This window comes from Chlorocebus sabaeus, chromosome 18 (assembly GCF_047675955.1).
Source record: "Chlorocebus sabaeus isolate Y175 chromosome 18, mChlSab1.0.hap1, whole genome shotgun sequence".
In the NCBI taxonomy this organism is placed as follows: domain Eukaryota; kingdom Metazoa; phylum Chordata; class Mammalia; order Primates; family Cercopithecidae; genus Chlorocebus; species Chlorocebus sabaeus.
This window is the reverse complement of record NC_132921.1, coordinates 25891091-25963179: the sequence shown is the minus strand read 5'-3', so window position 1 is coordinate 25963179 and position 72089 is coordinate 25891091. Positions and strand designations below refer to the sequence as shown.

Here is a 72089-nt window from a genome sequence, read left to right as displayed (position 1 = left end):
AGCCATAAGTAGAAAGCTGAAACTGGATCCTTTCCTTACTCCTTATACGAAAATTAATTCAAGATGGATTAGAGACTTAAATGTTAGACCTAATACCATAAAAATCCTAGAGGAAAACCTAGGTAGTACCATTCAGGACATAGGCATGGGCAAAGACTTCATGTCTAAAACACCAAAAGCAACAGCAGCAAAAGCCAAAATTGACAAATGGGATCTCATTAAACTAAAGAGCTTCTGCACAGCAAAAGAAACTACCATCAGAGTGAACAGGCAACCTACAGAATGGGAGAAAATTTTTGCAATCTACTCATCTGACAAAGGGCTAATATCCAGAACCTACAAAGAACTCAAACAAATTTACAAGAAAAAAAAAACAACCCCATCAAAAAGTGGGCAAAGGATATGAACAGACATTTCTCAAAAGAAGACATTCATACAGCCAACAGACACATGAAAAAATGCTCATCATCACTGGCCATCAGAGAAATGCAAATCAAAACCACAATGAGATACCATCTCACACCAGTTAGAATGGCGATCATTAAAAAGTCAGGAAACAACAGGTGCTGGAGAGGATGTGGAGAAATAGGAACACTTTTACACTGTTGATGGGATTGTAAACTAGTTCATCTATTCCTATTAGTATTATTTGTTTTCTAATTTTCTTAGCTGAAGTACAACATATTAGCAGAAAATGCAGAAATCATTAGACACAATGCAATGAATTATCACAAAGTGAACACACCCATATGCAAATCAAGAAATAGAACATTATAAGCACTTCAGAAACTCTCATGTGCTATTCCCCAATCACTTCATTTTTCTTCCCCACAAGGTAAACACTGTTCTGATTTCTAACACTGTTAATTACTTTGTCTGATTATGAACATAGTAGAAATGAAACAGTATCACATGAACTCTCTTCATCTGTCTCTTCATCTGGCTTCTTTGACTCAACCTTATATTTGTGAGATTCATATATGTTTTTGCTTATGCCAGTGGTTCCTAGTGTTAGGTACTGATCCATGTGGCTATCCAAAGGATCCTGCATCATTTATTTAAAAGGCTATCCTTTCCCACTTCTCTGCTGTCTTACCTTGTCAAATCACATCTGCCTGTTGACTCCTATTATCCTGAATTTGCTTGATTAATTCTCCCTGTGTGTAACCAAGGTCCCATTCCGTGACACTCCTGCCACTCCTTCAGTGACACGGATGCCCCCTTCAGCCACTCAGCTACAAAACCCAGCGTCATCTCTTGTAACATCCTCTTTACCCTGTTCAGCTTCTGACTGTCCTCCCAGAGCTGTTCTGGCCCTTTTCACTTTCAGAGCAGATGCCTTCATTACTCTGTCCCACCTAGTGGGATTTAGGGCTTAATAGTTCAGAAAGGGAAGGAAAAAGAAGAGAAAGAAAAAGTAAAAGCAAGAACAGAAGGTTTTTATGTGGTTTGAAATTATCTTACTTTCTCCATATGAAATTGTCCTCAAAGTTGTTAACTTAAAGAAAGGAACTGAGGCAAAATTGAAATAAGTAGAGAGTTTATTTGGACCAAATTTGAGGACTGCAACCTGTGAGACACAGATTCAATTTTCCCTAAATATATTCTCTAATTAGCAGCTAGCAAAAGTGAGTTTTCAAAGGAAAAAAAAGAAAGCCGTTCCTACATTGTTCATTAAAATAACATAAACTATTGATTGGCTATAAGTTATCTTCATGAGATATCTTTACTTAATCTTGTGAAGATACTGAGTGAAGGTCACACTGTGCAACTTGTGATGACATTTTAGGTAATTTATCAACTAGTCTGGAAACTATAAGGAAGAAAAGAAAGAAAAAATGCCTTTAACAATTGCCCTGGGCATGGATATGGTGGGGCAGGGAGTGGGGGTGGGGTGGGGTGGGACTCCTGTCCAGATTGAAGTCTCATATTCATGTTTCTCTGAACCTGATCAATTTTGCATACCTGACATAGCTCACACTGCTCTGAGCTACTCTTTTTTCTCAAACTTTTCCTGTTGATAAGAAAATTGTCAATCAATTGTTCCTGCTTTGAAAAAAACTATCTTTTACTCCGGTTGCTTTTAAGATTTTCTTTTTTTGTTTTGGGTTTCCTGAAGTTCAAGTGTGATCTGCCTCTGTCATAGTTTTACTTGTATTTATTTAGTGATGAAACTTTTATTGATTTATATTTTAATGCTCTTGAGTTTTTTGGCTTAATGTTTTTATATTAGTTTGAAAAATATGAAATCATATTTCCTTAACATAACTGCTTCTGCTTATCCTCTCTCTTCCATCTTGTGTGATGGAAATCATGTCCATTTGGACTCATACTAGTTCCCTATTTTTTTTTTTTTTTGTCTCTGTGTGCTTCACTCTGTATTTTTTCTGATGCATCTTCTAGTTTGCTAATCTCTCTCCTTAATTGTATACAATTTGCTAATAAAGCCTGATATGATTTGACTGTGTCCCCACCCAAATCTCATCTTGAATTGTAGTTCTCATGAACTCCACATATCATGGGAGGGACCTGGCAGGAAACAGTTTATTCATGGGGACATCTACCCCCATGCTACTGTTCTCATAATAGTGGATGAGTTTTCATGAGATCTGATGGTTTTATAAGGGGTTTTTCCCCCTTTTGCTCAGCATTCCTTGCTGCCACCACGTGAAGAAAGATGTGTTTTCTTTCCCTTCCACCATGACTTTAGGTTTCCTGAGGTCTCCCCAGCCCTGTGGAAACTGTGAGTCAAATAAACCTCTTTCCTTTATAAATTACCCAGTTTTGAATATTTCTTCATAGCAGCATGAGAATGGACTAACACTGTAAATTTGTACTGGTAGAGTGGGATGCTGCTGTAAAGATACCCAAAAATGTGGAAGTGACTTTGGAACTGGGTAACAGGTAGAGATTGGAATGGTTTGAAGGGCTCAGAATAAGACAGGAAAACATGGGAAAGATTGGAACTTCTTAGAGACTTGTTGAATGGCTTTGATCAAAATGCTGATAGTGATATGGACAATGAAGTCCAAGCTGAGGTGGTCTCAGATGAAGATGAGGAACTTGTTGGGAACTGGAGTAAAAGTCACTCTTGCTATGCAAAGAGACTGGTGGCATTTTGCCTCTGCCCCTAGATATCTGTGGAACTTCGAACTTAAGAGAGATGATTTAGGGTATCTGGCAGAAGAAATTTCTAAGTAGCAAAGCATTCAAGAGGAAGCAGAGCTTAAAAGTTTGAAAAATTTGCACCCTGGCAATCTGATAGAAAAGAAAACTCCATTTTCTGGGGAGAAATTCAAGCAAACTGCAGAAATTCACATAAGTAAGGAGGAACCAAATGTTAATCACCAAGACAATGGAGAAAATCTCTCCAGGGCATGACAGAGACCTTCACAGCAGCCTTTGATTTTAAACCACAGGTCTGGAGGCCTAGGAGGAAAAAATGGTTTCCTGGGCAGGCCCCCCTGCTCTATGCAGCTTTGGGACATGGTGCCCTGTATCCCAGTTGCTTCAGCTCCAGCCATAGCTAAAAGGGGCCAATGTACAGCTCAGGCAATTGCTTCAGAGGGTGCAAGCCTCAAGCCTTGGTGGCTTACATGTGGTGTTGGGCCTGCAGGTGCACAGAAGTCAAGAATTGAGGTTTGGGAATCTCTGCTTAGATTTTAGAGGATGTACGGAAATGCCTGGATGTCTAGGCAGAAGTTCGCTGTATGGGCTGAGCCCCTCATGGAAAACCTCTGCTAGGGCAGTGCAGAAGGGAAATGTGAGGTTGGAGCCCCCACACAGAGTCCCCACTGGGGCACTGCCTAGTGGACCTGTGAGAAGACAGTCACTGTCCTCCAGACACCAAAATGTTAGACCTGCCAACAGCTAGCCTTGCACACCTGGAAAAGCCACAAATACTCAATGACAGCCCATGAAGGAAGCTAGGAGTGGGGATATATCTTGGAAAACCACAGGGGCGGAGCTGCCCAAGGCCATGGGGGTGTGACCAGGATGTGAGACATGGAGTCAGAGGAGATCATTCTGGAGCTTTAAGATTTGAAGCTCCACTAGATTTTGGACTTTCATGAAGTGTATAGTCCCTTCATTTTGACCAATTTCTCCCATTTGGAATGGGTGTATTTACCAAATGTTGTTACCCCTATAGGCAGTAACTAATTTGCTTTTGATTTTACAGGCTCATAGGTGGAAGGGACTTGTCTCTGATGAGATTTTGGATTTGGACTTTTGGGTTAATGCTAGAATGAGTTAAGAATTTGCGGAACTGTTGGGAAGGTATGATTTTAAATGTGAGGACTTGATATTTGGGAGGGGCTGGGTGGAATAATATAGTTTGGCTGTGTTCCCACCCAAATCTCATCTTGAATTGTAGTTCTCATAATCCCCACATGTTGTGGGAAGGACCCAGTGGGAGGTAATTGAATCATAGGGTGGTTACCTACATACTGCTCTTCTCATGATAGTGAGTTCTTATAAGATCTAATGGTTTTATAAGGGTTTTTCCCCCATTTTGCTAGGCATTTCTCTTTCCTGCTACCACGTGAGGAAGGACATGTTTTCTTCCCCTTCCACCATGATTGTAAATTTACTGAGGCCTCTCCAGTCTTGCAGAACTGTGAGTCAATTAAACTTCTTTCCTTTATAAATTACCTAGTCTTGGGTATTTCTTCATAGCAGTGTGATAATGGACTAATACAAAGCCTCAGAGGTGAGGCTCATTCAATGCTTGTGACATAGCCTCAGGAGGTCCTGATGACTTGTGCCCAAGGTGGTCGAGGTGTAGCATGGTTTCATACATTTTAGGGAGACATGAGACATCCATCAATACGTATAAGTACATTGATTCAGTCTGGAAAGGATAGACAACTCGAAGCAGGGGCTTCCAGTTCATAGGTAGATTTAAAGATTTTCTGGTTGAGAATTTGTCGAAAGAGTTATTATCAATAGAAAGGAATGTCTGGGTTATGATAAGGCGTTTTGGAGACCAAGTATTTATCAGGCAGATAAAGCCACCAGGTAGCAGGCTTCAGAGAGAATACAATGCAAATGTTTCTTATCAGACTTAAAGAGTCTGTTCTATCAGTAATTCCAAAAGGGAGGAGGGTATAATGAGGCATGTCCAGCTCCTCCTTCCCATCATGGCCCGAACTAGTTTTTCAGACTAACTTTGGAATGCTCTTGGCTAAGAGGAGGGGTCAATTCAGATGTTGTGGGGTTTAGAATTTTATTTTTGGTTTACATTCTCCCCATTCTGTCCAAGATTTGCCAGAATCAATGGCCACCAAACTTTTACTTTGTCCCATAGTGTTAACAGGGTGGCATGTCTGCCTGCTGTAGGCCCATCCTGTTCCTCAGTGGGACTCCCAGAGGCCAAGGGTCTTAGAGCCATAAGGCTTATAGTCAATGAAATTTTTTAGGCCAGATAGGAATGGATGTGGTCAGACATTCATTACCTCTGAAAAATTTTAAAGTAATGTAAAATCCAACAAATAAAAGCCAAAGGCAAGCTTAGAAAATTGACCATATCTATCTTTAACTTCTATGCATTGAGCTACTGTAATCTTGGTTTTGGTTACAGACTTATAGGAAATAGCTATAGAGAACATAATTATTATTGGCCATGCACAGTGGCTAATGTCTGTAATCCCAGCACTTTGGGAGGATGAGGGAGGTAGATCACGAGGTCAAGAGATCAAGAATATCCTGGCCAACATGGTGAAACCCTGTTTCTGCTAAAAATACAAAAACTAGCTGGGCATGGTGCCGTTGTGCCTGTAGTCCCAGCTACTCAGGAAGCTGAGGCAGGAGAATCACTTGAAACTGGGAGGCAAAGGTTGCAGTGAGCCGAGACTGCACCACTGCACTCCAGCCTGGCAACAGAGCAAGACTCTGTCTCCAAAAAATAATGATAATAATGATCATCATCATCATCATCACCATCATAACAATTTTAATAATTAAAATCTTTTAAACTAAGAAAGTTAGAGACTTTTGTTGTGCCACAATGCTTTTTGTGGTCTTTTAGTAATTTTGTTGTAAGATGGCTGATAAAATTTTAAAAAATATGTATCTGCCTAAATTTCAGAGCTAGGAGAATTATACCCAGGAGGCTTTGTCATGAGGTATCATTATATCTTCTCAGTAATAATTTTCTTCAATTATATAGGAAATAGAAAAATTCTTTATGGTTGAGGTGGATGAAAAGGTGTCGTGCACATAATAACCCAGGAGGCAAAGCCCATTATGCCATTATGCCAGCTGTTTAGACATCTGTGTAGCTCATCCTTGATTTGGAGGATCTGAATTAATTCCAACCCTCAAAACTGACTGTTACAATTTCATGGACCCACCTCTTCTAGGATAGTCCTGGACCTAGGTGCTTGTATACTTTTAGCAGTAGTGCATTTGTAGTGAAAAACAGATTGGACTCAGTGGAATTCTAAATGAGAAAAATTCACAGGTTTTGTCAAATCATCTCTAGTCTTTAGAATATCATGACTCTAGTTTTCTCAGATGAAATAAAACTATGGGAGATAAATAATATTCATAATTTGACAATTAAAAGTTAATGTATGTGTCAGAACAGAAAAAGGAATCTATTCCATTAGAGCTCCAACTAAAAACATGAAGAAAATTATAACCTGGTGCTGTGCTCTTTAAATGATTATTGTAGCCAAGAAATAATTCATTATTCAATCTGCACTCAAAAGTCAGGGCTAGAATCTAGTAATAGGTGTTACAGTTTTCCTTTGAAACGATTTCCTTTTCTAGCCCTCATTATCTACTAAAGAGAAATAATAAGACCAATTTGTGTGCAAAATAAGTTTTAGGCTTATTATGCTTGGCTTGATTATTTGCATAAAGTGAAGCAAGAATTGATTGGCCATATAGGCTCTTTTCAAGTTGGCTTTGCTGAAACTTTACCTGAAAATATGTTATTCCAGTCAAACCCTTGGTAAAATAACCAGCATCTCCAAATGTGACTTATTTCAAAAGAAGGGACTCTTATTAAACTTATGCAAATAACTATATTGTCATAAAATCAAAATATTTATGAATAGCTTTTGGATTTTTGAATTTAGAGTATGATCCATCATCTAAATTCCACTGGTTACTTTTACCTTCAGTAACTGAATACAGCCCTGCTGCAACTCCATACCATGGGATACCACATGGCCACCTAGTAGTCAAAGTTTCTTATTTCCTGCACTTTTATTTCTCTTTATTCATTAGTTTTATTTATATATTTTTTCTTTTATTTTAAAGCAACACTTAAATAGTCTCTAAATGAGAAAAATTACATTTTCTTTAACAAAAACCACATATTCATGTTTTTATAAACTTACCAAAACCACATTTTTTTTTCCTACTGTTCTAACTATTGGCAACCCTAATTCCCATAGGAAAACCTAGTATTACTTGATTTAACATATCATGACTGTAAGAACACTTTAAATTACTGGAGAAAATTTAGATTAAATTTAACAAATTAATCTTATCAAATATTACTAGTCATATGAACTAAAAAGCATCTGAGGTAGATTCTGTTAGTCTGAGAAGCACTTTTTTTTCCAAGCCAATTCATTAGAGCTTTTTAATATAATGAGTAGTGAAATATCACTTTCACATGACATATATAAATATATAGATATAACAAACACACAGACAGAGGCAGGTCCTATGAGAGCATTCATTTGCCATTTGCTAGTTTTCAAAAATTTTCCCTTACTTTAGACTATTAATTTAAAACCATTACACAGCAGCCAACAAAAGTTGGAAAGAGTTGCCATCTCAGGCCTTCTAAAATGTAGAAAGAACTGAAGCAGCAGGGTACAGCAGAAGTTGAACTTCTGATTTATCAATGTGAAGAATTTTGAAAAGAAAGAGATAATAGATTTTAAAAATTAAAAGCTTCTTGCAATTTCACTGAGTAAATAAAATTATAAGAAAATATAGTTCTAACTGATTCTTTAGTTTTGTATTTGTGTTCTTTTAATATCAGTCCAATTTTTAGAAAGACTATTTGTTATGATTTCCTTTACCCATGACCAATTTAATCACATAACATTTTTATAAATTCTTTCTTTCAGTGAACCTTATTATGACTTACACAGACCATTTGTGATGTGCTTGGACTTTCTGTTTTGTTCTAAACATCTCTCTTAAACAATCAGTCATTTTATTTTAGGTCAAAATTTACTATGTGATTCTTTCTCATAACCTTTCTTACCAAAAATATATCTTTATATCTATAACCTTCTCTACATATCTTACTTCCTGTTTCCTTTTACCTTGCCTTATAAATAACCTTTGAATTAGACAAAAATACAGTTTTTTAGAAAATTATTTTCATATGATTTCTTAAACTGGAAGTGACCCAGACATTGAATAAATATCTGTTATTTAATTTGATACAAGTTTAGATTCTAAATTATATGATAATTTTTCTTATATGCATTTATTCCATTACATTTACTTAATTTATTATTATTTTTTAATAGTTTACCTACATTATTGATGAAAATGGTGATAGTCATCATTTAAAGTTTTTCCTTGCTAACCCTTTTTATAGCCTCTGAATTTTAGATGTTTACCTAAATAAGAACCTTAAGTTTAAATATATAGGTATCTTACCAGTAACTCAGGATTTAGATGTTTTTATTAAACCAACTATACTAAATATCATATTTATCAAAAATTTCACAATCAAAGATCATTATGTTTTGTGCTGGGTTTATAGTTTTATAATCCTTATGGCAAATTTTTGACAACTTATAGTATTTGGCAGGGATAGGCATGAACCACTTGATCAATAAGTAGAAATTAAAATACTGACAGTTCTTAAGACATTTCTAATATTACCTCACCAATACTTTTAAAGCCAGCTTATTAATTAAATATTTTAGTTAAGTCACATGAATTTGAAAAGCATTTGGGCTTATTATTTAATTTTATGAGTATTCTTTAAGACAACTTGGTACCTTGTGTCCAAATCACATAACAAAATATGTGTACATGTATACATGTTTGTACACATAAACACACACACACACATGCTTATACAAACTAAGATCCTATAGCTTTTACTTTAGAGCTCCAGGCATGGGATACTAATACAGACTCACTGGTTTACAAAAACAGTAACAAGAATAAAAAGTTGCATTGAAATAGTGGGTTTTATCTCAGTAGAAAAGTAACAGCAGATTTATACCAGGCAGAAAAGAAATAAACTGACAACTTAGGAACTCTTTAGTTGCAGGTCAACCTCTGGGCTCTGAATTTTTCCTTGATGTAATTTGTCCATCAGTTTAAAATGTGCACAAAATGACCATAATATGCAACCAGCTGGAATACCAGAGAACCTGGCATGCCCTCAACTTTTTCCATTTTACACAAACACTTGCAAGTAGAGACACCATAAAACCAATGAGGTGCCCAAAAGGGGGTCCTTCTCCTTGCCTTTCCTCATTCTGAGATGATTCATTTCCCACATTTTTTTCATAAAAGGAGAAACTGAGCTGTGACCTAGGGTTTAGTGTAGTGGAGAGAAGTGTGCTGATTGAGTAGAACTCCACAGTGTGTCACTATTGAGTCATTTCTTCCCTCTTTCTCTCTCTGAAGGGCTAGCAACTTTAAGAGGGTTTAAAGCACAGAGTGATCAGCTCTTATATGTGTTTCCTGGACAAGCCGTTTTAATTTTGCTGGAGTTTCCCTATAGGGCCACTGCACATTGCAGGAAGGTCAATCCCCTACACAATCCCATTTGGGCCCACTTGGTCACCCAGGGGAATCTTTTGGCTGGGAGGAGCAAAAGATCCTTTCTCTTCAGAGCTGAGGAACTCAGTTTCTCATTTATCTACAAGAATGACAGTTTAGTTCCTCACACAAATGTACAGACATGCCAATCGAGATTAATTTTGAGAGATAAGGCAATGGAGAAGACCCTTTAGAATGCACCACCAAACTAGACTTAGGATTTTCAACAACTTTTTAGGAGGGGAAAAACCCAGCTAAGACCACTTTCTGTAAACTGTCCTCAGCCACCCCTAATGTTGTAGTTCTTGTCCTCCTTTACACACACCAAGGCCAAATCTTCTCACAGTACAAGGTAGCCTCTGATACCCCCCACAAAGCCAAAGAGGTCAGTTAATGCAATACAAGAAAGCAGGGCTGTAGATCTAAGAAGAATCCGCCTATGACTCTTGAAACCCCACAAAGAAAACAGCAGCCTGGGTGAGTGGCACCTTTATTCTAAGCCTTTTTTTTTTTTTTTTTTTTTTTTTTTTTTAAGACGGAGTCTCACTCTGTCACCCAGGTTAGAGTGCAGTGGCAGGCGATCTCAGGTCATGGAAGCTCCACCTCCTGGGTTTACTTACGCCATTCTGCCTCAGCCTCCCGAGGAGCTGGGACTACAGGAACCCGCCACCACTCCTGGCTAGTTTTTTGTATTTTTAGTAGATACTGGGTTTTACCGTGTTAGCCAGGATGGTCTCAATCTCCTGACCTTGTGATCTGCCCACCTCAGCCTCCCAAAGTGCTGGCTTTACAGACGTGAGCCACCACGCCCAGTCTATTCTTAGTTCTTTAAGGAACTGGAGTCATTAGAAGCCTTCTCGAGATTTTTTTTTTTCGGTTGATACTGAAGATGGCCAAGAGTGAAGGAGGAATAGAGTAGAAGAAAAGTAAATGAAAGAACAATTTTTTTAAAGAAAGGAAATGAACAGAGAAACCAACTGGATATTTTTGTTTTTCAGTTGCAAATAATGTTAGCTAATTCAAAGACCTTGTTCTCCAAAATTTGGAATTCCTAATCAGATTTGACCAAGTAGAGTAGAGCCGGTCAAATCCAAAGGAAGACCAGAACAACAGCAAACAAAACAAAACAAAACAAAAACAAAGAATGATTACTGAGTGCTCTAACAGTAACAAGAAATTAAGACCAGTTGGTTGTCAGTTTTAACTTTTAGTTATTTAGGAGAATTTCCAAGAAAAAATCCCAATTCAGCTACTTACCCAGGAATGGGGCCCGGGGTCAAGACTGCTATCTACCATTCTAGAAGCAGGGAGGAAAAAATCCTGAAATTTACCTTGCCTGTCGGAAGTGAGCTGACACTCCAGAAAGCTGTTGCCTCCTCTCCATTGTCATGGAAGCAGGAACAAGCACCTTCCTCGTTGGAAGTGAGTAAAACTCCAGAAAAGGAGCTATACAGCTAAATGAACTTTAAATCTCAACCAGATTTGGGGAGATTGGGGATTCTATGGAGAAGAGAGCTCCCAGTCTTCAGAAAATTGTCCTATTGGTTTGAGCAATAAAGATAGCTCAAGCTGGTCAAAGGTCAGGGGCACCTCCACTCAGAATCCCTTTGTGGTTGCCAATTTGTAAACCAAAAGTATCTGAGACACGTCTCAATCAGTTTAGAAAGTCTTAAGTAGGTAAACAAAGCTGCTGGGAAGCTCCAACTGGGTGGAGCTCACAGCAGCTCAAGGAAACCTGCCTGTCTCTGTAGACTCCACCTCTGGGGACAGGGCACAGTAAACAATAACAAACCCAGCAGCTCTGAAGACGCAAAGGACTCTGTCTGACAGCTTTGAAGAGAGCAGTGGATCTCCCAACACGGAGGTTGAGATCTGAGAAGGGACAGACTCCCTGCTCAAGTGGGTCCCTGACCCCTGAGTAGCCTAACTGGGAGACATCCCCCACTAGGGGCAGTCTGACACCCCACACCTCACAGGGTGGAGTACACCCCTGAGAGGAAGCTTCCAAAGCAAGAATCAGACAGGTACACTCGCTATTCAGAAATATACTATCTTCTGCAGCCTCTGCTGCTGATACCCAGGCAAACAGGGTCTGGAGTGGACCTCAAACAATCTCCTACAGCTACAACCTACAGCTGAGGATCCTGACTGTTAGAAGGAAAGCTATCAAACAGGAAGGACACCTACACCAAAACCCCATCAGTACATCACCATCATCAAAGACCAGAGGCAGATAAAACCACAAAGATGGGGAAAAAGCAGGGCAGAAAAACTGGAAATTCAAAAAATAAGAGCGCATCTCCCCCGGCAAAGGAGCGCAGCTCATCGCCAGCAACGGATCAAAGCTGGACGGAGAATGACTTCGACGAGATGAGAGAAGAAGGCTTCAGTCCATCAAATTTCTCAGAGCTAAAGGAGGAATTACGTACCCAGCGCAAAGAAACTAAAAATCTTGAAAAAAAAGTGGAAGAATTGATGGCTAGAGTAATTAATGCAGAGAAGCTCACAAATGAAATGAAAGAGACGAAAACCATGGCACGAGAAATACGTGACAAATGCACAAGCTTCAGTAACCGACTCGATCAACTGGAAGAAAGAATGTCAGCGATGGAGGATCAAATGAATGAAATGAAGCGAGAAGAGAAACCAAAAGAAAAAAGAAGAAAAAGAAATGAACAAAGCCTGCAAGAAGTATGGGATTATGTAAAAAGACCAAATCTACGTCTGATTGGGGTACCTGAAAGTGAGGGGGAAAATGGAACCAAGTTGGAAAACACTCTTCAGGATATCATCCAGGAGAACTTCCCCAACCTAGTAGGGCAGGCCAACATTCAAATCCAGGAAATACAGAGAACGCCACAAAGATACTCCTCGAGAAGAGCAACTCCAAGACACATAATTGCCAGATTCACCAAAGTTGAAATGAAGGAAAAAATCTTAAGGGCAGCCAGAGAGAAAGGTCGGGTTACCCACAAAGGGAAGCCCATCAGACTAACAGCAGATCTCTCGGCAGAAACTCTTCAAGCCAGAAGAGAGTGGGGGCCAATATTCAACATTCTTAAAGAAAAGAATTTTAAATCCAGAATTTTACATCCAGCCAAACTAAGTTTCATAAGTGAAGGAGAAATAAAATCCTTTACAGATAAGCAAATGCTTAGAGATTTTGTCACCACTAGGCCTGCCTTACAAGAGACCCTGAAGGAAGCACTAAACATGGAAAGGAACAACCGGTACCAGCCATTGCAAAAACATGCCAAAATGTAAAGACCATCAAGGCTAGGAAGAAACTGCATCAACTAACGAGCAAAATAACCAGTTAATATCATAATGGCAGGATCAAGTCGACACATAACAATCTTAACCTTAAATGTAAATGGACTAAATGCTCCAATTAAAAGACACAGACTGGCAAACTGGATAAAGAGTCAAGACCCATCAGTCTGCTGTATTCAGGAGACCCATCTCACACGCAGAGACATACATAGGCTCAAAATAAAGGGATGGAGGAAGATTTACCAAGCAAATGGAGAACAAAAAAAAGCGGGGGTTGCAATACTAGTCTCTGATAAAACAGACTTTAAACCATCAAAGATCAAAAGAGACAAAGAAGGCCATTACATAATGGTAAAGGGATCAATTCAACAGGAAGAGCTAACTATCCTAAATATATATGCACCCAATACAGGAGCACCCAGATTCATAAAGCAAGTCCTTAGAGACTTACAAAGAGACTTAGACTCCCATACAATAATAATGGGAGACTTCAACACTCCACTGTCAACATTAGACAGATCAACGAGACAGAAAGTTAACAAGGTTATCCAGGAATTGAACTCATCTCTGCAGCAAGCAGACCTAGTAGACATCTATAGAACTCTCCACCCCAAATCAACAGAATATACATTCTTCTGAGCACCACATCGTCCTTATTCCAAAATTGACCACGTAATTGGAAGTAAAGCACTCCTCAGCAAATGTACAAGAACAGAAATTATAACAAACTGTCTCTCAGACAACAGTGCAATCAAATTAGAACTCAGTACTAAGAAACTCAATCAAAACCGCTCAACTACATGGAAACTGAACAACCTGCTCCTGAACGACTACTGGGTACATAACGAAATGAAGGCAGAAATAAAGATGTTCTTTGAAACCAATGAGAACAAAGATACAACATACCAGAATCTCTGGGACACATTTAAAGCAGTGTGTAGAGGGAAATTTATAGCACTAAATGCCCACAAGAGAAACCAGGAAAGATCTAAAATTGACACTCTAACATCGCAATTAAAAGAACTAGAGAAGCAAGAGCAAACACATTCGAAAGCTAGCAGAAGGCAAGAAATAACTAAGATCAGAGCAGAACTGAAGGAGATAGAGACACAAAAAACCCTCCAAAAAATCAATGAATCCAGGAGTTGGTTTTTTGAAAAGATCAACAAAATTGACAGACCACTAGCAAGACTAATAAAGAAGAAAAGAGAGGAGAATCAAATCGACGCAATTAAAAATGATAAAGGGGATATCACCACCGACCCCACAGAAATACAAACTACCATCAGAGAATACTATAAACACCTCTACGCAAATAAACTGGAAAATCTAGAAGAAATGGATAATTTCCTGGACACTTACACTCTTCCAAGACTAAACCAGGAAGAAGTTGAATCCCTGAATAGACCAATAGTAGGCTCTGAAATTGAGGCAATAATTAATAGCCTACCAACCAAAAAAAGTCCAGGACCAGATGGATTCACAGCTGAATTCTACCAGAGGTACAAGGAGGAGCTGGTACCATTCCTTCTGAAACTATTCCAATCAATAGAAAAAGAGGGAATCCTCCCTAACTCATTTTATGAGGTCAACATCATCCTGACACCAAAGCCTGGCAGAGACACAACAAAAAAAGGGAATTTTAGACCAATATCCCTCATGAACATCGATGCAAAAATCCTCAATAAAATACTGGCAAACCGGATTCAGCAGCACATCAAAAAGCTTATCCACCATGATCAAGTGGGCTTCATCCCTGGGATGCAAGGCTGGTTCAACATTCGCAAATCAATAAACATAATCCAGCATATAAACAGAACCAAAGACAAGAACCACATCATTATCTCAATAGATGCAGAAAAGGCTTTTGACAAAATTCAACAGCCCTTCATGCTAAAAACGCTCAATAAATTCGGTATTGATGGAATGTACCTCAAAATCATAAGAGCTATTTATGACAAACCCACAGCCAATATCATACTGAATGGGCAAAACCTGGAAAAATTCCCTTTGAAAACTGGCACAAGACAGGGATGCCCTCTCTCACCACTCCTATTCAACATAGTGTTGGAAGTTCTGGCTAGGGCCATCAGGCAAGAGAAAGAAATCAAGGGGATTCAGTTAGGAAAAGAAGAAGTCAAATTGTCCCTGTTTGCAGACGACATGATTGTATATTTAGAAAACCCCATTGTCTCAGCCCAAAATCTCCTTAAGCTGATAAGCAACTTCAGCAAAGTCTCAGGATACAATATTAATGTGCAAAAATCACAAGCATTCTTATACACCAGTGACAGTCAAACAGAGAGCCAAATCAGGAATGAACTTCCATTCACAATTGCTTCAAAGAGAATAAAATACCTAGGAATCCAACTTACAAGGGATGTAAAGGACCTCTTCAAGGAGAACTACAAGCCACTGGTCAGTGAAATAAAAGAGGACACAAGCAAATGGAAGAACATACCATGCTCATGGATAGGAAGAATCAATATCGTGAAAATGGCCATACTGCCCAAGGTAATTTATAGATTCAATGCCATCCCCATCAAGCTACCAATGAGTTTCTTCACAGAATTGGAAAAAACTGCTTTAAAGTTCATATGGAACCAAAAAAGAGCCCGCATCTCCAAGACAATCCTAAGTCAAAAGAACAAAGCTGGAGGCATCACACTACCTGACTTCAAACTATACTACAAGGCTACAGTAACCAAAACAGCATGGTACTGGTACCAAAACAGAGATATAGACCAATGGAACAGAACAGAGTCCTCAGAAATAATACCACACATCTACAGCCATCTGATCTGTGACAAACCTGAGAGAAACAAGAAATGGGGAAAGGATTCCCTATTTAATAAATGGTGCTGGGAAAATTGGCTAGCCATAAGTAGAAAGCTGAAACTGGATCCTTTCCTTACTCCTTATACGAAAATTAATTCAAGATGGATTAGAGACTTAAATGTTAGACCTAATACCATAAAAATCCTAGAGGAAAACCTAGGTAGTACCATTCAGGACATAGGCATGGGCAAAGACTTCATGTCTAAAACACCAAAAGCAACGGCAGCAAAAGCCAAAATTGACAAATGGGATCTCATTAAACTAAAGAGCTTCTGCACAGCAAAAGAAACTACCATCAGAGTGAACAGGCAACCTACAGAATGGGAGAAAATTTTTGCAATCTACTCATCTGACAAAGGGCTAATATCCAGAACCTACAAAGAACTCAAACAAATTTACAAGAAAAAAACAAACAACCCCATCAAAAAGTGGGCAAAGGATATGAACAGACATTTCTCAAAAGAAGACATTCATACAGCCAACAGACACATGAAAAAATGCTCATCATCACTGGCCATCAGAGAAATGCAAATCAAAACCACAATGAGATACCATCTCACACCAGTTAGAATGGCGATCATTCAAAAGTCAGGAAACAACAGGTGCTGGAGAGGATGTGGAGAAATAGGAACACTTTTACACTGTTGGTGGGAGTGTAAACTAGTTCAACCATTATGGAAAACAGTATGGCGATTCCTCAAGGATCTAGAACTAGATGTACCATATGACCCAGCCATCCCATTACTGGGTATATACCCAAAGGATTATAAATTATGCTGCTATAAAGACACATGCACACGTATGTTTATTGCAGCACTATTCACAATAGCAAAGACTTGGAATCAACCCAAATGTCCATCAGTGACAGATTGGATTAAGAAAATGTGGCACATATACACCATGGAATACTATGCAGCCATAAAAAAGGATGAGTTTGTGTCCTTTGTAGGGACATGGATGCAGCTGGAAACCATCATTCTCAGCAAACTATCACAAGAACAGAAAACCAAACACCGCATGTTCTCACTCATAGGCGGGAACTGAACAATGAGATCACTTGGACTCGGGAAGGGGAACATCACACACCGGGGCCTATCATGGGGAGGGGGGAGGGGGGAGGGATTGCACTGGGAGTTTTACCTGATGTAAATGACGAGTTGATGGGTGCAGCACAACAACATGGCACAAGTATACATATGTAGCAAACCTGCACGTTGTGCACATGTACCCTACAACTTGAAGTTTAATAATAATAAATAAATTTTAAAAAAAAAATCAATTAATGAAAAAAAAAAAAAAAAGAAAGTTTATTTTGCCAAGATTAAGGATGAGCTTGTGACACAGACACAGCCTCAGGAGGTCCTGATGACATGTGCCCAAGGTGATCAGGGTAGAGCTTGGTTTTATACATTTTAGAGACATGAGACATCCATCAGTACATGTAAGATGTATATTGGTTTGGTCCAGAAGTGCTGGACAACTCAAAGCAGGGGCTTCCAGGTCACAGGTAGATTTAAGGATTTTCCGATTGGCAATTGGTTGAAAAAGTTATTATGAATAATAAGGTCTGGGGCCTGTAAATCCCAGCTACTCAGGAGGCTGAGGCAGGAGAATCCTTGGGCTGGAGTAGAGGTTGCAGTGAGCCAAGATTGCACCACTGCACTCCAGCCTGGGCAACAGAGCAAGACACCATCTCAAAAGAAATAAAAAGAAAGTAATGCCTGGGTTATGATAAGGGATTGTGGAGACCAAGAATTTATCATGTAGATAAAGCCTCTAGATAGTAGGATTCAGAGATTAAATGTTTCTTATAAGACTTAAGGAGTTTCTTCTCAGTCATTCCAAAAGGGAGGAGGTCATAATGAGGCATGTCTAGCTTCTCCCCTTCCTATCATGGCCTGAACTAGTTTTTCAGATTAACTTTGGGATGCCTTTGCCAGGACTAGGGGTCCATTCACATGGCTGGGCAGCTTAAAATTTTATTTTTGGTTTGCAAAGCCATCCATTGAATTCTTAATATTAATTATTTTATTTTCAGTTTTATAATTTAAATTTTTAAGATAGTTTTATGTTTCAGCCAAATTCACGTCCTTGTCTTAACATGTTAATCATAAAGATTTTTAAGTCATATCTGAAATTCCAATACCTTTATTCCTGTGTGTCTGTTTTTTTGTATATTTCCTTTCTCTTGTTTTTCATACAAATGTTATTTTCTCACATGTATAGTAATTTTTGCCCAATATTTTGTCATGAAAAATTTATAGATATAATTTGAGAATCTTAGAAGGATTCTCTTTCTCCAGAAGTGATCTACATCTGCTTTTCTGGCAGGCAGTTGGGTTGGAGGTGGATCACTTTAATTCAGTGAGGTGTGGAAATGACTCATACTTGAGGTTTCCTGCTTGTGAGGGTCAGTTTGTTTGCAATTCATCTCTACCCTAGTCAGAGACAGTTTTTTGGATCCCAAATAAATACCTGTAATGGTTATCAAGACCCATCCTTTTGCATAGAGAATTTAGAATAGAAGCTCTATAAGAACAGGAATCTTTGCTATTTTATTCATTGCTCAAAATTCTGGTCAGGACCTGGAAGATATAGGCATCCAATAAATATATCTTGAATTAATAAATTGACAAATGAGCAAGATACAAATTACAGTAACTAGGGGATATCAATTCATATAAAAAACTGATGAAATTAAAAATACGACAATATCTAATTTTTAGCAAGTAGGTATAAAACTGAGACCATCCATACAAGAATGTATACAGGTAGTTTTAGAGCTCGATTTGGCAAAACATGGCAATTGAGGCACATACACTTGGAACTAGCAAATCCATTCTCAGATATATAGTTTAGAAACATTTACATGCTTTTCAATGTAAAATTCTTTCTGTCTGTTTGTATATTTGAAATATTTCTTTATTTTTTTAAGACAGCATGGTTGAGACATAGTAAGTAAGTATATAAATGAGTGAACAATGAAGCTTGACAGGGGAGCAGGGGTTACTCCCGCTTAAGGTCTTACAGGTCATTCTAAGTTTTAGTGATTTCCCCTCTGAAGAGGAAATGCCATTGAGGTGTTCTGAGCAGGATAGTGACATATATGCTTTCATTTTAGATCAACAATGTGGATACTGTGTGGAAAAGGGATTGGGGGATTGTAGAAGTGGAAATAGGGAGGACAGTTGGGAGAGTTTGCAATGGATTTGGTAGGAAGGGAGGGCGAGTTGGGTGAAAAGACTCAACATAGTGCCTAACACGTGGTGAGTGATCAATACCATAGATATTACTCTTATTGCTCAGATAATCCAGGGACATACAGTCATTTGTCCTTTACTGAGAATGGAATCCCAGCCCTCAATATTTTATTCACATACAATGACCATGCTGTTTTCCTGAAGTTATGTCTTATCTCTTCTAGATTTAAAATCAAAGTTCTCATCATCTGCTTTCTCACTTTGTACATTGATCTCATTTATCTAAATTTTCACAACAGCCTCTCTGTATACCTGGTCCTATCTTTATAATTTCTTTCAATCTTAGAGTTCCTCTACATTGTCTTAGCTGATCTCACTTTCTCCAATGCCCTTCTTCCTCCCCTTTTCCAACCTGTGTACATCATAACTTTTAAGATCTGATTATCTTCTCCATGCTGTGACCAGCTTCTTTGCTCAGAGATTATTTTCTTTGCCTTTTATTTTTTATTTTTATTTATTTTTATTTTTTTAATTTATTTTTTATTATTACTATACTTTAAGTTCTAGGGTACATGTGCATAACGTGCAGGTTTGTTACATATGTACACTTGTGCCATGTTGCTGTGCTGCACCCATCAACGCGTCAGCACCCATCAACTCGTCATTTACATCAGGTATAACTCCCAATGCAGTCCCTCCCCCGTCCCCCCTCCCCATGATAGGCCCCGGTGTGTGATGTTCCCCTTCCCGAGTCCAAGTGATCTCATTGTTCAGTTCCCACCTATGAGTGAGAACATGCGGTGTTTGGTTTTCTGTTCTTGTGATAGTTTGCTAAGAATGATGGTTTCCAGCTGCATCCATGTCCCTACAAAGGACACAAACTCATCCTTTCTTATGGCTGCATAGTATTCCATGGTGTATGTGTGCCACATTTTCTTAATCCAGTCTGTCACTGATGGACATTTGGGTTGATTCCAAGTCTTTGCTATTGTGAATAGTGCTGCAATAAACATACGTGTGCATGTCTTTATAGCAGCATGACTTATAATCCTTTGGGTATATACCCAGTAATGGGATGGCTGGGTCATATGGTACTTCTAGTTCTAGATCCTTGAGGAATCGCCATACTGTTTTCCATAATGGTTGAACTAGTTTACACTCCCACCAACAGTGTAAAAGTGTTCCTATTTCTCCACATCCTCTCCAGCACCTGTTGTTTCCTGACTTTTGAATGATCGCCATTCTAACTGGTGTGAGATGGTATCTCATTGTGGTTTTGATTTGCATTTCTCTGATGGCCAGTGATGATGAGCATTTTTTCATGTGTCTGTTGGCTGTATGAATATCTTCCTTTGAGAAATGTCTGTTCATATCCTTTGCCCACTTTTTGATGGGGTTGTTTGTTTTTTTTCTTGTAAATTTGTTTGAGTTCTTTGTAGGTTCTGGATATTAGCCCTTTGTCAGATGAGTAGATTGCAAAAATTTTCTTCCATTCTGTACGTTGCCTGTTCACTCTGATGGTAGTTTCTTTTGCTGTGCAGAAGCTCTTTAGTTTAATGAGATCCCATTTGTCAATTTTGGCTTTTGCTGCCGTTGCTTTTGGTGTTTTAGACATGAAGTCTTTGCCCATGCCTATGTCCTGAATGGTACTACCTAGGTTTTCCTCTAGGGTTTTTATGGTATTAGGTCTAATATTTAAGTCTCTAATCCATCTTGAATTAATTTTCATATAAGTAGTAAGGAAAGGATCCAGTTTCAGCTTTCTACTTATGGCTAGCCAATTTTCCCAGCACCATTTATTAAATAGGGAATCCTTTCCCCATTTCTTGTTTCTCTCAGGTTTGTCACAGATCAGATGGCTGTAGATGTGTGGTATTATTTCTGAGGACTCTGTTCTGTTCCATTGGTCTATATCTCTGTTTTGGTACCAGTACCATGCTGTTTCGGTTACTGTAGCCTTGTAGTATAGTTTGAAGTCAGGTAGCGTGATGCCTCCAGCTTTGTTCTTTTGACTTAGGATTGTCTTGGAGATGCGGGCTCTTTTTTGGTTCCATATGAACTTTAAAGCAGTTTTTTCCAATTCTGTGAAGAAACTCATTGGTAGCTTGATGGGGATGGCATTGAATCTATAAATAACCTTGGGCAGTATGGCCATTTTCACGATATTGATTCTTCCTATCCATGAGCATGGTATGTTCTTCCATGTGTTTGTGTCCTCTTTTATTTCACTGACCAGTGGTTTGTAGTTCTCCTTGAAGAGATCCTTTACATCCCTTGTAAGTTGGATTCCTAGGTATTTTTTTCTCTTTGAAGCAATTGTGAATGGAAGTTCATTCATGATTTGGCTCTCTGTTTGACTGTCACTGGTGTATACGAATGCTTGTGATTTTTGCACATTAATTTTGTATCCTGAGACTTTGCTGAAGTTACTTATCACCTTAAGGAGATTTTGGGCTGAGACAATGGGGTTTTCTAAATATACAATCATGTTATCTGCAGAGAGGGACAATTTGACTTCTTCTTTTCCTAACTGAATCCCCTTGATTTCTTTCTCTTGCCTGATGGCCCTAGCCAGAACTTCCAACACTATGTTGAATAGGAGTGGTGAGAGAGGGCATCCCTGTCTTGTGCCAGTTTTCAAAGGGAATTTTTCCAGGTTTTGCCCGTTCAGTATGATATTGGCTGTGGGTTTGTCATAAATAGCTCTTATTATTTTGAGGTACATTCCATAAATATCAAATTTATTGAGCGTTTTTAGCATGAAGGGCTGTTGAATTTTGTCAAAAGCCTTTTCTGCATCTATTGAGATAATGATGTGGTTCTTGTCTTTGGTTCTGTTTATATGCTGGATTATGTTTATTGATTTGCGAATGTTGAACCAGCCTTGCATCCCAGGGATGAAGCCCACTTGATCATGGTGGATAAGCTTTTTGATGTGCTGCTGAATCCGGTTTGCCAGTATTTTATTGAGGATTTTTTGCATCAGTGTTCATCAGGGATATTTGTCTGAAATTCCCTTTTTTTGTTGTGTCTCTGCCAGGCTTTGGTATCAGGATGATGTTGGCCTCATAAAATGAGTTAGGGAGGATTCCCTCTTTTTCTATTGATTGGAATAGTTTCAGAAGGAATGGTACCAGCTCCTCCTTGTACCTCTGGTAGAATTCAGCTGTGAATCCATCTGGTCCTGGAATTTTTTTGGTTGGTAGGCTATTAATTATTGCCTCAATTTCAGAGCCCTGCTATTGGTCTATTCAGGGATTCAACTTCTTCCTGGTTTAGTCTTGGAAGAGTGTAAGTGTCCAGGAAATTATCCATTTCTTCTAGATTTTCCAGTTTATTTGCGTAGAGGTGTTTATAGTATTCTCTGATGGTAGTTTGTATTTCTGTGGGGTCGGTGGTGATATCCCCTTTATCATTTTTTATTGCATCTATTTGATTCTTCTCTCTTTTCTTCTTTATTAGTCTTGCTAGTGGTCTGTCAATTTTGTTGATCTTTTCAAAAAACCAACTCCTGGATTCATTGATTTTTTGGAGGGTTTTTTGTGTCTCTATCTCCTTCAGTTCTGCTCTGATCTTAGTTATTTCTTGCCTTCTGTTAGCTTTTGAATGTGTTTGCTCTTGCTTCTCTAGTTCTTTTAATTGTGATGTTAGAGTGTCAATTTTAGATCTTTCCTGCTTTCTCTTGTGGGCATTTAGTGCTACAAATTTCCCTCTACACACTGCTTTAAATGTGTCCCAGAGATTCTGGTATGTAGTATCTTTATTCTCATTGGTTTCAAAGAACATCTTTATTTCGCCTTCATTTTGTTATGTACCCAGTAGTCATTCAGGAGCAGGTTGTTCAGTTTCCATGTAGTTGAGCGGTTTTGATTGAGTTTCTTAGTCCTGAGTTCTAGTTTGATTGCACTGTGGTCTGAGAGACAGTTTGTTATAATTTCTATTCTTGTACTTTTGCTGAGGAGTGCTTTATTTCCAATTATGTGGTCAATTTTGGAATAAGTGTGATGTGGTGCTGAGAAGAATGTATATTCTGTTGATTTGGGGTGGACAGTTCTATAGATGTCTATTAGGTCTGCTTGCTGCAGAGATGAGTTCAATTCCTGGATAACCTTGTTAACTTTCTGTCTCGTTGATCTGTCTAATGTTGATAGTGGAGTGTTGAAGTCTCCCATTATTATTGTATGGGAGTCTAAGTCTCTTTGTTAGTCTCTAAGGACTTGATTTATGAATCTGGGTGCTCCTGTATTGGGTGCATATATATTTAGGATAGTTAGCTCTTCCTGTTGAATTGATCCCTTTACCATTATGTAATGGCCTTCTTTGTCTCTTCTGATCTTTGATGGTTTAAAGTCTGTTTTATCAGAGACTAGTATTGCAACCCCTGCTTTTTTTTTGTTCTCCATTTGCTTGGTAAATCTTCCTCCATCCCTTTATTTTGAGCCTATGTATGTCTCTGCGTGTGAGATGGGTCTCCTGAATACAGCAGACTGATGGGTCCTGACTCTTTATCCAGTTTGCCAGTCTGTGTCTTTTAATTGGAGCATTTAGTCCATTTACATTTAAGGTTAATATTGTTATATGTGAACTTGATCCTGCCATTATGATATTAACTGGTTATTTTGCTCGTTAGTTGATGCAGTTTCTTCCTAGCCTCGATGGTCTTTACATTTTGGCATGTTTTTGCAATGGCTGGTACCGGTTGTTCCTTTCCATGTTTAGTGCTTCCTTCAGGGTCTCTTGTAAGGCAGGCCTAGTGGTGACAAAATCTCTAAGCATTTGCTTATGTGTAAAAGACTTTATTTCTCCTTCACTTATGAAACTTAGTTTGGCTGGATATGAAATTCCGGGTTGAAAATTCTTTTCTTTAAGAATGTTGAATATGGGCCCCCACTCTCTTCTGGCTTGTAGAGTTTCTGCCGAGAGATCTGCTGTTATTCTGATGGGCTTCCCTTTGTGGGTAACCCGACCTTTCTCTCTGGCTGCCCTTAAGATTTTTCCTTCATTTCAACTTTGGTGAATCTGGGAATTATATGTCTTGGAGTTGCTCTTCTCGAGGAGTATCTTTGTGGCGTTCTCTGTATTTCCTGGATTTGAATGTTGGCCTGCCCTACTAGGTTGGGGAAATTTTCCTGGATGATATCCTGAAAAGTGTTTTCCAACTTGGTTCCATTTTCCCCCTCACTTTCAGGCACCCCAATCAGACGTAGATTTGGGCTTTTTACATAATCCCATACTTCTTGTAGGCTTTGTTCATTTCTCTTTCTTCTTTTTTCTTTTGGTTTCTCTTCTTGCTTCATTTAATTCATTTGATCCTCAATCGGTGATACTCTTTCTTCCAGTTGATCGAGTTGGTTACTGAAGCTTGTGCATTTGTCACATATTTCTCGTGTCATGGTTTTCATCTCTTTCATTTCGTTTATGACCTTCTCTGCATTAATTACTCTAGCCATCAATTCTTCCACTTTTTTTTCAAGATTTTTAGTTTCTTTGCGCTGGGTACGTAATTACTCCTTTAGCTCTGAGAAGTTTGATGGACTGAAGCCTTCTTCTCTTATCTCATCAAAGTCATTCTCCGTCCAGCTTTGATCTGTTGCTGGCGATGAGCTGCGCTCCTTTGCCGAGGGAGATGTGCTCTTATTTTTTGAATTTCCAGCTTTTCTGCCCTGCTTTTTCCCCATCTTTGTGGTTTTATCTGTCTCTGGTCTTTGATGATGATGGTGACGTACTGATGGGGTTTTGGTGTAGGTGTCCTTCCTGTTTGATAGTTTTCCTTCTAACAGTCAGGACCCTCAGTTGTAGGTCTGTTGGAGATTGCTTGAGATCCACTCCAGACCCTGTTTGCCTGGGTGTCAGCAGCAGAGGCTGCAGAAGATAGAATATTGCTGAACAGCGAGTGTACTTGTCTGATTCTTGCTTTGGAGGCTTCCTCTCAGGGGTGTACTCCACCCTGTGAGGTGTAGGGTGTCAGACTGCCCCTAATGGGGGATGTCTCCCAGTTAGGCTACTCAGGGGTCAGGGACCCACTTGAGCAGGCAGTCTGTCCCTTCTCAGATCTCAACCTCCATGTTGGGAGATCCACCACTCTCTTCAAAGCTGTCAGACAGAGTCGTTTGCGTCTGCAGAGGTTTCTGCTGCTTTTGTTGTTTAGCTGTGCCCTGTCCCCAGAGGTGGAGTCTACAGAGACAGGCAGGTTTCCTTGAGTTGCTGTGAGCTCCACCCAGTTGGAGCTTTCCAGTGGCTTTTTTTACCTACTTAAGCCTCAGCAATGGCGGGCGCCCCTCCCCCAGCCTTGCTGCTGCCTTGCAGTTAGATTGCAGACTGCTGTGCTAGCAATGAGGGAGGCTCCGTGGGCGTGGGACCCTCCTGGCCAGGTGTGGGATATAATCTCCTGGTGTGCCTGTTTCCTTAAAGGTCTGTATTGGGGTGGGAGTTACCCAATTTTCCAGGTGTTGTGTGTCTCAGTTCCCCTTGCTAGGAAAAGGGATTCCTTTTCCCCTTGCACTTCCCAGGTGAGGCGTTGCCTCGCCCTGCTTCAGCTCTCACTGGTCGGGCTGCAGCAGCTGACCAGCACTGATTGTCTGGCACTCCCTAGTGAGATGAACCCAGTACCTCAGTTGAAAATGCAAAAATCATCAGTCTTCTGTGTCGCTCGCGCTGGGAGTTGGAGACTGGAGCTGTTCCTATTCCACCATCTTCAATCTGATCTTCTTTGCCTTTTTACACGTTGAAAATCATCACTCTGAATATGTTTATTTCCAGCTCCATCCCTTGGGCCTCGCCTGAGCCTCTTTCAGATCCTCACCACTGAATCCACCAAAACACCTCACCTGTAACCTCTATCTTGCCCCAACGTCTGCCCTAGTCCCAGGCAGAACTGGGTCAGAGAAAACAATTACATTAGTGCTGCTGCCCCTTATCTTCTGCTGTTTGGCAGGGTTGCTTCGTACTCATCTTCTGCCACCTTCAACTCAGATTGGGTGGCAAATCCCATACTCTGACCACTGACAGCACAGTCCTACCCTGACATTCTGCTCAAAACTTTCCTTTTGGTCCTGAGTGGGGGCTGAATGTCCCAGTGCTGATTCCTGCAGTCCCATTGTGATTGTAGGGTTAGAGCTGTCCCCAGCACCCATGGGACCTCAGATTGGACAACTCCATCATGGCCCTGCAGCTTTTAATCCCTTTTCTGTGAGCTAGTTTGTAGCCTTTGATAATTAGAGGATCCCTTTTGTGTTGCCGATGAATATCTGGTTGATTCCCATTCATTTCCCAATAGTGCTTACAGCCATACTTTGTTCTTTTCAGGCCTCATTCCTGGAGTCTAGGTCTTTTCCATAAACTTTACCTCCAAAGGCTAAAGACCTTCTGTCTCCTGCAGACCTTGACTAAGACTGCAAGACCTGCAGGACTTTTGATGGATTCATGATTATTGTAGTCAGTGAGAGGATGGGCTTCTCCAATGGGGATGCCTTAGTTCTGATCATCTGTTTAAATCTGGGTTGGAGATTGGAGTGTTTGCATGAATAGGAAACCTGGCATCCTCAATTAGCTTTGCTAAGCCATTGCTACTACTTACAGCCTGGACTCCTGCATGTACTGCCCCGTGGATGTTCTATTTCCAGCCCTCAACACTACCACTGTTTTGCTGCCCTGTCTTGTGTTAATAACATCTAGGCCTCCCTGATGCATTTGAAGATAAGTCACCAGTATTTGTATTTTTTCAGTGTTTTTGTTTGGTCTCTTTGAATGAATCACTTCTAAATATCTTTCATTTCTAATTCCCTTTTACCATCTCCACCAATATACTTTTCAAATATCAACTTTATTGAGATATAATTCACACATCATAAAATTTGCCAATTTACAATGTACACTTTTTCTTCTCCTATTATTCTTAACAAAGGTGTGCAATAATTATAGAATGACCTTAATTAAATGATTGTTGGATGAGTGAGGTAACCTAAGATTCTCACACTAAACTTAGCTGGGGAGTCATTGAATGTTTCAGAGTTGATGTCTCATCAAGACATGGGGATAATAATCTTTCCTTCTTAGAGGGGTTATAAGAATTAAATTATGAACAGAGAGGTGCACCTACTCATTAAGCACACATCTTTTTATGGTGAATTTATTTATTCTGAATGAAGGAGGAAAAGACAATATTCTATTGATAAAAACACATTTGACATTTTTAATCTAATGTAATGTGGAATTAGAAATATTACGCATATGGGTCAAAATATGTTTTTTAGCTGCTTGTTTCCATTTTGAGTGGTATTTATGATTATTATTACAATTGTAATAGTACTGGCAAGTGTGGAAAATACTGCTCAGCTGTTAACAATCATTTAGGAGGCTGCAGTGACATTTTGCAATAACAGATGGTGCTATTCATTCCCTTACCTCTTCCCCATTAAAAATAAGTGACTTAGGTAAAAGTCAAATTGTAATTTTTGTTTTTTAAGAAGTTTTTTTTTTTTAATTTGAGTAATGAGGGGCCATGTTTGTGGTGCTAAAATAATTAAGAACTACCATTTAGAAGAATTTTTAAAATGTCAACTTTTATTTTAGATACAGGGGATACATTAGCAGGTTTGTTATGTAGGAATATGGCATGATGCTGAGGTTTGGAGTATGGATTCCATCACCCAGATAGTAGGCATAGTACCTGATAAGTACTTTTTAAACCCACACCCTCTCCCTCTACCATACAGTACTCCATTGTGTCCATTGTTTCCATATTTATGTTTGTGTGTACTTAATGTTAGCTCCCCCTTAGAAGTGAGAAAATGCAGCATTTGTTTTTCTGTTCCTACATTAATTTGCTTAGGATGATGGTATCTAGCTCCATCCATGTTGCAGCAAAGGACATGATTTCATTATTTTTATGGCAGTATAATACTCCATGTGTACATGTACCACATTTTCTTTATCCAGTTTATCATTGATGGACACCGGGGTTGATTCCATATCTTTGCTATTGTGAATCATTCAGTAGTGAACATATATGAGTGCATGTGTAGAAGAATAAGTTGATTTATTCTGTGTGTCTCTCTACAAGACAGAACCTGGGGCAACAAGTTAAAGTTACTGAGAAGACTTTGACTCAACGTAGAGAAGAATGATCTAGTAGTGTTAGTCAACTCAAGAGAAAATGTTGCACCCTAGAAAATGAATGAACTCCAGGTCATTGTAAGTTGACATAGAGTCTGGAAGATGGAGTTGACTTTTGTTCATTGGAGTTTGATCATATTTCTAGGTCCTTTTATCTAAAATATAATTGCATACATTTTTTAAAAGCAGAGTATTATCTATAATAAAATACAACTACTTTAAGAGGCTGAGGTGGGCAGATTGCTTAAGCTCAGAAGTTTGAGATCAGCCTGGGCAACATGGCGAAACCCTGCCTCTATAAAAAAATACAAAACATTAGTCGAGCATGGTGATATGTGCCTGTAGTCCCAGCTACTCAGGAGGCTGAGGTGGGAGGACTGCTTGAATCCAGGAGGTTGAGGCTGCAGTGAGCATGATCATGCCTACTGTACTCCAGCCTGGGAGACAGAGTAAGACTCTGCCTTAAAATAAAATACAACTACTGTTACTTAAAAGAACTTTTACATTTATAATCAAAAGTCAATTATTATATTCATTACCAGCTGCATTAAGACTAGAATGTAAGCTCCAATAACACAAGTAATTAATCTATTTTATTTATTGCTTTTTAGATCACTATTTCCCAAAAAATTTGACTTGTATTACATTTTCAATAAACATTTTCTGAATGAATGAAGAAAAGACACTAACATTAAAATGCATTTGGCATGTTTAATCAATCATTCAAGACGTATTTTTCAGCTGCTTGTTTCCATTTTGAGTAGTATTAATTATTAGTATTATAAGATACTATCTAATTTATTTTTCATTAATTTTAATCTGATGAAAGGACACCCTGTCACTGGTATTGGAAGTTGAGTAAAATAAAGAACCACTCTTGTTTTTTACGATAATTACATAAGAGAATGTGTAAAATTTTCCTTTTTTTTTAAACTTCTACATTTAGTGATTTTATGCAAAGCACTCACTGAATTAATACCAATCTGAGAAGATTTTTGAAAATTTTTTTGCACCTCTGTGTATTTTTATAATGACTTTTCATACATTAAATTAATTGAATAATACTGGAAATATAATTATCACTAACTGCACTATATTTTAAAATCTCTTGTCTGACTTGTTAGTTACTATGCCAATCAAACAGTTAAAAAGGGAACTAAGATAAACTCTTTTCCTGAATATTGTCAAAAATCAAAGAACTGGAGCTGTCATATTGGTTTCAGCCAATGAATGAACTAAGTTGCTTTAATTGTCGTCAGACCATAGTGAAATTTCAGTCAAGGAGTTTGTGTGTGTGTTAGTCAAAATAGAAAACAAACTGACATAGCGTTCATAGATGAACCTAAAAGAGACCACCAAGTTTCTTTGGCTAAAGAACGACCAAATATCAAAGCACTTTCACTACTTTACTGATTGATAAGTGTTTCCAAATTCTTTTGGAAAAAAAAAAAATTGACTATGAAGACGGTGGGATACGCAACTGCAAGTGGCATCATATTCACAATCTAAAGTGCAAAATAATTTAAAGTGCACTTTTGCCCCTGGTATTGGGCAAAGTAACAATCCTGGATTTACCCATACGTTATTTGCACATCATGTTAATCTGGGTGTTCTCTTCTGAATAATATACTAATACCTGCATAAGAAATGTTCTTTGACAATGTAGAGATTAGATGAATTTCGCAGAAACATATTTTTTGGTACCTCGTAATTTAGTCTTGCAACTGTGTAATTAATTAGGCATTTTGAAAGAGGAACATGCCAATTATTGTACAAGCATCAGAAATAATTTATTCATCTGTAGGCTGTCAAAATAAGGTATAAATACTGAAGAATGGGCCGGGCTCGGTGGCTCAAGCCTGTAATCCCAGCACTTTGGGAGGCCGAGACGGGCGGATCACGAGGTCAAGAGATCGAGACCATCCTGGATAATACGGTGAAACCCCGTCTCTACTAAAAAATACAAAAAAAAACCTAGCCGGGCAAGGTGGCGGGCGCCTGTAGTCCCAGCTACTTGGGAGGGTGAGGCTGGAGAATGGCGTAAGCCCGGGAGGCGGAGCTTGCAGTGAGCTGAGATCCGGCCACCGCACTCCAGCCTGGGCTACAGAGCGAGACTCCGTCTCAAAAAAAAAAAAAAAAAAAAATACTGAAGAATGCTTGCAAAATTTTATCTATGCTGTGGTTATGGTGCCCCAGGGCCAAATTAAGATAGTATCTCCTCCCTGCCATAATATGTTAGTGTATTATAAAGATGTAATTCAACTGTTATAAAAGTCTACAGTGCTGCAGTAATTCTTCTTTATGAAGGTTTTAGAGGTTCAAGCTTCTTTCACTTTGCTACTCTGTGATTCATAGGATATTGCCTTGATCTCTTGAGTTGACTTATACTATTAGATCATTCTTCTCTATGTTGAGTCAAAGTCAACGCATAAAGAGTAAGTAAGCTGATTATCATACAATGAATTAACCATCCTGTTTCAGCAGTGACACATCATAAAGAATGGCGTCCTTCCTCCCCAGCCCTCTACTGCTCTGATTATATCCTCTGTCCTCTGTTTGGCTGAGCTCAAATTTCTTCATCTCTCTTAATCCCATCTCACTCATAACAGTGCCTTATTATTTTTTATAGATGAATAACCTGATTTATTACACGCAGAGACATATCTCTTCTTTATTCCCTATAACAGAGCATGAAGCCCTTGAGGCGAGATAGAGACCACACAACACGTTGATCATTTGCAAAATACTTGATCTTTCTTAGCTTTGCCTTGAACTTGGACTCTGGTATTCTGTTAGAGCATTGAGTTTCTGCTAATACAGAACGTGTCTTTGCATGGGGGGTTTTAAATAGTGGTTTTAGTTGCAGGCACTCCAGGATTAGCAGGAAAAAATTAGATGATAGAACTTTCTGAACTGTTACTATGGGAAGTCTCCACACCACTTTTGGTCTCAATAATTTTATTTCTGAAATAACCGGCAGGTATTGCTCTTGGTAAGCAATTGGTTTTCTTTTAGCTCTGATCATCTATGACCCCTTGTTTTTATACCTAATAGAAACTCTGTTGTGGTATATCTTCGTAGGATGCACCTATGCTTGAAATATGGAGATATTTAATAAATATGCATCATAATATGATGATAACAGATGATGGATGATCTTGCCTCATAATATTAATAAAGTACGTGAAATAATAAAAGCTAGTGACCTGACTGGATTTAATTACTTTGAGAGATAATTTTATTTAAAGACTATATTTATCATTAAATAAAATGAAAATGTTGATTTATTCAGTACAAGTCTTGTTTTAAGTATTGATCTTCTACTAATAATTTTATTACATGTCACGAGATGGTTTAAAATTTTTGGGATAATTTTGCTTAAAAAATGCAACACAGCAGCTTCTTTTTCTTCCCGTTTGTTCCATTGTTTTTCCCTGTAGACACTCCAGAGTCCAAACAACCATGAAGCTCATAGTTCAGCATGTCAGTTTCTACTAATGTCACCAGTGGGGCTTGCTCCAATATCAATGCTGTCTGCATCAATCCAGGAATCCCTGAACCCTCAGAACTCCCAGAAAGACTATTCCAGAAGGGCCAGATGTTTGTGATAATATTGCTTGTTTCTTCAGTGATACTTCCGTGGCAGTACTCCTGGCTCAGTATTTATTGAGTGGATATATGTATATAATAACATTGGTATTATAAATTAGGAATTACATATATATACATGGAGAGAGTGTATATTTCTATAGAATGATGTGTGTATGTATATATACATATGTATACACATATATATGTGTGTATGCATATATGAGTGCATGTGTATAATATCTAATATCCTATATATATACACACATACACATATCCCATATATATATGGAATGGGCAGGTAAACTAAGCTCAAGTAGCACGAGAGAGGTGTCAGTGTGTTCCAAGACTCTAAAGGCCCTGCTCTGTAGGAAACTGCCTTTTGCTGCAGTTCCAATCCAGCTTCTGAGTCAGCGTGACTGTCCTTTCTTTACCCGTCTGGGCTCTGACTTCTTTTTCTTTTTAAACTTTTTATTATGGGAAATTTAAGACCTGCAGAAAAGTAGAGCAAATCGTATAAAATAACCTCATATTTATATCATTCAGTTTCAACAAGTATCAACATTTTCCCAAATGTGTTTCATTTATCCTCTTTCATTCACTTTAGGTCCTTTGACTCGCAGGTAACTCCGCATACTTCTCTATCTGATAAGGACATTTTAAATAACATCACCACTTTTCTGTTACCATACTTATAAAAATTAACAGTAACTCCTTGATATTATCTAATAGCCAATCTATATTCAAATTGTCCCTATTATCCCCCAAATTATAATTTTTTGTTTTAATGAGGATCTAAATAAAGTCTACACATTTCTTTGATTGTAAAGTCTACACATTTCTTTGATTGTAAATCTCTTTTAGTCTAAAATAGTTTTTCCTCCCCGCCCACCCACCATTTTTTTTAGATGGCATTGATTTGTTGAAGAAACTAGGTCATTTTCCATGTAGAATTTCCCATATTCCGGATGGGTTGGTTGTTTCTTGCTGATACTTTTTGACTTGTTACTTTATCCTCTGTATTTCCTGCAAGCCACAGGCAAGAAAAATGTATAGGTGATGCATTCTACATTTTACTGCACACAAAGTCTGTTTTTTCCACTTACTGTGATGCTGAGTCTACAGATTCATGTGGTATCAGGCTGATAGCACTACCATAAAGTTCCTTCACTCTTCCACATAATGGCTTTAGTATCTACTGATAATCTTTACCTAGATTCACTTTTGTTTTTTCATTAGGGGTTGGAAACTGGTGATTTTCTGATTATATATTTCCCTCTACAATTATTAGAGTTCTTTGACAAGGATGAATCAACTATTTTATTACCTTGAAATGCAATCCTTAAATAAAGGACTGCAGAAATATTTCAATATTTCATTTTATTTATTAATTTTCAAGGAGATGAGCTTGCTGCTACTGTAGCAACCTCCAGTGGTGAATCGTGAGGTTTGATTTTTAAGAGTCAATGTTATAATTCCTTTTTTGATGGTTTAATTTTCCCTTCTGGCCAGTTAGGAGCCCCTTCAAGTTGACTCTTGTGTCTTATTGGCAGAATCCCATTAATCTTTGGCAGATCTCTTGCTGAAGGAAGGAATGTCCTAGGAAAATCATCTTGTACTACAAACTTTCTTTTGCCCTCCTGATTCTAATCTTAGCATTTTTCTTTTTGTTTTTGTTTTGCTTTATTTTTGGAGACAAAATCTCGCTCTGTCCCCAGGCTGGAGTGCAGTGGTGTGATCTCGGCTCACTCTGCCTCCTGGGTTCAAGCAATTCTTATGCCTCAGCCTCCCGAGTAGCTGGGACTACAGGTGCTTGCCACCATGCCCGGCTAATTTTTGTGTTTTTAGTTGAGACGGGGTTTTGTCTTGTTGGCCAGGCTGGTCTTGAATTCTTGACCTCAAGTGAGCCGCCCATCTCGGCCTCCCAAATGCTGGAATTACAGGTGTGATAATCTTAGTATTTTTAACCTTGACTTAGAAACCTTACTTTGTTTCCCTGTGTTTTTCACTTTGGTTTGTTGCCTAGGCTCAGATCTCCCATATTTCTGAGCTCCTGCCATATTGCTATATTTACTTCACCTCATACCATGACCCTAAGCCCCGAAACTGGCAGAAAACTGCCATTGCTCTGTGGGTGACATGTTTGGCAGCTCAGTTGGGTTATCCTGGCTTTAAATCCACCCCTCCTCTTTTTCCTGCCATTATGGAGCATCTTCTGGAGGGTCCTGGTCCTTGATACAACTTTAGCAGATCTGAGGCAATGTGGATGTTGGAGTGAGCTTAAAGAGAAGTAAGAGGATGTGTCTCCTTGTCTACAAAAGTGAAATAAAACATTTTGATTTTCAAGCTGAAAGTTATTTTACCTACCATTTAATCTGGCCTCTTCATTTAATAACTGGAAATACACCTTCAGGAAAGTTGAATATTTTGCTAGAATTTATACAACTAGTTAGTGGCTGAGATGAACTAGTATCAGGCAAACTTAGAAACTTCTACTAAATATCATAGTTTTGAGACTTAAACTTAAGAATGTTTGATTTTTTTTAAAAAGCCTATTCTTTTCCCACATCCGTGCTACCTGTCCACTTCATATAACAAAAAGGATTTGTTGCCATGTCACGATAATCATCAGTACCAACATAATCACAAGCATTGTATAGCATGCGCTAAATCCCGGAGAGTGAGATAAGAACTTTACACATGTATCTCATTTAAGCTGCACAACAACCCCATGTGCCAGGTTATATTATTATCCTTATTTTACAGATGAAGACTGTGAAAAGCAGAACTGAAGTAACTTGCTCAAGGCAACACTGTAAATGGCAGAGCCAGGTTGGAAGCCAAGTTGTTTCTGGCTCCAGACCCTATGCCGTCCAGCCACCATGTATTCAACCTCTCACTTGAACAGCTCTTTATAGTTCACAAAGCTATTTCATCCACATGAGTCTTTGTGCCAGTATTTTACGTCTACTAGCACTACTGTTACTAATTTTACAGATGAGGACATACACTCAAAGAGGATAAGCAATTTTCCAAGCTAGTAGCTTGCAGAAGCTAGACTCTCCTAAGGTCTGTCTGAAAATTGTCATGCTGATGACTCCTAATATGAGCTGAAGATTAGCAGATGAATGGGTTTTGTCTAATAATTTAAAAGTAAGCCACTGAAAAATTCCTAGGGAGTGTAGTTAATGGAAGAATTTTGAGTTTTAATAGGCTCAGAAAGGGGAAAATTTTTATCAGGAGAATTTAGGCGATTCCTTATTGACACTGTAAAATCAACAATCTACCTGTGTACTGATCTTTCAGGATTTTGGGTTTTTAGCAAGATTTTCTTTATAAGATTCAGACATAAGAATAAGAAAGGATGAGAGTTGTGTGCAAGTTTCTTTACTCTAGTGGTAGGAAAAGCTTAAGACCAATCATTGCCCAGGATGAAATGTAGAAATTTAACTTCATATTTATTATGAAAAGAATAAATAATAGTGACATTTACACACTTTTGGTGAGGCAAATTACATGTAAGTGGCAAATTATAAATAACAGGCACAAATTAAGATTATAAAGCTGACCTTCACTTTTCTTGAAATGTTTTATTTCAATTTTACTATTTTTATTTAAATTGTTTTTAGGTGACACAAAATATATCTAGTGATTAGTCTTTGTGGAAAATTTTTCTTATTTGTCTCTTAACCTGTGTAATAACAGCAGCAATTGCAGTGCTCATTGTGTGCCTGGTCAATAAATATGAGGACAACAGTGCCTCTGTTATTATCCATGTACCCCTAGATGATGGGGAACCTAGAATAATCATTCCTGGAACAACCACATTGCCTGTCTCTTAATCTACAGTGACCACCACAACAGAACTAACTACAGCACTTGTACATACAACTACCACAACAGATAATTCTAAAATTTCAACTGAACTTACGACCATAAGGTCCTCTACCACCATGTCACCTGAACCTGCAGCCAACACAATTTCAACTGAACCTACAAACATAACTTCAGTAACCTTCACTTCAATGGAAGCTATTACCATAATGGAAAAAATCATCAGCAATTCAACGAAATCTTCTACTACAATGAATAATACCACCACTCCAACAGAATTTATCACTTCAGATGAGCATAATAGCACCACAACAGTTATGGCCATGTCAACAGAAGTTATACCTAGTATTACTCCAACAGACCTTACAACAATAACCTCTTTAATGGAACAAACAACTCCTGAACCTACAACTATCCTAACTTCTGAACCTACCAAAATAGCCATCCCCATTTCAAGTGAATCTGTAAGTATCACCTCTTCCATTGATTCTGGAACCCATTTAACTATAGTTACTTAAACTGAACATATGTCCACAACAGAAATGGTCACTGTCTAGAAAATGAGTTGTCAGCTGGGATGTTTTCCAATACTGAGACTTTAATCCTTGCTTTTCTTTGTTTTCCAAAAGACCTGTAATTGATATCCACCATGATGTTTACATTTCTACTTGATCTCTCTTGTGCTAGGTAACCTGGGAGGGGTGCTAGACTAACTGATGGGAGACACACTCAACCTGAATCCACAGAACACGGATTGCACTACTTTTCTTTCCTAGACTTTGGGTTCCTGATCTCAAATTCACTGCTAATGGTTCGTTTTAGTCCTTTCTTTTTCCTTTTTTTGTAGAGACAGGGGTCTCACAATGTTGCCCAGGCTGATCTCGAACTCCTGGCCTCAAGCAATCCTCCCACCTCAGACTTCCAAAGCACTGGGATTATAGGCGTGAGCCTTTGCAGGTACCTGGCCTCTTTCTTTATTTTTCATTTTTTATTGAGGGCTAACATTCATAAAGTTCATTAATGTAACATGCACACAAACACACACACACACACACACACATGCCTGCCACCCACACCAAGATATAGAATATTTCCAGTACCTCAACAATTTTCTCATGTCTTTTCCCCATCAACTTCTCCCAGCCCACTCTGAAATAAACAAATATTCTAATCTCTCTCATCATCTGATTACTTTTGTTCATTCTTGAACTTCATGTATTGAAATCATACATGTCTGATATCTCTCACTAGACATAGTGAATTAATATGCAACATGTTGCTACATGCAATAGTAGCTGATTTTTAATTATATATGTGTGTCCCTGTTGTTAATACTGTGCAGTACTTCCTTGTATCAGTATACCAAAATTTATTTATAAATTGTGGGCATTTGGATTATAATTGTTATGAATAAAGGTGTCTAAATATTCCTGTGCATGTCTTTTTTGGACATATACACTCAGTCTCTTGGGGGTATATCTAGGAGTGGAATTGCTAGGTCATAGAGTAGATGTATATAGAACCTTCATAGAAACTGCCAAACAGCTTAACAAAGCAATTGTATCATTTTCCACTCTCACCAATAATAATGAGGGTTCAGTGGATCCATATCTCACCAAGACTTGGTAATGCCAATCTTTTAATTTTCATCTGTCAGTGGGTGATTTTGATCTAAGTTTTGTGGGTATCTAGGCAGTGAGTGCTAATGACATAAGGATTTTCCAAAAATAACAAAACTAGCCCAGCACAGTGGCTTGCACCTGTAATCTCAGCACTTTGGGAAGCTGAGGTGGGAGGATCCCTTGAGTCCAGGAGTTTGAGACCAGCCTGGGAAATATAGTGAGACTTGATCTCTATAAAAACGATAAAAAAAATTAACAGAGTGGTGGTGCACACCTGTAGTGTCAGCTATTCCAGAGGCTGAGGCAGGAGAATTGCTTGGGCCCAGGAAGTCTAGGCTGCGGTGAGCCATGATTGCACCACTGTACTCCAGCCTGGATGACAGAGTGAGACCTTAACAACAACAACAACAACAACAACTAAAAAAAAAACCTACAAAAACAAAAAGAACAAAACTACTTTGCCTTGATTCCTCTATTTGCATCGGGTTTTTTTTTTTTTTTTTTTTTTTGATTAGTTAGCCCATCAGATCAATTTATTTGAAAACTTTAAAATATTCTAATATCATTCTTGGCAAAAAACTGCTAGTTTTATGTATCGTATCTTTGGATGTATGTGTTTGTAGTAGCTAACTTATTTCTTAACTTCTACAAGTGCCTAATTTTAAAAAGAAATTTCTGTAAAGAGAAATGAAGAAGGTTTTCTCTGAAGCAAAATGGAAGAGCTTGAAAGAAATGCTTCCCTAAATATCCTTTAACTATCACTTTTAAGTTGCCAAAAGTACATTAAAAATCTCCAAGATTAGATTTATATATTACTAGGCAAGAGAGAAGAAACTTGGTAAATGAATCAACAGTTATTGATTTATTAAGCTTCATCTAGAAAACAGAGTTGGAGTATAGGCGTGGTGGCTCACACCTAAAATCTCAACGGTTTGAGAGACCAAGGCAAGAGGATCACTTGAGACTGGGAGTTTGAGACTAGCCTGGGCAACATAGTGAGACACTATCTCTAAAAAAAAAAATTAGAAGGGCATGGTGGCCCACCCCTGTGGTCCCAACTACTTGGGAAGCTGAGATGGGAGGATTGCTCATGTCGGGGAGGTCAAGGCTACAGTGAACCATGATTGTACCATTGCACTTCCCGCCTGGACAGTGTAAGACCTTATCTACAAAAAAAAAAAAAGTGTAAAATATTGTTTAACAAAAAACAAAAAAACACAAAAAACCAGTATAACACATTGTCTCAAAAGAACAGAAAAGAAAAAAAATAGAGTTGGAGTCTAAGAAAGTGTCATCCACGCCTGTAATCCCAGCACTTTGGGAGGCCGAGGCAGGCAGATCACAAGGTCAGGAGTTCGAGACCAGCCTGGCCAATATGGTGAAACCCCATCTCTACTAAAAATACAAAAATTAGCCTGGCGCGGTAGTCAGCACTTGTAATCCAAGCTACTCGGGAGGCTGAGGCAGGAGAATCTCTTGAACCCGGGAGGTGGAGATTGCAGTGAGCCAAGATCCGGCCACTGCACTCCAGCCTGGGCAACAGAGTGAGACTCTGTCTCAAAAAAAAAAGAAAGAAAGAAAGAAAGAAAGTGCTACCCTAGGGAATTTCATCTTGCTAAATACTAGGGCTGTGGGACTGAAAGGTTCAGAGTACTGGGGACAGATTGAGTCAAGGTAAGCTGATCAGGAGCCCGGGATGCCTCCCTCAGAGGAGGTATCAGTCCTGGAGAGGGAGAATGGTCATCCGAGGCTTGAAAGAAGGCAACTGGAAACTTCACCTACTTCAGAATCCTCTCATGGACTGGCCCTGAACTTTGGAGGAATGATGTCTGTGGGATGATAGAAAGAGCAGGAAAGGAAATATTACATATTACCACAGTTTCCTTCTGCTAGACAGGATGCTGAGAAAGAAGTAACAATACCTCTTAGAGGCAGGATTGGTTTTCTTGTTACTTATTGCAATTAATGAATATTTTACTTCTGACTGTAAGGTGGGTCTTCTGTTACTTCTGATATTTAATGTTTCATTTAATCAACACATGCACAGATGCATCATAGTGAATTTGCCATCACCAACTAAAATATTACTCAAGGTTTCAAATATAAAGAGTAATCACTGATCAAAAGGCAAATTAGTTTTGAAGTTAAACTTGTGATAATGGCAGCTCAAGAATGGAGAGGAAACATGGGGAATACGTGGTAAATATTGACTCCCCTAGAAACCAGCCCATGAGTAACTATCGGTCTATTTGGATGTTGTGTTTATATGAATCTTTTGCCTGATTTTAAGAGAAACTCTATGGCTTTTAAAATAATAGAAGTAATGCTTACACGTTCTTCACAAAAAAAAGAATGCATCATTTTAATGGTTGAGGAAAAGGCCATTTATTTTTTTATTTTTATTATTATTATTTTTTGAGACAAGAGTCTTGCTCTGTCACCCAGGCAGGAGTGCAGTGGCGCGATCTTGGCTCACTGCAACCTCTGCCTCCCGGGTTCATGTCATTCTCCTGCCTCAGCCTCCTGAGCAACTGGGACTACAGGTGCCCGCCACCACGTCCAGCTAATTTTTTGTATTTTTAGTGGAGACGGGGTTTCACCATGCTACCCAGGATGGTCTTGATCTCCTGACCTTGTGATCCACCTGCCTCGGCCTCCCAAAGTGCTGGGATTGCAGACGTGAGCCACCGTGCCCAGCTAGAAAAGGCAATTAATTAACTTCTCAACTATTCTCTAAAAATCAGAAATTTTGTATTTTTGTTTGTTTGTTTGTTTGTTTTTTGTTCTAATGCTATTTATTATCACAATAAATAACTCACTGCAAACGACTGCATGAAAAAAGGGGGTTCCAGAGCACCATGTATAAAATAATCCCATTTATGTAAACTGTAAACATACATCACGTGCTGACGGACAGGCACGTTTGGGGAGGGGTCTGGAGTGATCACCCAAGTGGATGGGGTTGGGGGGTGGTTTCCTCTATTTTTTACAATAAGCATTTATGACTTTTACAAAATCACCGAAGCTATCACTTTCTCCGTTTACAAAACAGAATTATTTTTACATAGAGACTTGACGTCATTTGGCACACCTTGGTTTTCTCCTGGAGAGCACAGACGCCGCAAACGGGAGCGGATCCGCCTCCCAGACTCCCGCCTGCCCCGTCCCTCCCCTGCAGGTGGCACTGGTGAGCCGGGAAGGTGCTGCGGGCCCCAGGACGCCTCGCACAGCCCCGGCCGGAAACCCCTGGCCCTGCTTCCTCGCACAGTCTGTCATTCTAGAAGACTCTCTCCAAACCCCTCTTCCAAAGAGGGTCATGCCAGGGAACAGCAGCGAGGTCATTTTCCAGTCATCCGGCAGGAAGCCACTGAGCCGACCCCGCCCCCGCCGTAGACCTCCAGGCCTGGCTTCCTTCTCCTCCCCAGGTTACCTGCTCAGGGCCAGCATGTCTATCAGGCGGCATCCAGCATCCAAGCACAGTGACAAGAACCTTCCGGAACACCCTGCAAACTGTGGATGCCCATGGGTGGCCCCATTACGCCTTGAGCAGGGCGACCTTGTGGTCCGGAACAGCGTCTTCTCTGATGTTGTAGGGCTGGGCCCCTGGCTCCTGCCTCAGGTGTTTCTCTGCTTCTTCCAGGGTGGAGAAGTACTGGAACCCCTTCAGGTCAGCGGACAGCAGGACACGGATAACAGGGACCTGCAGGCCCACGAAGGCCAGGGCGACGCCCTGCTTCTGGAAGTCCTGGAGGAGCTCGCCAAGCCCCAGCACCACGGTGTAGTCGATGCTGCAGATATGGGTGCACTCCAGGACCAGGCAGCGTGGCAGGGAGACTTCCAGGGCCCGGCTTAGGATCTCCTCCCGCAGAGCCTCCATGGCGGGGAACGACAGGCCGCTGGCCGGCTGCAGGACCAGAACCGGCCCCGCTGACACCTTGGTCTTGGGCCTGGCTGCAGAGTGCAGGAGCATGAGCAGAGACACCAGAGCCCCGGTCAGGATGCCGTACTGCACCTCCCAGAAGCACAGCAGGAAGGTCACGCACAGGGGCAGCAGGTCCAGCCTCTTAACGTGCCAGAGCGTCCTGAAGATCTTGGTGTCAAACAGCGGGGCCACGGCCATGATGATGACGGCGGCCAGGGCGGACTTGGGGATGTAGTAGAAGAGTGAGGTCAGGTAGTCCAGAGACAGCAGCACCAGCACTCCCGTCACCAGGGGCCCCGCCGGGGTGCACAGCCCCGACTGGGAGTTCACGGCTGTCCGTCCAAAGCTGCCTGTGACTGGGTAGGCGGAGACGAAGGAGCCCAACACATTGGTGAGACCAATGGCCAGCAGCTCCTGGTTGGCATCGATGCGGTAATTATTCTGAGACGCGAAGGCTTTGGCCACCGCAACGCTCTCCAGGAGGCCCATCAGGGGCACCACGGCCAGCCCGGCCCCCATGTCCTGCACCATCTCGGTGAAGGAGATCGTCCCGTTGGCTGTGGTCACTGAGAAGGGCGGGGTTCGGACTGGAGGGAGCCCCTCAGCTGTCTCCCCTGTTAGGATGAAGGGCTGGTATCCAGTCACCTCGAAGGAGTATGCAACCAGGGCCGCGAAGGAGACCACCAGGGCGTTGCGAGCTGTTGTGGCAGACCAGACCAGCCCGTGGCTGAGCCGCACACCAAGGGGCCTCTCAGGGTGGACGGGAGGCATGTGGTCCCGCATCAGCTTCAGCAGCAGCAGCAGCAGCATGCAGACCAGCCCCAGGACGGCATCACCTGCCCTGGTCTCTGCGATCCTGAGGAAGGTGTGGTACACCTGCAGGAAGAACTGTCTGGGGATGTTCTGTAGTCCCAGCAGGTTCTTGATCTGTCCAAAGCCAATGGTGACTGTAGCAGCAGAGGTGAAGCCTTTGATGACGGGGCAGGAAATGAAGTCCAGCAGGAACCCCAAATGCAGGACCCCCATGGCCAGCTGGATACAGCCGGACAGGAAGGCCAGCAGCACAGCATAGGCAGGCTCGTGGAAGGTGTAGAAGGAGACCAGAAGGGACATAATGGCGGTGGGTCCCAGAGTCACATCCCGGGAGGTGCCCAGGAAGAAATAGACGAAGCAGCCCACGAAGGCAGAGTAGAGGCCGTACTGTGGGGAAAGGCAGCGGTGAGCACGCGGGAGGCTGAGGCCTGTCCACCAGGTCCCTAGTGTGTGCGTCCAAGCACGGGATCTCTAGGTGTCAGCTGTGTCCCGGGCACCCAAGCACGCACAGGTGAGAGGTGCACCACCCTGCCCTGTGGGTGGACCTGCGGTGATCAGGAGGCCACTTCTTCTTCAGCAGCACCTAACTGGGGGCTCAGGGTGCAGACAGCAAGGCAGAGGGGTTGGTGCAGGCCCGTGTGCTGTGTCCAAGTCTGAGAAAACATTCTTTTTTTTTTTTTCCTGAGACAGAGTCTTGCTCTGTCACCCAGGTTGGAGTGCAGTGGCATAATCTCGGCTCACTGCAACCTCTGCCTCCCAGTTTCAAGCAATTCTCCTGCCTCAGCCTTCCCAGTAGCTGGGATTACAAGTGCCCGCCACTGCGACTGGCAAATTTTTGTATTGTTAGTAGAGACAGGGTTTCACCATTTTGGTCAGGCTGGTCTTGAACTCCTGAGGCCTCCGTGAGTTATCTCATTGGCCTCTTCATAACCAGCTCAGTGTCTGTGTGTGACAAACAGGCACAGGAGCCTGGATCGGCCCAGAGACAGTCATGCGTCACACACTGTAAACCAAAGGTTCCTTGGCGCCCAGGGGCTGGAAACCTGGAATCTCTGCTGGTGTCTGGGATTGATACTGTGTATTCTGCACTGCTTCTGAGATGTGGCTGGCAGCAGGGTCAGACACCTCACCTGGGGCGGGAGTCCAGCCACTTCAGCATAGGCCAGTGCCTGGGGAATGGCAGTGAAGACAACTGAGAGACCGGCGATGAAATCCATCTTCAGCCACTGCAGGGAGTAGCTCGGCAGCCACACCAGGATGGGCAGTCTCCTCTGCACGGCGGTAGGCGAGCAGCAGCAGGCGCTGGAGGCCATCCCGGGGCCAGAGGACCTGGCCTGACCCAGAGGCGTCACCGAAGAAGGCATCTCTACGGTAGGGCCACTCGGCGTTGCAGCTTGGAGTCTCCTGGCGTCGCCGCAGCCGGGTCCGCAGGAATCCAGAAATTTTGTATTTTTTTTTTTACTCTATGGTATCAAAGGAATACTTTGAAATTTATTCTATGTATTTATTAAACTAAAATGTTAGTATTGTCTGGAATGTAATTTAATGAGTTAAAATAATAATACGCAGTTAAAACCCATGCAATGCTGGCTTCAGCTACTTTAGAAAGTATTTTTAAAGTTTGATATCTAGGTTTTGGTATAGAATTCTCAGATTTTTGAGACTCATTCTAGAACTTTCAAAACTCAAATATTTCTGATATCTTTGAAAACCAGAAATTAATCTTATATATGCTCTACAAGTCCAATACATAAGTCAAGAAAATCTGCTTTATATATAGACATCATCATGTTTTCCATACCCAAGAGCCAAACTCTTATTTAGTTTTTACAGTTGCCTTGATAACAGAAACAAATGTGGATATGTAGTTTGAAATGCACAGTTTAAAGAACAATTTGAAAGTGAGTGGAGAAGTATTTTTCTTAATCCAAGAGATATACCAAAGCAGAAAGTCATGTTGCTCAATAAGTATATTTGTTGAATGGTTGAACATCAAGAAAAATACTTCCATCTCAAAAGTAGATTTCCCCCTTTTTGTTTTAGTTTATGTGATCCTCAAAGATGGTCTCCAGATCTTTCTGAGTCCTCAGTTCTCTGATGGAATTTTCATTATTTGAAAGCACTCTGGTTAAATAAAAAAGTAGTTGCCTTTGATAAGGCATTAATTGATCATGTTGACCTTTTCTTGGGTTAGTAGTAAATTTAGATATATTTCAAATCCTATAAAAACAGTACTATATACAGTACTCTAGAAATTTTACTTCCATCTGGATATTCTGATGTAATGAGGTCAATTTTGACCAATGAAATAAAATGTCACTTGAAAGTTAGATTCAAAAAGGCAAGTTAGGTATTTTTTTCTTCTTGGAGAAATAGTACATCTTACGTCATAACTTTTCAGTAAATATACCAAATGCATTTCAGCTGCACTGAATGATATTAGTGACTATTTTTGACCAGTTGATTAAACATTATCCTCAGCTCTCTACTTATTCAAATTTTAAAATTTAGAGTCAGAACAGAGCCAGAGCAAAATGGCAGTAAAAATTTTGACTTGGGCTGCAATATTTGTGACAAATAACAAAACACTCCTTCAGCAGCACTGTTTTTATACCACTGATAGACACCACCTGTCATGGTCCACGATTAATATTTCACATGAACCTTCTGCTTACCAGGACCTTAACTAAAATGTAGCTATCACAATGTCTACTGAATATGCCACTATCATCATGTCAAATTAAGCTGCAACTACCACTTCAACTGAGCCTTCAAGTTTTACAGCTACCACTATTTCAACTAAATGTACACCAGCAACAGAAACCAGCACATCAGCTGAGACAGCACAACCTCTATCCTCCCTTCCAGTGAATCTATTAATGGAAGTGCTAAGTCACTATTCTCACAGAAACTACAACAATGTGGTAGCCTCCAATAAGGCAACCAGACCATTAAGTACTTTGATTAAGTTATCTTTGATCATTTCCATAGCTGCTCACACGATAAATTTGAATCTACAAATGCTATCACAGGTGATTTGTTTAGCTAACACAAATACTTCAACGGAGCCTGTAGCAATGGTCAATGATAACAATTTAGCCCATTTCCAAGCACCAGCACCATGACATCAAATCCGACTCATTTGTCTTTTATATTTAACATACCTCCATTTTATTAGAATTGTTATTTTATTTTGTAATAGTTTAACAATTTTTCTAAAATTTCAGATCATGTAATTTTCCTAGAAAAAAAAAATCTAGGAACCACCCTCCAAGTAATTTGATAAAATCTCACAAAGAAATCTTTATTAACATTGGTTGGGTATTCATTACCAACATTGTTTTTGTTTTTATAAAATTAAATGATTCCTCAGTGGGAACGCAGTTTTTATCTGTTCAGAATATTTCATTTAGTATGACAATTCTCTATGTATTGGATCAGTGTACTTAATATGTATGTTTTTTAAGTACCACATTTTTTTTCCTGATGTGTAAAATTATTTTATTTATATAAGTTTTCTTCAGATTATTTTGCTGTTTAGCACCACAGTTGTTAGAATTAATTATTTGCTATTCTTTATGTAACCTTATAGTCACTTAGTTAAATGTCAGACATTTACTGTATGTCTATCTCCCAAAATACTGAAGGAGATGGAGAAGAAATAACGATGCAAGATAATCACTAAAATAATGAACGTGAACATGCCGCTTTGTTTATATTTCCTGGATATCAAGGAGGTTTTAATGGATATTGCTTGGTTCTTCCCCAGGCCTACTGTACTATAACCGCAGGAGTGCGGCAGGAATATATGTTTATAAACACCTTCACAACTGATTCTAATGCATAGGCAGGTTTAACATTCATGGTCCAATCAGTAAACCAATGAAAGCATTCTGACATGCTATATCTTACTGGTGGGTTTGGTGAAGTTGATACGAACTATACAATCTTATTTTAAATCATAAAAAGAAAAAAATCAATTTTTAAGATAAGAGAAACATGAAAAAATTAATACTACTCTTAATCCAATCTATGAAGAAAGAACTATATATAAATACTGTCAAGAATATAATCACATGGGAAGAAATGTTTCACTTAGATAAAGGAAAAACTTATTTGTAAGCAAAAATTGAAAAAATATATTTCAATATCTATTAAGCTAATAAGAATTAATTTTTAACAGTTCTTCCACTTAGCTCCGCAAGAATACTTTTTAAAAAGTGCTGCCAGCAATTTTAATAAAAGATTAAAGTTGTACTAAAATCTTTTAACTTATATTTTATTATTATAAATTTCTGTTTCTTTCTTACTAATACAAATACAATTGAAATGATCCAAGTCGTTTCCATCTGTGATGTTACTGTACACAGATATTTGTGGCTGCACTTTTCGATTTAAAAAGAAATGTGTTTTCTAATTTGTAATTTCTGTTATAAGTCAGAAATAATATTCTGGAAATGAATTCAATTTTAGATTTCATAACAATGGTAACTTTCTCCCAGACTTATACTTAGTCAGTGGTAAATATGTATTTGTTTAATAAATGGCTGAGTGAATATTTCAGACCCTGGCACATCCAGTGAATAAAATAATTAGCCAATCAGTCAATTAATCATCAACTCTTTATTCAAAAAAAGGCTTTGAGCCTCTACTGTGTACTAAGCCATCTACTTGGCACATGTCCTGTTCTTCCAAAATGCTGTTGTCCCTCTCCTTCCTCTTTTAGAAATTCATCTGTACTCTGGGACTCAATCAATCCTGTGTCCTCCACCAAGCGCTGCTCATCTCTCTTTTGAGCTATTTCTTCTTTGACCTCGTATGTCTTTTATTTTCCACCACATTCATTTTACTCTTAAGCTACCCTAGCTTTCATTATTCATGTTTTCCAGTGTCTTATCTTCTTACTGACATAATCATTGTTTTGCCAGTGACCGATATATTTTTTAACGTTTTCACAAAAATTTCCAATTTACAAACAAGTACTTATTATCCAGCTTCAACAACCATCAATGCTTTTTAATACACATTTCATTGATCATCCTATACCAAGTCAGATAACAGATATACAGGCTAAGATTCTCATCTTTGAGGGTCAATTTTTTGGAATCACTCTTTTTCTGGGCACACCTTAGGATAACAGAAACTGGTTTAGGTAATGTAAACAGAAAGGAATACGGTTATCGATGCTGAATATAGTATAAGGAGTAAAATAAAGAAGACTATCTGTAGGTTTTCTCTGACCTGCTGCGTGGTCAGAGGGCTGCAGAAAACTCCTGCCAAGTCACATTTTCCTGCAGCTCCCAAACCAGAGACTGAAAGGTAGAGTGCAGCCTGTCACCACAAAAGCTACCTATTTATTACCTTTGAAGCTTGTGTATATCAGACGCCCCCACTGCTGGGGTAAGAAGGGCTGGCATTTCCCTTTGACTTTATAAATCTCATGTGAATACATCTCATTGACAGAGCCTAGGTGTTCTGGGAACGTAGTTCCAGAATTTCAGCTGTTGGTGTAACAGGAGTACAGAGAAGGAACTAAGAATGAATAAGAATGAATGTTAACTGCCAATCAAAATGTCTACTACATCTTCTAGAGGAAGAAAATCACCTACATCTTCATAGTTAACTGAGCAAAAGCCCATAAATTACAATTATTTACAGAGTTATGGTAACATGCTTAAACTCAATAATAACAAATAAAATAACAATAAAATTACACACTCTTTACCTACTTAATCAGTACTATATTTAAATATTTTACTCAGCACTGCTAATTATGTGTTTGAACATGTGCTGTCAATATTTTTAGCAAATCAAAAATTTTTCAGCAGTTTGGAAATCAGTTTGTATTAAGGGTGATAAAATACCCTTTGATTGTGTAATCCCACATTCTGGGAACTGGTCACCTGAAAATAGCTTGGAATACAGATGATAATACCTTCCAGTATTTACATACAAGGCAGAAAAAAGAGTAAACAAAAATTACCACAACAAACATCTGTTGTGCAACTCAAAAACAAAGACTAAAAACTCCAACTTACATATAAGGAGCGTGAAAGAAAAGGTGAAAAAAACAGTATTTTATACCATACAAATGAGCAAAGTTCTTTGGAAACAATATTGGAAATATATGGTAAAGTTAATAAAATATACACCTGATGATACAGAAATTTCACTTTTAATTATACATTTAGAATTATTTAAATATTAAATATTTAAAATAAATATTTATTTAAATATTTAATATATATGCCCAAGAAGGCATATTCAAGGCATATTTTAGAGTATTCATAGCCTCATTGTTCATGATGCTAATAAAAGGGAGCCCAACTCGACTTCCATTATTAGGACAATAGGTTAATAATCAAATGAAATACTATAAAACATGAAAGTGAATAAAATAGAGTTACAAGAGTCCATGTAATTGAGTCGTATAAATATAATCTAGGTAACTCCACACCTGCATTGAGAAAAAATACAGTATAATAGGATTCATACAAATTTTAAAACATGCAAACTATACTGTATATTTTTAGAATATATTAAAACATAAAAACATCCATGAGATATATAAACACCAATTAAGGAGAGTTCTGATACCTGGTAGGAAGAGAGAAAAGGGCAGGAGGGGACTGTGCTCAGGTCCAGGGACACAGTAGCTCTCATTGCAAGTAAAACAGTGTTATCACTTAAGCTGGGCAATGGGAATGTGGCTATTTACCAATGGGAATGTGGCTATTTATACCTTTTTGTGTGGTTGCAATTTTTGTTAATGCATTTTTTAAAAATGGTGTGACTGGGGCGTGGTATGTGACGTGTAAAATAGTGCAGGATGGGGATTCAGAGGCAGGCAGAGGCCAGAAAGTTCAGAGACACGTGGGCCATGAGAGGACTTTGACCTGGGACAATGGATGCCATTTAGGCGTTTTGAACCGGATGGCGATATAAACAGGTTAACATTTTGGAAACAGTATTCTGGCGACCTTGTGAAGAATGAATCAAAGAGGGGCAAACATGGAAGTGGGAGGACCATCATATGTGGTCCTCCTCAGGTGTGAGGGTGGAATCCTTATTTCTATTTCAACATCCAATGCCCAACAGGGGATGTAAAGGGCAGTCAACAGTGTGAATAGATTGTATTAAAATCTAAATTAATTTAGGGATATTTATAATATTTTCTTTTTTAACACTAGGGCCATAAAACTGGTACATCTAATTGTACATCTAATTTTCATGTATTCTCTTGCTCCAAAGAGTATTGTATTGTTTATTTCTCAATGCATATTTTTAAGTTCACATCCTGACGTTTCTTTCCTCTTTGCCTGTGTAATCTAGTTAATACCGATTTTCGTTCTAGCCTTTACTCTACCTCCAGACCACTTTTCCTACTTTCCCCCAGTGCCTTGCCTCTTTCTACCACTCCATGGTGGTCTTTACTTCTCTCTTCTACAATTTCTCTTTCCTTCTCTCTGTCCATCCACGTGCATTGCCTCTTCCAAACTATCACCACCTTCCTCCCTCAAAGATCACTTCCTTTGTTTTCCTAATATTTTGAACACTGTCCCAGTGGTTAATTCTCACTTCCTCTCACTATCCTGCCTACCTGCCACTCCTCACCAGCTCCTCAGAGCTGAATTCATCACAGCCTTCTTCAGTCCTGCCTTAGTTCCCATCATTGTTCCATATCCAAACCTGACTCCATGAGCTGCTCCAGCTTCATGAGCTCTTGTCTTTTACCACAGCATCCTCCATCCATAGTGAGGTTGATGAAAGGAGCCAAGTCTTAACTTTGAACTATGAGACTACTGGGTTTGCACTGCTCACTGTACGCTGAGCCTGGCTACTGCAGCCCTGAACAGGGCTATGATGTCCCACCGCTGAGCCTTTGCACCCCACTCTAATCCTAGGTTGAGTTGACCCCAATTTCGGGTCCAGATCTGATAACCCAGTTATGGTTCTGTACCTTATGAATCCCAGTTTCTCTATTTGCCCTATCTTTTAAACCTGACATTTTCTGAGATTTTCATTCTGAGCTCTGATTCTAATAAGCAGTCTATCTGCTGCATTTTTTTCATGAGGCCTGGAGCCCTACCTTAATCTTTTTGTGTTCATCCCTGTAAACTAATCCCACTGATGAGTAAACCTCAGCTGCAAAAGCTGGGGCCTTCATGTTCTCAAAAATAAGGCCCACGCAGCTGATTGGTAATCCTCATGCTCTGTGAACGTCCTAACGTTTGTTTCATGCTTGGACAGAACTTGGAGAGTCAGCAAGGATGATGAGACATGTCTCCGCCCTGGGAGTTGCTAAATTCTGTGTTACTTAAAACCTGAATTCCAGCCATCTCTGTTTTCGTGGGCCGGTCTAATTCCAGGTGGCAGCACCACCCTTGCTGTGCTTCCAGTAAATATCCATACCTCCCTGATGAATCTTGATACATGTCATCAGAATCTCTAAAGGTGCCACAGTTGTATGATCTTGACAATGAATTCAAGCTCTGAGTTGTCTTTCACCTTTTCTCCCTATCATTCTTAGGGCTCAGTGTGGTATACACTAGACACTAATAAATGGCCACAGACAAGAAACGAGTGGATATCCTGAGAGCCACACACTCTAATCTTGAGTTTGTAAAAGGTCACTGAAAGCATATATAGGTCTCATCGGAAAAGTGGGGATAGTACTACTAAATTGTAGGTGTTACAAGGATTAGCTTTGGGCAGTGTGGTACGCCCATTGGAGGGTACATAAACATTTCTATAATGTCAGTAATACTATGGTAAAATCAAATCTATGTCAGAGGTTGCCTAAGGGTAGCACCATTTCCTGCGATCCATCAATTAAAGCTATTATTTTTCTTATTTCTTCAAATAGACTTTATTTTTTAGGGTAGTTTTAGATTCACATCAAAATTGAGTAAAAGGTACAGAGAGGAAAAATATGTTTTGATGGTCCCTGCCGCATGCATAGCCTCCCCCATCGTCAACATTTCCCATCAGAGTGGTATATTTTTTCACAATTGATGAAGTTGTATTTTCTTCTTCTCATTCACAGTTTTAAAATGCCAGTCATGAGAGTCAGTTTAGTAATGCAAGTCTTTTATGAAATAGTTTTTCAGCACAATGAGAATAAGGAGGGATGTAACTGTCTTTAAAAAATTGTAAACTTTTACACAAATGAGTGTGATGGCGCACAACTGGAGTTCCTGCTCCTTGGCATCCTGAGATGGAAGAGTTACTTGAGCCCAGGAATTCAAGTCCAGCCTGGGCAACACAGTGAAGTCCTGGCTATAAAAAAAAAAAAAAAAAAAAAAAAAGTAACATTTCTACAAACCCATCATCCCTCATGTGAAAAGTTTGAGTTAGATATGTTTCATAATTCAAAATTTTTAAAATTCGATGAAATATGGTACATATGTTGCATATTATACAATACATGTTGGTAGCCTGAAACACACATTAATATTTTTGTAATTGAACATGTAGATAACCATGCTAATGCTAAATTTATTAAAGACTCAAAATATCCTTGTTTGTTTATATTAATTTTTACTGCCAAATAAATTTGTGCCAAACATACAAATTAATTTTCAGTTTGCAAAGCCTTTTGGATTTTTGGAATTGTCTATCAGGGATTGTAGATCCATATTCTGAAGAAAAAATAGTTTTATTTTGGGTCTCTCCAGATAGGAGGACCAGGGTGTAAGTCAGCCAGAGAAACAAGGAAAATTTTGGCTCTATAAGAGAAAGAACTTTCAAATAGCAAAGGTCATCCAAAAATGGAATACCAACTTTTAGGTAAGTCATGAATTCCTAGTCACTGTCCTCAAACACAGGTGAATTATACAGTTGCCTTTTATTCTGTAGAAGTTGATATATATTTATCATTATGGTCCCTCCTCTAATTCCAACATACAAAAAGCTGAAAGAGAATATTTTCTTTGGTTGAACAAAAATATTAACACTTTTAACAAATCTGAAAATTAAAATCAAAAGTCAAGCTTTCACTAACAAAGAATAGAGTGTCAGCAGAGGTCTTGTCTGTCTTGGTTGCTGCTAATTTGATATCCAGGTTTCAGATATGCCTGTGATACATTAGGCACTCAATAAACAGTTGGGAATAAATTAATGGAAGACTGTGCTTTGTCAATATAACCATATTTAAAATTTATAAGTAAACTTTATATTTGGAATTAGAAAACTCAATGATATAAATCAAAACATGTTTTCTTCCTGAAGTTTCTATTTCGAATAGGACTAATTATTCTAATCCAATTGTATTGCTTAAATACTTTTTTGTTACTTTTGATTCAGTAAAGGAATAATTGGTATAAGTATTGGCTCAGCTTTGTAAACAATGCAATAAAGAACATGCTAAATGTGTTGTGAAAAAATATATATGAATTTACAGAATGTTTCAGTTTTTATTTTTACTTTTAATGATTGGTTCAAATTTCTTTGGTAATTTTGACAGGGAAGTTTGGAAATTTATTGTTCAGTTTCTATCTTTTTCACAAGGATTTTCATGCTTTTTTGGTTGCATGCCAGCATTTTACTTAGGCTTTGAAATTCTGTGTCTGACAAAAAGATGAAATATAATAACCCCTTTCCCTAAAATGTCTAAAATCATTGGTCTACTGATAAACTGAGAGCCAGCATGACATGGCTGAAGCTGTCATGCTGGCTCTCAGTTTATCAGTAGACCAAAGAAATAATAATCAGAGCTTACCAAAATTTCAGGTAAGAAAATTTTTGAGTAAGATGATTTTTAAAAATCAACTTTGACCTAGGCTTTGAGACAACAGCCAATTCACTTCTTTATTGGATGACTGAAAAACGGCCTCCTCCCCTTGCCACCTTAGAGTGCAAAAAAATGGCCAGCTACCAGAGTTCTCTCAGCCATGTGTCAGCCAGCAAGACTTTCAGATTTTTTTCGTTATAAATCCCACTCAGAACAAAGATCCTTTATTGGCGACTCTGACAGGGTAATGAGAGATATCCACGCTCTCTGTCATTCTAACAATTCAGGTGTGCTCTGCTTTTTCTGTTAAGGTTTAGATTGAGGAATTCAAAGAATTTTTCCTCATAATACAAGGTGAAGAAATATTCTTTGTAAAATAAAGAAAAATCTGACTTTCACATGATATATTTAGCTACAGAATAATGTGTTGTCTTATTTTTATGTTACTGTTTCTTTTAATTTTAAATGTTAAAATTTTCTCCAAAATTTTGTGACTGAGTCATGTAACTGCTTGGCCAGTTAGAGATTGTGAGGGTGAGACTCCAGTGACAAAAATAATCTTCCACTCTTTATGCCACTGATGTAATGTATGGATGCCATCAATAGTAATGGAGTTTCACTTCCACCGTGGCTATGTGGCTCTAGTGACAAATGAAATGTTTTTGCAGGATAAAATTGTAGTAATATTTTAAATAATATACAATTAAATGTATATTATTGGTTTAATAATAATATTCTTCTGATTTTCAAATGAATCAAAAAGTCATTCAAAAGTCATTTTTAATATTATTGACACCTTCAACCCATGTTGGTCCCTTGTACCCCATGGCTATACACTGACTGTTTGCTTTCCTTCAAGAAGAGTAAATCTTTACGTTTCTGTTTCACTTTTTAAATTGTGATAAATTACACACAACACAAAGTTCATCATCTTACTCATTTTAAGTATACAGTTAGGGGTATTAAATACATTCACAATATTCTGTAACCATCACTGCCACCGATTTCCAGATCTCTTTTTATCTTCCCAAACTGAAATTGTATATTCATTAAACAATAACTCCCCATTTTCCCCTCCTCCTAGCCCCTGGCAGCCAACATTCTACTTTCTGTCTCTATGATTTTAACTATTCTAGGTATGTTATATAAGTGAAATCTACACTATTTGTCTTTTTTGTGATGACTTATTTCACTTAGCACAATGTCCTCAAGTTTCATCTATGTGGTAGCAAATCATCATATTTTAAACTCTTCTTTGGAACAATTTTTTCCCAGTTTTTCAATTCCTAGACAGCTTTCCATGTTCTTTATATTCTACAGTTCAAAGGTAAAGCTTACAACCTGAAGGTATTGAATACATTTATAAGAGATTAAACTTTAAAAGATTAAACTTTAAAAATATTCAGAATCCAAAAGTGTCACATACAAAGAGAATAGGAATTTGTTTTTTATTATGGAACTTTCTGCACTACAAAAATACCTGGCACACTTTTGAAACTCCATATTCTCACTTGTTGAGTGAATAAACCAATACGAGAGTTGATCATTTTGCAATTTAAGACAAACTAGATTTTTTGACCAAAATAAAAAAAACTCTCTTCTTAAAGATTTTCAATATTCCATCACTCCTTTGACATTATTGCCTAAGACATTGATTCTAATAGTTTTTAATGAGTGTGGATTGCTTGAGCAACTGACAAAAGAGACACCAACCCAGGGACTGAAAAAGTGAAGTTTCCCTGAGGTCATGGGTACCTAAGAGATGGTGCCAACAAGGGGAGAGAGACATTCGTGCTTGAGTAGGAAGCAAGCAATGGTAAATTTCTATCTCAGAATGTTTTTCTGGGGTCAGTCCTAAAATAAAAGGTGAGTTCCTGAATGATGGGGCCAAAGAGGAGAGATGGAAGAATAATGTAAGGTTTTCAAAGGGAGCAGTCACAATCGCTCTCAGAGAAGTATTGGTTTTCTTGCATCTTTCTGCAATTAACATTTCATTTCCTCCTCTGAGGTGGATCCTGTTTTAGTGAATAATTAGTATTTAGTTTAATCCACGCTTGTACTGATGCATCATAGTTGATTTCCACCAGTGTTTTAATTGTTTCCTGGTTGCAGATATAAAGGGCAATGAACAAATTGAAAAATATTTTTGGAGAGAAGCTTGTGATATTGGCAGCTCTAGAATGGACAGAAAACATGGAAAATACATACTGAACGTTGAACACTCTGAAAACCAGCGGGTGAGTGTCCTTGCTCCATTTTGATAGTTTGCCTATATTACAATTTCATTTTCAGAATTTAAAAGCAATTTAATCTCTTTATTACTATGTAGCCAAGATCATAATTTTGCATTCTCCTCCAAAATAAAGAGCAACCCTGTATCAATTTTTGTGCTGTAACTTTCATGTTTTATTTTGCTATGTTATATATTTAGGTATTAATTTAAATATGTATAGATACAAAGTATTAGAAATGTTTCTATGGCCATAGGATATACAAATAGACCCTTTAACTTTCTATATACAGCTTCATGTAAACATAAACTGATGTCAGAATTTATTAAGCTCCATTTTTACAATTTGATGCTTAGAATTTTAGACTTGTCAGAACTCAGATTTCTAAATATGCTGAAAAACCAGATATTAATCCTAGATATTAATATTCCTAAGAAAGAAATCCTCCAAAAATACCACGTCAAAATATGACTATTTTGTCTGCTTTTTAAAAAATATTTTATACCAAAAACCAAGCCTTCAGTGTATAGTTTCATAATCATATATCTGTATCATATACAGATTTTATGTATCTATTTATATCCAACCAAATAACCTTTGACTTCAGAAAAAAGGAAGGACATGTAATGAAAATTAAAATGGTGAGTTAAAATTCACTGCCTGAAGAATGAATGAAACATGTGTGAAGAAATAGCTTGCTTTTGTCATATGGAGCTGTGGTAATCAGCCTGTATAACTCACGAGATAAACCAAAGAAGAAAGTCCTGTTTCTCAGTACGTGTTAATACAAAACTGCTATAGAGGATTTCTGGTTCACCAAAGGAAACAAGATCTTCAGTCCCTGGGTTGGTGTCTGGAAGTTTGCTTGGTCAGTTGCTCAGGCAACCCTGTAATTGGATCTTCTAGATGTCCAAATACTCAGATGGAAAAAATATATATACTTGGCCAGGTATGTATCATCTTGATAGTTTTTCTAGATAATAACAAATATAAAGATGTTTACAAATATTAGCTTACATTTTTTACAGCATATATCTGGATAGCTGACTAAATATTTTACTTTATTATATTATTCAGGCATAGATACAGCAATATTTTTCTCTTCAGACCAAATTCAATAATGGAATTTTAAAAGTAATTGAAGATTATAAACACAATAAAAATAAATTTTGGTGTCTTTGTTTTTCTGTTAGGGATCTAAGAAATCTCAAGTTAATTCTTATAAAGTTAGGGTAAAAAACTTATAGAATGTACTTTAGTAAGTACAACTAACGCATTTCAGTTGCCTGTGGCCATTATTAGCTAATGCTGATTACGCTAATGCTGGTTAAACATTATTTACAGGTCTTCAACTCTTCCAGTTTGGAAAAGAGACTCCACCTGTACTAAGAGTCAGAGCAACCTGACACAGTAAAATTATTACTTAAGCTGCAAACTAGGCCTAGATCACAGGTTCCCCATCCTTAGTGTAGACCCACCCATCACCTTCCTCTCTGAAAGGGCTGGGATTCTAACAGGGCCAGAAAATTCTGGGAAACTGCCCCGCTGAGTGAGTTTCACTTTGTTTGCAAAGTGCATTAAAATGTTCAGGTTCACCAGCCACAAGCAAATCGGATGTAATGAAAACAACAGGATCAGCATCTAGTTATATAAGCAAGGGTATTAACAAAGGTAAGTTCAACTTCTTCAAATTTGCGTAATGAATATTAAGTAGAATTTTGTTTATTCATATTTGATAAACATGGGACTGATATCTATTTCTTTGATATTATACTTACAGAAAAACTTAACTTAGCTAATTGTCTACTGCCAGGAGTATCCCATCTTATTTAATGACAATTTTATAATTTTGTATTTTTAATGATAATTTCTAATGGGTCAATGATTATATACCATTCTGGTTTGACAGTTTTCATGGAACTCACTGGTTCATTGGCCAGTAATTTCTATAACTATTAGTAATGGGTTATTAAATCATCTGTATTCTTCTTTTGAAGCTGATTGAGGAGTGACCCAAGATCACCTTGATTCACAGCTAGAAAGTAAACATTATCATCCTGTGAGATGAAGAGCCTTAGATAATTCTACATTATGTTTCATATGTAATAAAACTTTTGGCTGGGTATAGCAGCTCATGCTTACAATGCCAGCACCTTGAGGGGGCAGAGCCAGAGGATTGCTTGAGCCCAGGAGTTCTAGACCAGCCTGGGCAACATATGGAGACCCCATCGCTATGAAAAATAACATCAAAAATAATTAAATGAGCATAATGGCATACGCCTGTAGTCATGGCTACTCAGAAAGCTGAGATGAGAGGACTGCTTGAGCCTTGGGAGGTCAAGGTTTCAGTGAACCATGATTGTGTCACTGCACTACAGCCTGGGTTACAGAGAGAGATCCCATCTCAACAAAACAAAACAAAATGAAACTAACAAAAAACATTTCCACAAGAGCCATAAATTCCTGAATCTACTCCTCTCTCATGTTCACTTTATCTTATCCTTCCCCTCATTTAACACACCCCTTCCCTGAAGTCTTTCCCCGCCAACTCAGTCATTTTCAATCCATATTTACCTCTTCTGAATAATTTACAATTATTGCATTTATTTGTTAATTATACACTAACCTGTTTTGTCTCCCTGTTAGCATATAGACTCCTTGAGAGCAGAAACCTGTATTGTTGTGGACTGTTTTTACATTGCTCTATGCCCAAGAGGGACCCAGCAAAAGCATACTGTAAATTTGACCAATGGTTTGTCTTCTATGTCACTGTCATAGGCTTGCAAGTTCCATTGGATAGAGCATGGTATGAATTATGTAAAGCAGTCACTTTGTGTAAGAATTTTTCACTAGTATCATGTAGTATAGTATATACTACATTACTATATTAGCATAGCATGGTGTAGCATAACAATATACTATTCCTAGTATAGTGTAGTGGAGTACATGGGCCTTAACACCAGAAGGTCCGAGCTCCCATGCTCGCTGTTGTGTCATGATGACAAATCATTTCAACTCTTTTTACTTCAATATTTTCATTTCCAAAATGACCTGAGCAGGTTGTACCCAATAAGATGCAAGGACTTCAGCTCACCATCCTCTTCCTTATAGAGGCTTCTTAATATATGTTCCACATATGGCAGCTTGCAACGTTAAGGATATTCAATCCATTTGTGTACTATGAGGAAGAGGATACACATTCCTGAACTAGAACTTTAGTAACTTACCAAAATTAGTTAAAGTATAATATATAATAAATGTCTAGATTTTTTTTTTATCTTCAGGGCATAAGAAAAGATTTATTCCTTTTAAAAGTCATACTCTTAGGTATGTTTGATAGAAGAGTTTTATTTTAGCAATTCAACGCCATGGTTTCCTAGGCTTCCTACTCACTTCTAGTCTGCCTTTGTAGCCAACCACATGTCCAAATGACCAAGAGGCTCACAGTTCCATACGCTGGTGTCCACCTTCAAATGATATAACCAGTGATGTCTCTCCCAACTTAACTGGGGTCTGCATGAGCCCAGGGGTCCTTGCACATTCAAGATGTCTACAATCAGAATCCAGTAACACACAGGTAATGTTTAGCACAGGAGCTTTTATTCAGGTTGGGATGTGCTCTATAAGGGCATCTACTTTGCCTATTATTTCCCAAGAAATGTATTTAATTACTTAATTCATTTACATTTGTATTAAGCATCTGCTGTATTCTCAGTATAGGTACAAGTCACTGTGAGGCAATTCACAAGAAAATAAATATTTGCTAGTCTCTGTTTTCTAAGAGCTAATGTTCTAACTGGGGACTCAAATATCCATAATAGATACAGAACATACATGAAAATCAAAGGAATAAGTGTAAGGTGCAAATGCAAGGTTAGGGAGGGGCGGGTGAATAAGAATGTTGGCAATATTAAGGTTTAATTCACCATTAGGCTCTGATGGGAGACTGTCATATTTAAAGTTTCCCAGGTCCTATTATTTTGGTGATCACTTTATTTTCTTACTCTGTGCAGCCTCTGAACCTGGGTGTGGCACTTTCTTTAACTCCCTGGGTTCTGTCCTCTGGTGTATATGACCTTGACACAGAAACCTTACTGTTCTCTGGAGTGTCTCCACTAGCGTTGGAGACCAGACTTGGCTCTCCTTGGTTCCTGACCTCATGTCCTGTAGGCTGAATGAACTTTACCTCGTGACTGTATCTTTAAGTCTTCAGCCGTTGTATAGAAATTTAACATTGACTATAAATTACCAATATGCTTCGCAGTTTGGTTTGGTTCCACAAACTCTGGCATTCCTTCCTTTCCCTGCTTAGTCTTGTTATAGAGACTTAGTAGAGAGCCTCTGAGCCTTGTTTCTTGATTCTGGACAAAACAACATGAACTTTATACTGTTTCTGGGACAATGTGAAATAATAAATAAGCTCAGTAGGATGGAATTAGAAAATGTTTCTTCTTGTTTGCAGAGGTAAAGTAATCCATATCAATCATGGAATTGAAGGAGGTCTTCAATAACATCAAGTCTGCTGGCTCTTTTTTTTATTTTTATTTTTTATTTTTTGTTTTTTGAGGCAGAGTCTCACTCTGTAACCTAGGCTGGAGCACAATGGCACAAGCACGTCTCACTGCAGCTTCACCCTTCTGGGCTTAAACAATCCTCCCATCTCAGCCTGCCAAGTAGCTAGGACCACATGCATATGCCACCATGCCTGACTATTTTTTGTACTTTTTGTAGAGATGAGGTCTTGCCATGTAGTCCAGGCTGGTCTCAACCTCCTGGGCTCAAAGGATCCACCCACCTTAGCCTCCCCCAATGGTAGGATTACAAGCGTGAACCTCCATGCCCAGCCTCTGCTGGTTCTTAAACTTGACTGCATATTAGAATCACCTGGGGACTGTTTAGGACAAATCAAATGCCTGAGCCCCACCCCAGACCAATTAAATCAGAAACTCTGGGGGGTGGGGCCCATACAACAATAGTTTTTAAAAACTACCCAGATGAATCTAATGTACAACTAGTGATGAGAATGGCTGATCTAGTCCCGTTAAATTATTTAACAATTAGGGAAAATATGGCTCAGGAAAGTTTAGAGAGTTGCTAGAACTCACACGGTTTTTGCCAGAAGGGGCCAAAGCAGGAGGAGAACATAGTTTCCTTCTGTCTGATCATGCACGTTTAATGTCACTAAAGGGCTCTTTTTAAGTTTGTGTAATGCAGTATTATAGAATCCTCTCCCAGATGTACATAAGCCTTTTTGCCACTTTCTTTCCTTGAACCTCCTTTTCAGTGCCTCCCATCAAGGAAAGAGGATGTTATTTGTCCTAGGGTTAACTTGGTCTTAGTGGCCCTCATTTCCCTGGCCTTGGTGACCATTGCCCTCATTCTTTTGCTGCTGTCTTGGTGTCATCAGGCTTTTCATGAAACTCTAGTCTTCCAACAAATACCGTGGCCCATGTTTTGTAATATTTCAGACCTACTGTATTCTGTCTGAAAGGTACAAGTTTTGTATTCTATTCCTTGAAGATCTTGCTTTCATCCAGGTAATTATGAAATAATCTGTTGGACTCCAAAGCCCTTGTTTCTAAATTCTATATTATACTGCATCAAAACCAAATATAATATTTTTGAAAAGTGGTAACTTTATATATGTTATTTTTAATCTTCTCAACAACAATATAAGATGTAGTGCTCACATTAAAAAAAAAAGGTAGGAGTGAGAGAGGGAAAAATAAGAGGAACACAGAGGGTTTTTTAGGGCAGTGAGACTACTCTGCATGATACTATAATGGTAAATACATATCATTATACAGTTGTCCAAACCCATACAGTGTACATCACCAAGAGTGAACCCTAAAGTAATCTGATAATGGTATATCATTGTAGGTTCATTAATTGTAACAAATGTTCTACTCCGATTGGAGAAGTGGACAATTGGTGAGGCTGAACATGTGTGACGCAGGAGGGATGTGGGAAATCTCTGTATTTCCTGCTTAGTTTTGCTGTCAACCTAAAACTGCTCTAAAAATAAAGTCTGTTAAAAAGACAAATGGAAAATAGGATAAGAGAAGATGAGATTTTGCAGATTTGTCTTTCTTCTAATGTAAGGGACAATTATTTCTACCTGCATGAAAACATGGACTTCAAGCCCAACTTTAAGAGACACATAGTGACTCAAATGATGTTAACGCAATAAGTTATAAGTAATTTAAAAGAGATGATAAATTACAAGCAGTTTTGTTTCTCATTGCTGATATTTTTATACACATGCTTAGGTAAAAGAGCATTGCCGCAATGACTGGTCTATGTGGAAAGTCTTCCTGGCTTGTCTCTTAGCCTGTGTGATAATGACAGCAATTGGAGTACTTATAGTATGCTTGGTGAATAACAAAGGATCTGCCAGTTCCTCCATTGTTATCCAGCTATCCACAAACAATGGAGAGTGTGTGACTGTCAAACCTGGAACACCCTCTCCTGCTTGTCCACCTACAATGACCACCACTTCGACTGTACCTGCAAGTACAGCCACTGAAACTACAACTTCAACAGCTACAACTGCCACCACTTCCACAGAACCTACATCTGCTGCAGCTGCCAATCAATTATAATTTGAACAGCCACAGTCATCACTTCACCTGAAACTTCAGCCTCTACCACTTCAACTCAGTTTGCAACTATAACAGCTACTCCTATCACTTCAAGTGGAACCATGGCTGCAGTCACTTTAACAGACTATAACTGTTACAACGTCAACAATATCGAGTCCTACTTCAACTTAAACTTACTTGACAACTCAAACAATCACCACTTCTACCATCTCTGACTGAATCAACAACTACATTCCCTTCAACTGAATCTGCAACTAATTCCACTTAACCTATAACTACTGTAACTTCTACTTAGCCTACAGTAACAATGCTCATCACTCTTTTCCAACAATGTATAATCTCCACCTATTCATCTGAGGACTAAGCTCTGATTTTTTATCTTGCCCAAATTCCTTTCTAGGGGGTCTGGGGAGTCATGCCCTACAAACCATACATTCTCATCAGATGGGTTTTATTTAACCCCATATATTGTGACTTACTTTCTAATCTGACTCTGGCATAATAAGGGCAAAAAAATCAAAATGTTTTACCCCAAAGTATATTTCCTTGCAATACCTTGAAATTGTCCTGCAAAGTCTCTTGTGGAGGAACTCCACATTCTATAAATAACATCCTTCCCCCTTTGTTTTCCTTCCTTTCTTTCCAGATCCAAGAGATAATCAACTAAGAGCCAGGCACCCTTTTAGGTCTGATAAGAAACATTTTACAACCTGCTCTCTCTCTGAAGTCTGCTTTCTGAGAAATTCCTCTGAACAATAAAACTTGATCTCCACAATCCTTTATCTTAACCTGAACATTCCTTTCCATCGATCTCAGGTCTTCAGATAAACTAGACCAATTATCAACCAGAACATGTTTAAATTTACCTCTAGCCTGGAAGCCCCCACTTTGAGTTGTCCTGCCTTTCTGAACCAAGCCAATGTATTTCTTAAATGTATTTGATTGATGTCTCGTGCCTCCCTAAAAATATATAAAACCAAACTGTACCCCAACCACCTTGGATACATGTTCTCAGGACCTCCTGAGGGCTGTGTCCTGAGGCCATGGTCACTCATATTTGGCTCAGAATAAATCTCTTAAAATATTTTACAGCATTTGACTTTTTTTGTCAATACATCCAAACCTGCAACCACAAATGCCACCACTACCACTTAAAATTTGATAGAACTAGCATCAGTCATCAAAATGACCTGTTCTATATTAAGTTAACTTTTAGTTATCACCAGTAATATTAGCCTACAACAACTACTCCCCACACTGGCTCTTCCCCAAAATTGAAATTGTACGGTATCTGAGTCTAGTTCTAGCCAACATAACATTATTGCCAACATTAAAAGCTTCTGCAAAGCAAAGGGGATGAAACGAGAAGGCAGCCTGCAGAATAGGAGAAAATGTTTGTAAATTGTATATCTAATAGATGGTTGATATGTAAAATATATCAGGAATTCACATAACTCAATAGCAAAAAATAATAATAATAATAACCTGATTTAAAAATGGGCAAAAGATTGGAATATACATTTTCCCAAAGAGGACATACAAATGGCCAACAGGTATGTGAAAAGGTGGTCAACAGCACTAACCATCACAATGAGATACCACCTCACAGTTGTTTGACTATTATCAAAAAGTAAGTAGATAACAAGTGTTATTGAGGATGTGGAGAATAAGGGACCCTTGTACACTGTTGGCGAGAATGTGAATTAATACAGCCATTATGGACAATAGTGTGGAGGTTCCTCAAAAAATTAAAAACAGAACTACCATATGATCCAACAGTCCCACTTCTGGGCATGAAATCATTGTCTTGAAGATATATCTGCACTTCCATGTTCACTTCAGTATTATTCACAATAGTCAAGATATGGGACTGATCTAAGCTTCCATCAATGAATGAATGGATAAAGAACATGTGATATATATAAAATATTTGTCTATATTCAGCCTTTTAAAGGCTGAATAGTATTCCATTGTGTGTGTGTGTGTATATATCTATATATATACACACACACAATTTATCATATATATGATAACTATGTACTATGTATGTATGCACAATGGAATACTATCCAGACTTCAAAAAGAAGGAAAGCCTGACATTTGCAACAACATGAATTAACTTGGAAGCTATTATGCTAAGTAACATAGACCAGACACATAAAGACAAATATTGCTTGATATCACTTACATGTCGAATCTAAAATAGTCAAACTTAGAGAAACAGAGAGTAGAAAGGTGGTTGCCAGTGGATGGGGAATAGAGAAAATAGGCAGATACAGGTTAAAGGGTACAAACTATCAGTTATAAGATCAATAAGTTCTAGAGATCTAATGTACAATATGGTATCTATAGTTAATAATAACGTATTGCATATTTGAAAATTGCTAAGGTAATAGATCTCAAGTGTTCTCAATCCAAACACAAGAAAAATGATAATTATGTCAAGTGAAAAATATGTTAATTAGCTCCATTGTGGGAATCATTATAAAGGTATATTTATATGAAAACACCATGGTGTATTCCTTGAATTGTTGTGTTTATGAAAAAAAAAAAAAACATGTTTTCCACCTTAAGTATATAAAATATACAAATTTTTCATCAATCATACCTCAGTCTTTAAAAAATAAATTAATATCAAAAAAGAAATATGTTATATCAGTAAATATAATAAAAAGAGATTATATTCTCCATCAATAAAAATAAAAAATAAGATAATCCATAGAATATTCAAAATAGCTTCTACAATTAAGTTGAGTAAAGGTGTAGGATATAAAGTCAACAGACAAAAATTAATTGTATTTCTATATACTATTGGAGTTGCTAATAACATTTACAGTAGCATGAAAACATGATATGCATAGATATAAATCTAACTGAATATGTGCAAGAGCTATCTGCTGAAAACTACAAAGCACTTTTGAAATAAATCAGGGAAGACCTAAATAGAGAAATATACTGTGTTAATGGATTGGAAGAGTCATGTTAAGATGTTCGGATTTCTCCATATTGGTCTAGAGTTTCAATGTAATCCCAATCAAAATATCAGAAATATTTTCTGTGAAATCAAGAAACTAGTTTTTAACTATGTGGAAGGGGGAAGGAACTAGAATAACTAAAACAATTCTGAAAAAGAAACGCTGAAAGAATCACAGTAATGATTTCAAGACTTACCGTAAATTGTAGCAATCAAGAGTTTTATATAGGTAAATGGAAAGAAGCATAGATCAATGGCCCAGAATAGAGAATCTAGAAAGATCTACAAACATATGGTCGATTCAACTTTCACAAATGTCCAAAGGCAATTCAATGAGAAAAGAATAGTTTTTTCAATAGTTGGTGCTGAACAATCGGGCAATTTTATATACATACATACATACGTACAACTGTCTAATTTTTCAGTGTATGTAAATATGCATATGTCTTTTAAAAAGATCCTTGACTCATAATTCCCACACTTTCAAAAAGTAATTCCAGATGGATTATAGACCTAAATGTAAAACCTAGAACTAGGAAATTTCTATGAGAAAATCTTTGTGGTTGAGGGGAGGTTCCAAGATGGCCAAATAGGAACAGCTCCAGTCTACAGCTCCCAGCATGAGCAACACAGAAGACTGGTGATTTCTGCATTTCTAACTGAGGTACCAGGCATCACCTCACCTGGGAAGCGCAAAGGGTTGGGGAATGCCCTTTCCTAACCAAGGGAACCCATGACAGACAGCACCTGGAGAATTGGGTCACTCCCACCCTGATACTGCACTTTTCCAATGGTCTTAGCAAACGGCATACAAGGAGATTACATCCCGTGCCTGGCTCAGAGGGTCCCACGCCCACGGACCAAATCTACATCAGATTGGTGTACCTGAAAGTGATGGGGAGAATGGAATCAAGTTGGAAAACACTCTGCAGGATATTATCCAGGAGAACTTCCCCAACCTAGCAAGGCAGGCCAACATTCAAATTCAGGAAATACAGAGAATGCCACAAAGATACTCCTCAAGAAGAGAAACTCCAAGACACATAATTGTCAAATTCACCAAAGTTGAAATGAAGGAAAAAATGTTAATGGTAGCCAGAGAGAAAGGTCGGGTTACTCACAAAGTGAAGCCCATCAGACTCACAATGGATCTCTCGGCAGAAACTCTACAAGCTATAAGAGAGTGGCGTCCAATATTCAACATTCTTAAAGAAAAGAATTTTCAACCCAGAATTTCATATCCAGCCAAACTAAGCTTCATAAGTGAAGGTGAAATAAAATCCCTTACAGATAAGCAAATGCTGAGAGATTTTGTCACCACCAGGCCTGCCTTACAAGAGCTCCTGAAGGAAGCACTAAACATGGAAAGGAACAACCGGTACCAGCTACTGCAAAAACATACCAAATTGTAAAGAGCATCATTGCTAGGAAGAAACTGCATCAACTAACAAGCAAAATAACCAGCTAACGTCATAATGACAGGATCAAATTCACACATAAGAATATTAACCTTAAATGTAAATGGGCTAAATGCTCCAATTAAAAGACAAAGACTGGCAAATTGGATAAAGAGTCAAGACCCATCAGTTTGCTGTATTCAGGAGATCCATCTCACATGCAGAGACATACATAGGCTCAAAATAAAGGGATGGAGGAAGATCTATCAAGCAAATGGAAAGCGAAAAAAAATCAGGGGTTGCAATCCTAGTCTCTGATAAAACAGACTTTAAACCAACAAAGATCAAAAGAGACAAAGAAACCCATTATATAATGGTAAAGGGATCAATTCAACAAGAAGAGCTAACTATCTTAAATATATATGCACCCAATATGGGAGCATCCAGATTCATAAAGCAAGTCCTTGGAGACCTATAAAGAGACTTAGACTCCCAAACAATAATAATGGGAGACTTTAACACCCCACTGTCAACATTAGACAGATCAACGAGACAGAAAGTTAACAAGGATATCCAGGAATTGAACTCAGCTCTGCACCAAGCAGACCTAATAGACATCTACAGAGCTCTCCACCCCAAATCAACAGAATATACATTCTTCTCAGCACCACGTCACACTTAGTCCAAAATTGACCACATAGTTGGAAGTAAAGCACTCCTCAGCAAATGTAAAAGAACAGAATTTATAACAAACTGTCTCTCAGACCACAGTGCAATCAAACTAGAACTCAGGATTAAGAAACTCAATCAAAACCACTCAACTACATGGGAACTGAACAACCTGTTCCTGAATGACTACTGGGTACATAACAAAATGAAGGCAGAAATAAAGACGCTCTTTGAAACCAATGAGAACAAAGATACAAGATACCAGAATCTCTGGGACACATTTAAAGCAGTGTGTAGAGGGAAATTTATAGCACTAAATGCCCATAAGAGAAAGCAGGAAAGATCTAAAATTGACACACTAACACCACAATTAAAAGAACTAGAGAAGCAAGAGCAAGCAAACACATTCAAAAGCTAGCAAAGGCAAGAAATAACTAAGATCAAAGCAGAACTGAACGAGATAGAGACACAAAAAACCTTTCAAAAGTCAGTGAATCCAGGAGCTAGTTTTTTGAAAAGATCAATTTACTGGAATCTACTTAAGAAAGCCATGGCAACATCTCCTGATGGCAGCATCTGTGAGGCTCTTGAAGGTAGGAAGAGAATCTGAGTAATCTTAGCTGCAGATAAAGGAGCATATGGTTAGTGAAGGGGCAGAAGCATTTGACCTTGTCAGCCTCTGGGATAAGGAAAAGACTCCCAGATATGTTGAGACTGCTGATAGTGCTAAGGACATTAATAGAGTTTAATAGGGTCTTCAGCTACAGAGGGTCTGGAGTGAAGCTGAATACAGCACCTACCCCAAAATTGTACATGCCCTTCATACAGTGAAGACCGTATGGGTATAGGCCACCAGCAAAGGGTGGAGCTGTCTGAAATCACAGCTAAACCACTTTTGCCCTTTTTCCTGCTTCCCTGCTCCCAACTGGAGGGAGCTAGAGTTTGTAAGAGAGAAGGGGAGGAGGTGACTCAGAGAAAAGATTCCCACACCCACCACGATCTGTGTGCTACCCTTGATACATCCTCAGCACCTTAGAGATACTGGAGAAAATAATATGGACCCAGATGGAGAAAGGAAGGAGATGAGTAGTGAATTGAATTTGAGATTAAAGGATTTTTTGTTTTTATTTTTATTTTTTTTAATTGGTCAAGATTGGAACCTAAATGCCAAAATAAGACTGTTAATAACAAAAGAAAGAATAATTATAGACTGGCTAAAGTGTCATTAAGCACTGTGTTACCCATTGTCAAGGAGGGACTCGACATTGTATAGTTTTGATAAAATATATAGCTAATTCATGTGTAAATTATACAAACTTGGATTTCCCAATAAATGGTTAGTTACACTAGTGGATACTTTTAGCTATTAGAATAATCTAGGTTAATCACAAGAGCTGTGTACATTGAAAATCCCATTAGCTGAAACTTTAATTTCAGAAATTGAGTTAACCCATAATTAAATTTATAAATTACATTGATTTTACCTCTTTTTAAAGATTCATTTGAGATAGGGTCTCATTCTGTCACCTAGGCTGGAATGCAGTGGCACGATTGTGGCTTACTGCAGTCTTGACTTCCTGTCCTCAAGTGGTCCTCTCACCTCAGCCTCCTGAGTAGCTGGGATCAGAGGCATGCGCCAGCATGCCCAGCTAATTTTTTTGTATTTTGTAGAGATGGGGTCTCACCATGTTGCTCAGGCTGGTCTTAAACTCCTGGGCTTAAGCAGTCTACCTGCTTCGACCTCCCAAAGTGCTGGGATTACAGACGTGAGCCCCTGCACCCAGTCTTCTTTTATATTTATTTATTTTTTAATAATGTAATATTTTTAAAAAGTTTATTTTTTTATTTCAAAAGGTTTTTGGGGAACAGGTGGTGTTTGGTTACATGAAAAGTTTTCTTTTTCTTAAATATTTATTGAATTCCTGCTGTGTGCCAGACACTGTTCTTTATTTGAAAAAAATTTTTATTACCATAGGTTATTGGGGAACAGGTGGTATCAAAAAGATAATCCACCATGATCAAGTGGGTTTCATACAGGGATACAGAAATGGTTTCACATATGCAAGTCAATAAATGTGATACACCACATAAACAGAATTAAAAACCACATGACCATCTCAATAGATGCAGAAAAAGCATTTGAGAAAATCCAGCATGGATTTATGATTAAAAGTCTCAGCAAAATCAGTATACAAGGGACATACCTTAATATAATAAAAGTCATCTATGACAAACTCACAGTCAGTGTAATACTGAATGGGGAAAAGTTGAAAGCATTCCCTCTGAGAACTGGAACAAGACAAGGATGCCCACTCTCACCATTCCTCTTCAGCATAATACTGGAAGTCCTAGCCAGAGCAATCAGACAAGATAAAGAAATAAAGAGTATCCAAATTGGTAAAGAGGAAGTCAAACTTGTCACTGTTTGCTGATGATATGATTATTTACCTAGAAAACCCTAAAGACTCCTCCAGAAAGCTCATGGAACTGATAAAAGCATTCAGCAAAGTGTCTGGATACAAAATTAATGTACACAAATCAGTAGCTCTTCTATACACCAACAGCAACCAAGCTGAGAATAAAATAAAAAACTCAACCCCTTTTACAATAGCTGAAAAAACAAAACAAAGCAAAACAAAACACACACACACAAAAAAACTTAGGAATGTACCTAACCATGAAGGTGATCTACAAGGAAAACTACACAACACTGCTTTTTTATTTCTTAAAATCATTTCTTTCTCTCAGCTTTAAGCATGAGCTCCTTCTCTTTCCTCTTGCCCTTTCAAACCATTCTCCCTACACCAGCTAGAGGGAGCTTCCAAATTACAAATCCTATTTTGCTATTTGTATACTTAAATGAATCCTGTGGTTTCAAATAGCTTTCAGAATGAGACCCAGTGTGCTCCACGTGATCTGTCTCCTTCTTTCCTTTCCATCTGTCCTTGCTCCTAACGAGCTCTCAAAAGGTTCATCAGTCTCTTCGCAGGCAGCCAGCTCTTCCTGGAGCACTCACTCCTTTTCTTTCACCTGGCTTGCTCCTTATGAAGCCTTTAAAACTCAGCTGAGCTGCTGAATCCTACAGAAAGCCTTTCCTGTTATCGTCAATGGGGTTAGGTGGTTTGGCACCCTCTTTGATGGGTCTGTCCTGCAGACCCTGGCTGAGGGCCAGATGAAAGGAGTACTCAGACACAGGTACGCAGTGTAAGAGCTGCTAAGGGACTGCCGGCACTAGGGGCCAAAGCAAGGGCAGACTTGATAAACTAGCGCTGCTTGGTTTTATTTAGTGCAGACATAATGCTGAAAGCCTGGAGCAAACACAATCTATGGGTAATTCACATTACTGTTCCCCTTACAGGGAGCAGTCAGGCGCAGATGGCCAAAGGTGGGTTTCTGGACAACATGGGTAAACAAGCCTATTTAGATAAATTCCCCCATATTTCCTTATACCTATTTCTCACCCTCTGCCCCAGAGTAAGAGAACAGCTGCCTTCAGCTTACTCTCCCCTGAAACTTTGCAGAGCATTCTGACCTTTCAAAAAGCCTGCTTCTTTCCCTACAGCTTCTTCCACCACTCTGACCAATCCCCCCATCTCTCCCTTTTCTGTTTTTTTGCATCAGGTCTTGTTGATTGAAGAGTAAAGATGTGTGCAGCAACAGATTTGTCAGGTGTGGCAGCTACAACTCATTTTCCAGCTTTGCATCCTAGAATTAGTAAATAACATGAGACAAACATGAGTATAATCAGTAATATTCTTTTCCAATCAAAGAGTGACCCCCAGGAGTGGAGGTCTATCCAGGAGAGGTGTTTTTGCTCATTGTTTTATAGGGCTGCTACTGAGGAATCCCACTGGGGGTATGTTAATCCCTCCTAGCTAAACAGTCACGTTGTTAGAGGCTGGGAAGGGGGTGTTTACCCAAGTAACAGGGCAGAAGAAAGGTGGATCTAGAAGATAGGCCTAATAGAGAGTAGCAGGTACAGGTAGCAGGCAAAGTAAGAGAACTGAAAAAGGTTAATAAAGCATAGCAAGGAACAAATTATCTGGAGTGAATGGTGTCTATGTCCAGAGCAGGATTCGCTCAGCCTCCTGAGTTGTCTTCTTCAGTATAATATCCGGGGCCTGTGTCATCCAAGGAAGCTGCCTCATCCAGGGCTGCAGGTCCTGCGGGGTCATTTCCTTTATTTTTGGTACTGGGTTGGGTTCTAGCCATGCTATGGTGGGTTTGATGCATCGTGCTGAATATAAAGAGGACCTGAGTGGGTGTGAATACAAGCACATCCTCTTCCTCATGTTAACAAATCATTTGAACTGCACCATTGCTATTTACATATTTCCATAAAACTGCAGGTTTTATGTTTTCAGGGGCTTTTACAAAATGCTTTTCTATGGCTGATTGAAATTTGTTATTTAAATTTAAGAAATTAAGGATAAATAAGGCTTATGCCAGTAGTGTCATATTCCCCCTTTTTTGTTTTCTGAGGATATTCTTAAGGGTGGAGTGGGCATGTTCTATGGCCTGTCCTTGGGGGTTGTATGGGATACCTGTGGAATGTTGGATGTTCCGTGTGTGATAAAACTGTTGAAATTGTGAAGTGATATAAACTGGGCCATTATCAGTTTTAATTTTTGTGGGCCACCCCATAAACGTAAAAGTTAAGAGGAGAGCTTAATGATATATCAGGTGGACTCTCCAGGAAGAGCATGAGTGCTAATTAGGTTTGAACAGGTATCGATGGACACATGTACATATCTTAGTTTTCCAAATTCAGGGACGTGTGTAATACCTGTTTGCCATAACTGATTAGGTTCCAGTCCTCTAGGGTTAACACCTGTTGAAGGAGGGGATTGCCTGTGAGCTGGAAATCTGGGCATTGTGAAATAACTTGTTTAGCTAGTTTTTGGGTAAGTTGAACTTGTTTAGATAAATTACTCCAGTCTTGGTGGAAAAATTGATGTGATTGGGTGGCTTGGTCAAGCAGTGATATCATAACCTGCAGGTCTGCTTGATCATTGCCATAAGCCAGTGGGCTGGGCAGTGAGCTGTGGGCCCGAATGTGTATAATAAAAATAGTATGTGTATGTTGATCTAGCAATTGTGGAAGTTGAAGAAAAAATGCACACAGGGTGGGCTCAAGAGTGAACTTAATGAGGACTGTCTCAAGGTTCTGTAATAAATAAACAGAGTAAGCAGGGTCACTAACAATATTGCATGACTTGCACACTATCAATGCTAATTTCCAACCTATGGGGCCCCAAGGCTGAGCGGAAAAGGTTTCTAGGGCCAATATTAGGGCTCTGACCTCAGCTCTCTGAGTGCTAGTAAATCCAGATCAAGTGAGGGAGTTAAGCGGTTCCCACCAGATAGCTGCTTTTCCATTTTTACCAAAGCCATCAGTAAAAAGTGTTAAAGTGTTAGGTACAGGGGAGTGAACTACCTTTGTAGGCATAACTACAGGAGTATGAGATAAGAACTGAAGTAGTTTGTCAGCGAGAAGGCTATGTTCTATATGGCCTGCATA

General features: G+C 38.7%; 2 protein-coding genes across 3 annotated transcripts; one reads left to right on the top strand and one right to left on the bottom strand.

The window, feature by feature from the left end:
• Positions 1 to 40111: 40111 nt before the first annotated feature.
• Positions 40112 to 43327, bottom strand: LOC103244243 (sodium-independent sulfate anion transporter-like). The gene is made up of 2 exons (XM_008014031.3): positions 43094 to 43327; positions 40112 to 42350 (listed from the first exon to the last, which is right to left on the bottom strand). Exons 1-2 carry the CDS (start codon positions 43325 to 43327, stop codon positions 40764 to 40766), a joined length of 1821 nt encoding a protein of 606 aa, XP_008012222.3. The 3' UTR covers positions 40112 to 40763.
• Positions 43328 to 51644: 8317 nt separating this feature from the next.
• DYNAP (dynactin associated protein) lies at positions 51645 to 62877 on the top strand. 2 transcript variants are annotated; one of them, XM_037988044.1, is made up of 3 exons: positions 51645 to 51752; positions 54808 to 54932; positions 61196 to 62877. In XM_037988044.1, exons 1-3 carry the CDS (start codon positions 51734 to 51736, stop codon positions 61526 to 61528), a joined length of 477 nt encoding a protein of 158 aa, XP_037843972.1. In that variant the 5' UTR covers positions 51645 to 51733; the 3' UTR covers positions 61529 to 62877. The 2 variants fall into 2 exon arrangements, with proteins under 2 accessions (XP_037843972.1, XP_008012221.1); XM_008014030.3 differs by lacking the exon at positions 51645 to 51752 and adding an exon at positions 58339 to 58503 and having other exon boundaries at positions 54837 to 54932.
• Positions 62878 to 72089: the final 9212 nt, after the last annotated feature.

Excerpts from the sequence above, each read along its gene's own strand:
- LOC103244243 (XM_008014031.3), bottom strand. The coding sequence starts at position 43,327 with ATGCCTTCTTCGGTGACGCCTCTGGGTCAGGCCAGGTCCTCTGGCCCC. Across the intron at positions 42,351-43,093 it reads TGGCTGGACTCCCGCCCCAG|TACGGCCTCTACTCTGCCTT; the intron begins GTGAGGTGTCTG and ends CTTTCCCCACAG.
- DYNAP (XM_008014030.3), top strand. The coding sequence starts at position 54,876 with ATGGACAGAAAACATGGAAAATACATACTGAACGTTGAACACTCTGAA. Across the intron at positions 54,933-58,338 it reads AACACTCTGAAAACCAGCGG|CCAACCACATGTCCAAATGA; the intron begins GTGAGTGTCCTT and ends CTGCCTTTGTAG. Across the intron at positions 58,504-61,195 it reads CAGAATCCAGTAACACACAG|GTAAAAGAGCATTGCCGCAA; the intron begins GTAATGTTTAGC and ends ACACATGCTTAG.